The 72,089-nt window shown below is 36.0% G+C and overlaps 2 protein-coding genes and 1 non-coding gene across 4 annotated transcripts; 2 read left to right on the plus strand and 1 right to left on the minus strand.

The window, feature by feature from the left end:
• The first annotated feature begins 14,166 nt into the window (after positions 1 to 14,166).
• On the plus strand, positions 14,167 to 14,273 carry LOC141682339 (small nucleolar RNA R71). The gene has a single exon (XR_012559740.1). It is a non-coding gene; the product is annotated as a small nucleolar RNA R71 (small nucleolar RNA).
• A 6,609-nt stretch (positions 14,274 to 20,882) lies between these two features.
• Positions 20,883 to 24,545, minus strand: LOC141678034 (serine/threonine-protein kinase-like protein ACR4). The gene is made up of 2 exons (XM_074484221.1): positions 24,107 to 24,545; positions 20,883 to 23,852 (listed from the first exon to the last, which is right to left on the minus strand). Exon 2 carries the CDS (start codon positions 23,828 to 23,830, stop codon positions 21,113 to 21,115), a length of 2,718 nt encoding a protein of 905 aa, XP_074340322.1. The 5' UTR covers positions 23,831 to 23,852; positions 24,107 to 24,545; the 3' UTR covers positions 20,883 to 21,112.
• Positions 24,546 to 25,001: 456 nt separating this feature from the next.
• Positions 25,002 to 28,035, plus strand: LOC141678425 (uncharacterized). 2 transcript variants are annotated; one of them, XM_074484743.1, is made up of 4 exons: positions 25,002 to 25,143; positions 25,264 to 27,116; positions 27,198 to 27,552; positions 27,636 to 28,035. In XM_074484743.1, exon 2 carries the CDS (start codon positions 25,265 to 25,267, stop codon positions 26,126 to 26,128), a length of 864 nt encoding a protein of 287 aa, XP_074340844.1. In that variant the 5' UTR covers positions 25,002 to 25,143; position 25,264; the 3' UTR covers positions 26,129 to 27,116; positions 27,198 to 27,552; positions 27,636 to 28,035. The 2 variants fall into 2 exon arrangements, with proteins under 2 accessions (XP_074340844.1, XP_074340843.1); XM_074484742.1 differs by having other exon boundaries at positions 25,016 to 27,116.
• Positions 28,036 to 72,089: the final 44,054 nt, after the last annotated feature.

The following is a 72,089-nucleotide window of genomic DNA, read 5'->3' on the forward strand; positions in this document are numbered from 1 at the left end:
ACGATTCGTTAACACCCCAGAAAATCACCCTCACATACAGAATCACCAACAACTGTTCTAAACAAGAACTCCGGCCAAAATCGTTGTAAAAACTGGCGATTCGACCGGAAAAACACAACCCAGTCAATTCTTAACCAAAACTAACGAATCTGCTATCAATTTAAAGCCCTGGATGCCTAGAATCAGTTCGTAAATTCAAAACCAACCGAACCAACATCAAAAATTCAGAAATCGAAAAAAATAAAAAGTATAAAACCAAGAACTCGTCTATACTCAACTAGCAATCATTCGATACAAATAAATATTGAAATCGACTCCAAAGATCATACTAAAGCTATTGGTAACATCAGAATCGATCAAAAATCAACACAACTCAACAATGATTTCAAGAACAAAACTAGAAAAATCGATTTTACAAAATACTCACCCTCAAATCGTGGTTTTGATATCAATGGAACGGGCTCGAAACAAGGATTATTCTGGTTACAAGAGCGTCAACAGAGGATTCCTAGAACTCCCAATATCATCGATTCTTTGTGATGAACCCAATTATACCCCCAAATTTTGTTCTTGCCTAATTCTATTTTCTGAATTTTTAATAAACTAAAATGAATAATTTAATTATGTTCAGCTATTTATATTAATTCTGAAATTATATCCCCAAAATAAATTAAGGGTGTTTTTATCCTTTAATTACAATAATTAAGCCCCAAAATAATAATTACGGGGAATAATTTTAAAAATGATAAAATACAAAATTAATGTCAAAATTCCCCGAAAATTGCGAATAATTCAAAAATACAAAATAAAGGGTATTTGAAATATGAATAATTTCATAAAAATAAAAACATCGATTTTGTGGGGTTTGACGTCCCGGTGGAGTCCCGGTCCGTTGATTTTTGAAAAACGGAAACGATCCCTAAATTACCAGAAAATCCCGATAACACATAAAATGTATTGGAACATGCGTAAAATGAAATAAAGCGAGTACCTTAATAAATATGTGAATAAATAAGAGTTCGAATTGCATATCGTTTTATATAATTGCAGTTTAAACACATTTTGATCAATCGAAAAATTTTCTGGCCCGCACAGAAATACACATAACAGTTAACATCTCATATCAGAGCAATAATTACTTTAAATTTATAAAACACACAATATTTATTTATTTAACATATAATATTCACATAATTTTCCCGGATATTACATCATTCCCCCCTTAATAGGATTCTGTCCTCAGAATCAGCCTAGGAAAACAAATTAGGATACTTGGATCGCATTTCGCTTTCCAACTCCCAGGTCGACTCTTCAACCTTGGGATTCCTCCACAAGACTCGCACTAAAGATACAGACTTATTCCTAAGCACCCTTTCTTTCTTATCTAAAATCTGCACTGGTTGCTCTACAAAAGACAAATCTGGCTGAATCTCGATTGGGTCATATTCTATTACATAGTTCGAATCAGGAAAATAACGCTTCAATATTGACACGTGGAACACGTTGTGAATATATTGCTTGTGAGGTGGTAATGCTAATTCGTAAGCAACCTTTCCCATACGCTTCAAAATCTCAAAAGGGCCAACATAACGTGGACTCAGTTTTCCTTTCTTTCCAAATCTTGATAAACCCTTCCAAGGCGAAACCTTTAATAACACTGCTTCTCCAATTTCAAATTCCATATCTTTTCTGGTAGGATCAGCATATTTGCGTTGACGATCTTGAGCTGCTATTAATCTTTTCCGAATGAGTTCTATTTTCTCTTTTGTCTGCTGGATCAATTCTGGACCCAAAATCTTTCTCTCACCAACTTCTTCCCAACAAATTGGAGATCTGCATCTTCTCCCATACAAAGCTTCGTAAGGCGGCATTCCAATACTGGCATGATAACTGTTGTTGTAGGAGAATTCAACTAATGGCAAATGCTCATCCCAACTACCTTCAAAATCTAGTGCACATACCCTTAGCATATCTTCAATAGTCTGAATCGTCCTTTCACTTTGACCGTCCGTCTGCGGATGATACGCGGTACTCATGTTCAGCTTCGTTCCGAGACAATCTTGAAAACTTCTCCAAAATCTTGAATTAAATCGAGGATCTCTGTCTGAAACTATGGATACTGGAACTCCATGTCGAATCACAATTTCCTTAAGATATAACCGAACCAATTTATCCATTGAGAATCTTTCATTGATAGGAAGAAAATGCGCCGACTTCGTTAATCTATCGATAATAACCCATATAGCATCATGATTCGCCCTGGTCCTCGGTAATCCAACTACGAAATCCATCGCGATATGCTCCCACTTCCATTCTGGAATGTCCAATGGTTGTATCAGTCCACTGGGCCTTTGATGTTCTGCTTTGACTCGTTGGCAAGTGTAACACTTACTTACCCATTCTGCAATTTCTTTCTTCATGCTTGGCCACCAAAAGTTTTCTCTTAAGTCTCTATACATCTTTGTACTCCCGGGATGAATTGAGTATCTAGAGTTGTGAGCGTCTCGAAGAATTTCATCTTTCAGCTCGGCTATGTTGGGTATCCATATTCTGGAAGAAAATCTTAATATCCCTTTATCATCCTTTTGACTCCCTATTTCTTCTCATGTCAAACTGTCTTATTCATGGCTCATTACTTCTTCCTGACATCTTCTTATTTTCTCTAATAATTCTGGTTGAAAAGACATTGCACACAATATCTCTGTAGACATACTTGGAATACTAACCTCTATTTCAAGCTTCTCAAATTCCTTGATCAATTCCTCAGATAAAGTTATCATGTTTAACCTTTCTTTTCTGCTCAGAGCGTCGACCACCACATTTGCTTTGCCTGGATGATAGTTGATAGTACAGTCATAGTCCTTTATTAGTTCTAGCCATCTTCTCTGCCTCATGTTCAACTCCTTCTGGGTGAAGATATATTTCAAACTTTTGTGATCCGTGTAGATCTCGCACTTTTCCCCATAAAGATAATGCCTCCAAATCTTCAATGCAAACACTATAGCTGCCAATTCAAGATCATGAGTTGGATACTTCTCTTCATGTGGTTTCAACTGTCTTGAAGCGTAGGCTATCACCTTGTCATGCTGCATCAAAACACATCCCAATCCTTTGTATGATGCGTCACTGTAAATCACAAAATTTCCTTGTTCATCTGGCAAGACTAGTACTGGAGAAGATACTAATCTATTCTTTAATTCTTGGAAACTTTCCTCGCATTTCTCGTCCCATTCAAATTTCTGGTTCTTCCTGGTGAGCTTTGTCAATGGCGTAGCTATCTTTGCAAAATCTTGCACAAATCTTCTGTAGTAACCTGCCAATCCCATGAAACTTCTTACTTCTGTTGGTGTTTTTGGCCTTTCCCAGTTGATTATAGCTTCAATCTTTGCTGGATCCACTTCCACTCCTTTATTGCTAATCGCGTGCCCAAGAAATCGTACTTCTTTTAACCAAAATTCACACTTGGAGAACTTTGCGTACAATTTCTCCTGTCGCAGTATTTCCAGAACTATCCCCAAATGCTCTACATGCTCCTCTTCTGTTTTGGAATAGATCAAGATGTCGTCTATAAACACGATCATGAATTTATCCAAATACTTCTTAAATACTCGATTCATCAAATCCATGAAAGCTGCTGGTGCGTTGGTTAATCCAAATGTCATCACTAGAAACTCATAATGCCCATATCTGGTTCTAAATGCGGTCTTTGGAATATCTTCAGGCTTGATCTTCAGTTAATGATATTCGGATCTTAAATCAATTTTAGAAAACCATACAGCGCCTCGTAATTGGTCAAACAAATCGTCGATCCTTGGCAACGAGTACTTGTTCTTAATGGTTAGCTTATTCAGTTCTCGATAGTCGATACACAACCGCATACTTCCGTCCTTCTTCTTGACAAACAGTACTGGTGCGCCCCATGGGGATACACTGGGTCTTATAACTCCTTTCTCCAAAAGATCTTGCAGCTGAGTTGCCAATTCTTTCATCTCCACTGGTGCCATCCGATACGGAGCTTTAGAAACTGGTTCTGTTCCGGGTGCTAGATCAATCGCAAATTCAATTTCTCTATCGGGAGGTAATCCTGGTAGATCATCTGGAAAGACATCTGAAAATTCATTGACAACTGGAATTGCTTCTAGTGCTGAAACTTCTTTATTGGTGTTTACCACATGGGCCAAATATGCTTCGCAATTCTGACGTAATAACTTTTTGACTTGAGCTATCGTTAAGAACTTCTTCTCTTGCCTATTTCCTCGAAATATCACCTTCTTCTTACTATCCAAGGTATGAAGTCTCACTTTCCTATTCTTACAATCAATCTGGGCGTTATTTTCTGACAACCAATCCATTCCTAAAATAACATCAAATTCTCCTAACTTAAAAGGTATTAAGTTGGCATAGAAATGATGTCCTCCTATCTCAACATCACACCTCGGGCACACTCGGTCGACGGAAACTTGATCCTTATTAGCTAATTCTATCATTAATGCTTGTTCTAACAACTTAACTTCGCAATGCAGTTTATCGACAAAATCTTGAGAAATAAACGATCTTGTAGCTCCAGAATCAAATAAAACTTTAGCATCTACGGAGTTGACTGGAAGCGTACCTGCAACCACGTCTGAACTCTGAACAGCATCCTTCATAGTCATATTGAATGTCCTGGCCTTGGGCTGGTCCTTTGCTGGGGGTCCTTCAATCCTTGGCAAATTCTGAGATGGAGCACCTGTAAGCCTTGGGGTGTTGCTCGTTATACCTTGTGTTGGACAATTTCTGGAAATATGCCCTGGCTTCCCACACTTATAACAACCAGTTCCCAAATTCTGACCTTGAGTCGGATTCTGACACATATTAGCAAAGTGTCCCTTCCTGCCGCACTTGAAACACGTCACATTAGCATTACAATTCCCAAAGTGCTTCCTACCACAAAATTGACAATCTGGTATTGGTGGACGATTGGGCCTCTGCTGATTTGAATTCTGAAAACGGTTGCCTTGTCCTCCATTTCCTAATTGTGGTCTTCTGAATCCCATATTTCTATTACCCTGAAACTCTGGCCTTCTGTTGAAACGGCTCTGGAAATTACTTAGCTGCTGACCTCCTTCTGAGGTTTCTATCTTCCTTTTCTTCCCATCTTTTCCTTTCTGAGACATGTCACTCTTACTTTCGATCACAATTGCTTTCTGAACCACTGCCACATATGAAGTCAACTCAAACATGGCCACTCTGTTCTGAATCCAAAATTTTGAATCCCTGCTCAAATCTTCTTGCTTTCTTTTCATCTGTATCAACCTGGTCTGGCATGAACCTTGCCAATTTAGTAAACTTAGCCTCGTACTCAGCCACAGTAAGATCACCCTGGGTCAGATTCAAGAATTTGATCTCCATTTGGTTCTTCATATACCTCGGGAAATACTTCTCCAAGAACAACTCTGTGAATCTCTCCCAAGTTATAAACTCACCTCCTTCCAATGCCCGCGTGGATTCCCACCAATAGTTTGCCTCGCCCCTTAGAAAGTAGCTTGCAAACTTGGTCTTCTGTTCAGTTCCTGCTCCGACTAATTCAAAAGCCTTTTCCATCTCCTTGAGCCATGCATTGGCTTCCACAGGATCAGCACTTCCCTTGAACTCAGGTGGCTTCACAGCTTGAAACTGCTTAAAAGTCACTGCTGGTGGTGCTGCTGCTTGCTGCTGCTGTTGCTGTTGCTGCTGTTGCGTAAGATGTAACATTTGCTGCTGCATCAGTCCCAACATCTGGATAATCGCTGGATCTGTACGGCTCTCGGTACTACCCTCTCCTGAATTATTCCTTCTCTTTGGTGCCATTATTCTGGTAAGAGAACAAGCAACATATATAATAATCTGTCAAGCATTGTGTCAAATATGTAGCAATTCCTTAGCATAACAAAATTCGCAAACAGTATCTCTTCCCAGAATATCATAAACTTGCTACCATATTAACACAAGCGACATGATTATCACATAATCCTGCTTATTATCTCAAGAATAATAACACAAAGAAAATTTACTCCGAATTATCCAACCCTTTTAAATCCTTGTTTAAATCTTAACTAAACCAATCAAAATAGCAGGGCAATGACACAAGGCCTAAAGCTAAACGCAAAACAAGGAACTTAATTAACTTAATTATAACCTAACCCAATAACCTAAATTTAATCCTATAAAAGCTAAACTACACGCGCCTATCTTATGTGATCTTCCTATGACTCATCTATGACAATCTTACGCCTGTTTCAGTGACCATAACCTGTAGCTCTGATACCAACCTGAGACGCCCTCCAAACCCGGGGTCTAGATTTGGGGGTCACTCGCCAATAAACCAAAATAAAATAATCACAGCGGAATAATATAATAAATACGACCCTTTTACCTGCACTGGATCGATCACAGGTTATAGTATGGAACAGACACTAATACAAACCAACCGTTATTACAAACCATAGTCTAATTAGTTTTACAACTTATTCAAATTTTATTACAAACCTTTAAACTATTCAAGCGTCCCAAACTATCTACCTGGAAACACACCAAACTATTTACAAGCACTAGACCTCTGATCAAACCTGGATCTCAAGCCTGCTCTGGCTTAGCTGAAAGATTAGATTGATAAACAAGTATGAGCGAAAGAAATGCTCAGCAAGCAGTATAAAATGTGCTCGAAATGATAAATCACATCATGATAATAATTGAACAACATGATAAAAATATCAGTAATATTTGATTAATAATAAAAGCTTCATAAGCTATCAACAATAAACAAAAATTTTCAGATTGGAATCTAACTCCGACGGACGTACTATCACATGCTGATCAGCCCGTGTGATAGCACAAGGTCATGATTCATAGAAACATGTCCCCAAAACACGAGTACTCAATTAAAAAGGCAATATATCTGCCTGTGGCAAAAATGGTGTCATAGTATTTCATATAACACATAGAAATAGCCCTCCGCTGGACCGTCCGTCCCGGTCACTTACGTATTCATCCAATCCATAAAACATTTTGATCAAAGGAGCCGAATCAAAGGACATCCTTAACCATATAACTCCCCATTTCTCATGGTCCAGAGTTATCTCAACAATCGATGGCGAAATAACTAGAACAATTAGTTATTCGCTAATCTCAATTCAATGTCCCACTGTATAGAGTAATGTATAGCAAAATATAAAACGTTTAACTATTCTGAACTTAGAATAGTATGGAAATTGAAAGAATAAAGTTCAGAGTCAATATTAATTGAATGATAAATGAAGATAGAGGTACTTACATAATATGATTCAAAATAAACGTCACTTGAACAATAAGTGAAGTTAGGGGTACTTGCCTGGTATGCCCAATAACTTCTTACTATAACTCTGCTTATAGATGCTGGCTACTATCTCTGTCTAACACTTGACTGCTCCTTGCTACTTGATTCTATAAACAAAAGAACTATTTTAATTGACAGAACCAAACTCAATCGACGTAACTATACGTCTAGACATCTACCCGATCGTTTATAACTAGCATGGCATTTTAAAACTGTAACAGATAGCATGTATATCACGTAACACGTAATCATGGCATTCGTATATCACGTAATCACATATTTTTCATGTAACACATAAGTCAGATCATTAAGAGGTACGTCTCAGTGCGTTCAGAATGAAAATCAGTTCAATAATAATATTTACCGATCAGATACCGACTCAAACTGATATACATCTCAAATGACATTGCAATACAAAAGAGATTAGGACTTAAAAGTATTTTTATTGGAAGCGCAATATTTTTCTGAGTCTATACGCGTTCGTTTCGTATTAAACGGACGAACGGTTTAATTATTATGAATAAAATAAGAAATAAATAGATTTAAATCAATTAATAATAATATTAATTTATTTTTAAATACCAAAATATAATTTTTAAACCTAAAAATAATTTTTATGAATTATTTGAATTAATTATAAATAATTTATATTTATTTAACTATTTATAAATAAAATTAGTTGATTACTTAATTTTTAATCAATTAATTAAATTCATAATTAATCAACTAAAATGAATTATAAATAATTAAATCAAATGGTAATTTTGGAAAATAATTAAAGAAAATAATTTTAGGAATTTAAAATAATTAAGAAAATATTTTTTTAGAATTACAAATAATAAGTAATTGATTTTTTTTGAAATCAAATAAATGATTTTTAAAACAAGAAAATGAGTTTTAAAATAAAAGGAAAAAGAAAGTAACAAACAGATTTCAGAATGTTGTCTTCTTCCTTGCTGGATCGAACGGCAGTCCTGGCAACCGGATTTTCGCCGGAGAACGGAGAAGACGGTCGGCGTTTCGCCGGTTTCTGGAAAATTCCAGATTCCGGTCGAACGTCCGGCAACTTCCCGGACTTCCGGTGGTCCAAAACGTAACCCGAATCCTCCGATTTTCAGCCCAAAAGATTCGTTAACACCCCAGAAAATCACCCTCACATACAGAATCACCAACAACTGTTCTAAACAAGAACTCCGACCAAAATCGTTGTAAAAACCGGCGATTCGACCGGAAAAACACAACCCAGTCAATTCTTAACCAAAACTAACGAATCTGCTATCAATTTAAAGCCCTGGATGCCTAGAATCAGTTCGTAAATTCAAAACCAACCGAACCAACATCAAAAATTCAGAAATCGAAAAAAATAAAAAGTATAAAACCAAGAACTCGTCTATACTCAACTAGCAATCATTCGATACAAATAAATATTGAAATCGACTCCAAAGATCATACTAAAGCTATTGGTAACATCAGAATCGATCAAAAATCAACACAACTCAACAACGATTTCAAGAACAAAACTAGAAAAATCGATTTTACAAAATACTCACCCTCAAATCGTGGTTTTGATATCAATGGAACGGGCTCGAAACAAGGATTATTCTGGTTACAAGAGCGTCAACAGAGGATTCCTAGAACTCCCAATATCATCGATTCTTTGTGATGAACCCAATTATACCCCCAAATTTTGTTCTTGCCTAATTCTATTTTCTGAATTTTTAATAAACTAAAATGAATAATTTAATTATGTTCAGCTATTTATATTAATTCTGAAATTATATCCCCAAAATAAATTAAGGGTGTTTTTATCCTTCAATTACAATAATTAAGCCCCAAAATAATAATTACAGGGAATAATTTTAAAAATGATAAAATACAAAATTAATGTCAAAATTCCCCGAAAATTGCGAATAATTCAAAAATACAAAATAAAGGGTATTTGAAATATGAATAATTTTATAAAAATAAAAACATCGATTTTGTGGGGTTTGACGTCCCGGTGGGGTCCCGGTCCGTTGATTTTTGAAAAACGGAAATGATCCCTAAATTACCAGAAAATCCCGATAACACATAAAATGTATTGGAACATGCGTAAAATGAAATAAAGCGAGTACCTTAATAAATATGTGAATAAATAAGAGTTCGAATTGCATATCGTTTTATATAATTGCAGTTTAAACACATTTTGATCAATCGAAAAATTTTCTGGCCCGCACAGAAATACACATAACAGTTAACATCTCATATCAGAGCAATAATTACTTTAAATTTATAAAACACATAATATTTATTTATTTAACATATAATATTCACATAATTTTCCCGGATATTACATTCCAGGAAAAAGACGGAGATGAGAGTTGAACTAAAGAACTTGTTGCCCCTGCACAAATGATTTGAGCACTAGACCCCGATCGTGCCACCTCTTGACTTTCTCCTTATACATTTTGTTGTTCTCATAAACTTGAAGTCGAAACTCATCGAGTTCATTCAATTGAAGCATCCTCTTCTTTCCAGCCGCATCCAAGTCAAGATTCAATTTCTTCAAAGCCCAATAAGCCTTATGCCCGAGCTCCACAGACAAATAACACCCCTTACCATAGACCAACTGAGATGACGACATTTCCAATAGAGTCTTATATATTGTTCTATACGCCCAAACAGCTTCATCAAGCTTCAAAGACCAATCCTTCCTTGATGGACACACCTCTTTCTCTAAAATATGCTTGATCTCTCTGTTAGACACCTCAGCTTAACCATTTGTCTGAGGATGATAAGCCGTAGCAATGCGATGATTCACATTATACATTTTCATCATAGCAGTGAACTTGCGATTGTAAAAATGCGACCCCTCATCACTGATTATGACTCTTGGAGTTCCAAACCTTGTGAATATCTGCTTGTGAAAAAAATTAAGCACCACCTTCGCATCATTCGTTGGCAACGCCTTAACTTTAACCCATTTTGACACGTAATCAACCGCCAACAAGATATACTGATTGTTACAAGATGAGACAAATGGCCCCATGAAGTCAATTCCCCAAACATCGAAGACCTCAACCTCTAGAAGCACATTAAGAGGCATCTCATCCCTCTTAGACATATTACCCACACGTTGACATCGATCACATTTCAAAAGGAAGTGGTGAGCATCTTTAAACAATGTGTGCTAAAAGAAACCTGCTTAAAGAACACGAGCTGCTGTCTTTTATCCACCATAATGTCCTCCATAAGCCGTTGAGTGGCAATCTTGCAAGATCCCCCCCCCCCCGTTTCGCTGTAAGGAATACATCTCCTGATGATTTGGTCAACTCCTTGTCGAAAAAGAAACGGCTCATCCCACATATACCACTTCACTTCATGTAGAAACTTCTTCTTTTGAGCATAAGATAAGTCGGGAGGCATGATATTACTCACAAGGTAGTTCAAAATGTCTACAAACCACGGTTCTTCTTCTTGCACTCCAAACAGCTGCTCTTTGGGAAAAGACTTATTTATCAATATCTTATCCAATAAAGTAGCATTAGGATTCTCTAAACGCGAAAGATGATCAGCGACTTGATTTTCAGTTCCCTTTCTGTCCTTGATATCTAGTTCAAATTCTTAAAGCAAAAGAACCCATCTAATCAATCTAGGCTTCGAGTCCTTCTTTGAGACGAGATATCGAATTGCAGCGTGATCAGTGAAAACTGTCACCTTAGTCCCAAGTAGATAAGATCGAAATTTCTCAAAACCATAGACAATAGCCAAAAGTTCTTTCTGCATAGTAGTATAATTCAGTTGAGCACCATTTAGGGTCTTACTAGCATAGTAGACCACATGAAATATGTTGTTCTTCCTCTGCCCAAGAACTGCTCCAACTGCATAGTCATTTGCTTCGCACATCATCTCAAAAGGTTCATTCCAATCAGGTGCAGTTATGACTGGTTCCATGATTAAACTTTTAATCAAAGTCTCAAAAGCTGCAAGACACTCGGCATCAAACTTGAAAGGAATATCTTTCTCTAGCAAACTGCACAATGGCTTTGAAATTTTCGAGAATTCATTGATGAAACGCCTATAGAAACCCGCATGACCAAGAAAACTGCGAATTCCTTTAACAGAAATAGGTGGAGGAAGATTTTCAATGACCCCCAACTTGGCCTTATCTACCTCAAGATCCTTACTAGAAACCTTGTGCTCGAGAATAATGCCCTGGCGCACCATAAAGTGGCATTTCTCCCAATTGAGAACCAGATTGGTCTCAACACACCTCTTAAGAACGTGTCCAAGATTTTGCAAGCATTCATCAAAAGAATCGCCAAATACAGAGAAGTCGTCCATGAACACCTCCATATTATGGCCAATCATATCAGAAAAGATGGCCATCATACATCTCTGAAATGTGGCTGGTGCACCACACAGACCAAAAGAAACTCTGATATTCTGGAGTGATACAAATCTGATTATAACCCGAATAACCATCCAGAAGGCAGTAGTACTCATGACCGGCCAATCTGTCAAGCATCTAATCAATGAAGGGAAAAGAGAAGTGATCTTTCCTAGTGGCTTTATTCAGCTTCCTTTAGTCCATGCAAACTCTCCACCCCGTGACTGTTCTAGTAGGAATAAGCTCATTCTTCTCATTTGCTACCACAGTAATTCCACCTTTCTTAGGCACACATTGAATCGGGCTTACCCATGAACTATCTGAAATATGATAGATGATTCCTGCATCTAGCCACTTAAGAATTTCCTTCTTCACTACTTCCTTCATGATTGGATTAAGTCATCTTTGTTGCTCGACTGTAGGCTTGCTACCTTCCTCTAGATGAATTTTATGCATGCAGTAAGAAGGGCTGCTTCCCTTGATATCTGCTATAGTCCAACCAATTGCCAATTTGAACTTTCTCAGAATCCTCAGGAGTTTTTCCTCGTCACTACCTGAAAGGTCAGATGCAATAATAACAGGCAAAGTAGATGCATCACCTAAAAATGCATACCTCAAATGCTCAGGTAAAGGCTTAAGCTCAAGAATGGGAGCTTCCTCAATAGATGGCTTGAGGCATTTTGGAGCTTTGTTCAATTCCTCCATTCCAATAGATTCAAAAGGCATATCAATATTCCTCTTCCATGGAGAAGTATTCAAATATTGCAATTGTTCTTCACCTTCGTCATCTTCACTATCTGAATTTTCCAATAAGGCTTTTTCTAAGGCATCGTACCTTAGCAATTGATCAAGTTCTGAAGTAACCACAGAATCGACCAACTCCACCTTTAAGCACTCCTCATTTTTCGTAGGAAATTTAATAGCATGGAACACATTCAAAGTTACATCCTGATCCAGCACTTGCATTGTAAGCTCACCCTTTTGCACATCTACAAGGTTCGGCCAGTTGCCAAGAAAGGTCTTCCCAAGATTATGGGAATCTTCTTATTATCCTCGAAATCAAGAATTACTAAATCTGTAGGGAATATGAGTTTATCAACCTTGACCAAGACATCCTCCACAATACCTCGCGGATATGTAATAGAACGGTCAGCCAACTGCAAGGTCATATAAGTCGGTTTTGGATCAGGTAAGTCCAACTGCTTGAAGATTGACAAGGGCATTAGATTAATGCTAGCTCCCAAGTCACATAAGCATCTGTCAAAAGACACTTTTCCAATAGTACACGGAATAGTGAAGCTTCCTGGATCTTTAAGCTTCGGAGGCAACTTCTGTTGCAGCACAACACTGCATTCCTTCGTAAGAGCGACTGTCTCTAAATCATCTAGCTTCACTTTCCGAGAGAGAATACCTTTCATAAACTTTGCATAACTAGGCATCTGCTCAAGAGCCTCAGCGAAAGGTATGTTGATATGAAGTTTCTTGAACACCTCCAGAAACTTCTCAAATTGCATGTCCAGCTTTTTCTTCTACAACCGCTTAGGAAGAGGCAGTGGAGGATAGATCTGTTTCTCCCCTGTATTACCCTCAGGAGGAGTGTGCACAACAGTAGTCTTCCTTGGTTCCACTTCTACTTCCTGTTCCTCTACTTCTTTCTCAGCCTCATCTTCTTCAGTCAACGCTTGAATTTGTTCGGAATCCGTAACATTTCTAGACCTCAAAGTGATTGCCTTTACCTGCTCCTTAGCTTCCCTCTTTCCTGGCACTTCAGTGTCACTTGGAAGTATACCAGGCTGATGATTTAGCAAGGCATTGGCAATTTGCCCAATTTGATTTTCCAAGGTCTTGATAGAAATAGCTTGACTCTTGCACATAAGCTTCAACTCCTCTAATTCAGATTTTTCATTGGCTTGTTACAGTCGTAGTTGTCTTGGTACATATTGCGGTTGCTGAAAACCAGGGGGTTATACTGCTTAGCTGGATATTACTGATAAGGCTGTTGAACCGCATTCTGAGCGTTGTTCCAACTGAAATTAGGATCATTGCAATTATTGGGATGATAAGTGGCTGGCACTGATTGCTGCGAATGTTGAAAGTTGCTCACGAACTGAGCTGATTCACTAGAAATTACGCACTGATCAGTCTCATGGGCACCAGCGCAAAGTTCACAAACACTAGTGATTTGATTAACTCCATAATTAGCCAAAGTGTCCACCTTCATCGTCAAAGCCTTAAGTTGGGCAGCTATAGCAGTTGCTGCATCCAACTCCAGAATTCCTGCTACTTTTCCCTGAGTCAGTCTTTGGGAAGGATTCTGGTACTCATTAGCAGCCATCAGTTCAATAAGTTCATAAGCTTCATCGTAGCTTTTAGCCCACAAGGCTCCTCCTGATGCTACATCAAGCATGGGTCTAGAAGTAGCACCCAATCCATTGTAGAAATAGTTATAATCATCCAATCAGGAATGCCATGGTGTGGGAACTTCCTTAGCATCTCCTTATATCGATCCCAAGCCTCATACAGAGATTCTCCAGTTTGTTGAGCAAACTGAGTAAGAGTATTCCTGATTACAACAGTCTTCGCCATAGGGAAGAATTTAGTGAGAAACTTTTGAGCAAGATCTTCCCAAGTGGTGATAGACCCTGTTGGTAGAGTTTGTAACCATCACTTAGCTTTGTCCCTCAGAGAGAATGGAAAGAGTCGCAGCTTGATAGCATCTTCAGTCACATCATTGAACTTGAAAGTGTCGCAGATCTCGATGAAATCCCTGATGTGCATGTTGGGGTCTTCTGTAGGAGAACCCCCAAACTGAACTGAGTTCTGTATCATCTGAATCATGCTTGACTTGATCTCAAAAGTGTTAGCCCTGATGGCTGGCCTAATGATGCTTGACTGAATGTCATTAATCGTAGGCTGAGAATAGTCCATCAAAGCCTTAGGATTTTCTGTTTGATCTCCCATCTTTACTAAAATTGGTTCCTCGACCTTCTCTTCTTCTTCTACCTTCTTTTCTTCCTCAAGCTTCCCTTCGAACCACCACAAGTTCTTCCTCTGCTTTATCCAGAGTTCTCTTACGAGTACGCGAACGCGTATGCATACACCCTCGCTAGAGTACCTGAAATAAGACAAGGAAACAAATAAGTAACAATGTCCGAGTCAATGAACTTTAAAGACCACTGATGGAAAGCACATAAACTATAAATTAACACTGTAGTCCCCGGCAGTGGCGCCAAAAACTTGTTAGTCGCTAAACACGCGCTAATAATACACGCAAGTATACGAGTTCGCAAGTTGTATAGAATCTTTTCTAGTTCATTCCCAAAGAGACTGGCTTTGGTTAACTAATTAATTCACGCACTTAAGCAACAATGTATGGTTATTATTCAATGCTAAGACGATAACAAATTGAGGTTTTTTATAACTAAGAATTAAACTAACAATTATAACTAAGAGAATAAGATTGGTTGAATTAATATATATGACAACATGGGATTCTAAATTCATTAAATACTTCATTCAATAGCCTTATTGTTCTCAACCTTAGCATGCAATGGTGATGACACTAATCAGATAACACGAAACTGATAATCGCCAACTTTCGTTGCACGAATACCATACTACCAGACATCCACAAAAGAGATAGAAGTTGAATAGACACCAATTATATTGAGACCCTATATGTCTATAAAATTTGAAAACATAACGGTTTAAGCACAAGTTATCTATCTTGATTACATAGGGCAAGTAAGATGGTTAAAATTACCTACGAATCATGCATAACAAATACATGAACCTATGCTAGCATGGCAAGTTCAAAATCCTTAAGTTCACTTTCGCTTCATAAAGATTTAACACACTATCTTATAAGTTCGCGATGCTCATAAGACGAATACGCACAACCAATACTAGGTTATCATAAAATCACCACACACTAAGGCATCGAAACAATTTAACTAAAGAAATCCATAAATAAATCTGTTAGAACCCCACGATAATGATTAGCCCATAATCAGACTCATCATCAACGTGGATTCTGATGAAAGCATGGTATAACAAACGTAGTCTTTATAATGAATAATAAAACCAAGTACAAAATAAGATTAAGGTTCAGAAATAAGAAAACTAGCATCCAAGTTACAACTTAAAGCAAAGATTCACAAGTAGAAACAAGATCTTCTTTATCTTCGTTGAATCGTGCTAATACGGTCTTCTTACGGATCTCCTTGATATGTCTCTAGCTTGATATATTATTAAAAATGACCTAGAGTTGTTTATATAGCAGCCCTAATCAGCAGAGAAGTCTTCCAATTCGAATTAGAGTAGAATTAGAATGTCGTATCCCGACCTGGCGCGACCGCGCGCTTGATCAGCGTGGGCACGCTGGCTTTCTGAACTTCGGGCGCGGCCGCGCGCTTGATAAATGTGGGGGCGCTGGGCTTCTGCCAGAACTTAACTTCTTCATTTTTCTTGCAGATTTGAGCCGGCTTTCCACGAGCTTTTATTCCAACACCACCTTGACACCAAATTAGCACCAAAACAATGCTAATTCAACTGATTCCCTAGATAATGTCTGAAATGCAAAAACACTCGAAAACACGTTAAAACACTTAACAACTTGAGTACAAACGCATCAATTCAAAGCTTTATGGGGCTTAATAAAGTGTCATAAATGCCACTCAACATCTGTGAACCAGACCCTTACACTAGACGTCAGTGATCCGTGAAAGAAAATAGAGTATTATATTTACAAATACTGTTAAGTGGTTTTTGTATTCGAGAAGACTGAAAATATTTTAAGGTACGAAATCCTGGAAATTAGAAGACTTGAAGATACAGAGGACTACAGCCCAAGGATTTATTTTAATCTATGGCTGATTTTTTGTTAAATGAATATATGGAAATTAATTCATTTATTTATTTAATTTAACATCAACATTTGATTTTGGAAAAATAAATTAATACTTGATTTTTAATTGAATAAATAAATGAATCTAATTCATTTTATTTATTTATTTAATATCAAATGTTTAATTTTTATATCCTGAAATAGCCAGCCAACCGGACTTCATGCATGCAATATTCGAATAACATTCGGTTGTTTCTTTATTAAATAAAAGAAACCATTCGAATTTTATTTACAAGGAAATGGCAGAAACTCAGGTTGTACAAAGAAATCAAGAATTGGTAGCCTGGTCCCGGTTCTGTTTGGAAACAAAGGTTGCGCGGGGATTGCAATCATCTGCCACTCTTTTGAAGAGAAATATAGAAACCAGCTTTGTAAATAAATAAATTGACAGGTCTCGTGTTTCATTTTGTTGCACAAGAATTGAGCGCGAATACCAGACACTCGTTCAGACTTGTCTCTTGAACTCGCGCGTGCATGAAACGACTCACCAAGCTGCGTGGTTTGTTTTGTACTGAAAGAAAAAGCATCACATGCATTCAGCTTATTCATTTGAAGATAAAAAAAAGCTGGAGTGAAGTAACATGCATCCAAGTCGCAGGTTGCGACTTAAAAAATTGCATGTTTTTGTTCTACTACTCTACTGCACCTGTAGTCGCAGGTTAACAAACAAAAGCATTTTTTTAAGTAAAAAACACTCTCAAGGATACAAGTCGCAGGTTGGGTGAGGGACTAAAAAAATTAATTGTTGCACTACTAGTACTACTTCTCTGAGGTCGCAGGTTATAAAAGATTTAACCAAAATAAATCAAGTGTTGTACCAGGTGAAGGAGTCGCAACTTAGTATTTTTTTTCTAAGTTAAATTGACTCTACAAGGGAGTAGAGGTCGCAGGTTACTACAATTCTAAGGAAATCAATTTTCACAAGATATCAATTCAAAAAAAGCTTGGACACAATTAAGCCAGGTGTCTTCTTCTCTCTCCAAACCTATCAATCTATATAATCAACAGCAACAAATTCAATATGTATATCTCTCCATTTTTACAAAGTGCGAAGTTCTTGAAGTTTTATCTCAACACTCTTTAAAAGCTTGATTTGACAACGAGAGGTCATGTCCAATTTATTCCACACCATTTAAAGCCTTACAAACTTGTAACACTCACTATTTAAAGCTCTCTTGATTGTATTTAATACCTTTTGATAAGAGTTTTTGATTTTTAGAGTGATAAGAAGAACCCTAGATTTATAACTTATTGCCTTGGTTCTTTTTATATTTGTAGCTTCGGATCTTTGTATTTGGAGTTATAAGCAAACCTCGGGGTATTTATACTTTTGAATAAAAAGAATATTTACCCATAATTTCTTTGTTTATTTATTTCATTTTAGTTTTGATATTATGCTGTAATTAATTTTAGAAAATGAAGAACATACATTCACCCCCCTCTGTATGTACTTTTTGGACCTAACACATAATACATATGAACAAACAACAATAAAAATACATGATTTTGGATCAACATGATACCTTTAGATGATTCAAATGAAGATCCTAAAGAATCTGTCGTCGAAGAATAGCGCCGCCTGTTAACGGTCCTAGTGGTGATGATTGTCTTTGCCGTGGTAGATCCTTGAGGAAAAGGGACATCATTTTGGTTAAAGTTCTTGAAAATGTTTCAAATGGGAAGTGAACTCTCGTATTTATAGGAGATAAGAGAGAAAAAGTCATGGTGACACGTATTATCATCCTAATGGATGACACAAATCCCCATGACAGTTTTGTTACAACTGTCAATCACTCAAGAGACGTGAATGTTAAAAGAGTGTGAGGAGGCCATACATTTATGCGGTCTCACAGCTCGCATCATATAGTTATAAAGGGAGAAGCGACCTCATGGGCTCGCATTTGCAGGAACATATAAGCAGGTGTTGAAAAGTTCCTAGCCCCAAAATGTGACCATAAATTTTGGGGGTAGTTGTTATGTCCACTTTTGGGCATGTCCCCTAAACAGGTCCCCGGGGTATGTTGGAAAGTTGGGCCTAGATTACTGGAAAGCACGAGCTGGGCTAGTGGGCTAGCACCTTGGTCTGTCTGTTAAAAGCATGAGCATTTAAGGAATATAAAGTCTTAATGGGATGTGCTCATTGTGCGAGCTGGGCTCGTTGTGCAAGCTGGGCTCGTTGTGCAAGTTGGGCTCGTGAGATCATTGTGTGAGTTGGGTTCGTGGGATCATTACATGAGTTGAGCTTGCATCGTGTGATCTGGGATTGTGGATACATTGTCTGTTCTGGGCTCCTGGGCTCGCATCACCTTATAATCAGGATTGATGGGCTGCAGGCCCACCACATGACTTCCAGCTCGCATCGCATATGAGCCGAATGAGCCTATCCACATGCGAGCTGGGCTCATGAGCTCTCTTCTAATGAAATAATGAAGGAGATGGCTCACTTATTGGTCTGAGAAGAGCTAGTGCAGGCCGAGGTGACCTGGTCGGCTCGCATTAGATGAATTTATCTGAAATTTGGAAAATGACTCATAGATGACTGAATTGTTCGTGAATTTCGGGGCCGGCACGGGACATCCCTACAGTTACGGGAAGAAATACGGAGATGCCGTGAGATTGTAGGAAGTGTTTTGGGTCGATCGAGGTTTACGTGACTAATTGGATGAAGGCCTAACTTAGATATGGGCTTGGGCTGCACGGGTAGAAAAACCCTAACCCTAGCCTAGATAACTAGTTCCCCAAAAACTACGTGAGGCTTGATCCTTATACATACGATACATAGGCACTTGTATGATACATGAGTTAATACTTGACGAAGAAAAAAAAACCTATTCTTTCTTGAGCAGTCATCATACAAACTCAAGCCACCACCATACACAACCTTCCTCCGCCCTCAAACACCACCCTTGATCTTTATCCCGACCATCAACCGCCAAAACACTATTGTACGAAATCCTCCCTACAATAGATAATACAAGGTTTTTATTGCTTATTTGTCTGTAAAAACCTATGCAAATATGTAGGAGATGATTTAGAGAAGAACAGTTAGGGTTTTAACAATTATTGTGTTTTGTGTTTAATATCGTAGTCAAATCCTGATATGATGTTTTGTGTTTAATATTGTAGTCAAATCTTGATATGAGCAGCATCAACAAATAATGATAGCGGCAATACGAATGTATATGCGCGCGAGATTCACCCTAGCATCATGTACACCCAAATGCATTAGTAGTTAGTTGTACACTAATTTTGCACCGGTACTAGCACACAACTTCTCTGTACTTTATCAATGTGAAATAAACTCACACTAACTTATTTCATGTTACTAAATTCAGCTCAATTTATATACGAATTAAATTAAGAAAATGACTTAGATCCTAATATAATATTTAAGTTCTCATTGTAATGAATAACATCCAACAATTAGTTTATGATAATTTCATCAAAAAAATATATCCAACAATTAGTTTATGATAATTTAATCAAAAAAATATCTAAAATGTGATCTGAATTTACCGTTTTCTAAAAAAATTGATGAATGGATGACACGTTATGGATGTGTTGAGAAGAATATGCGTTGCATCAATATCTTCGAAGAGAAGAATATGCGTTGTATCATCTGTTGCAACTGATGCAAGGGGTTTAGAGTACTTGGACCGTGGAGTAACGGCTGTAGTAGATACTGTGTTCCTCTAGTGCAACCCTATCTTCAATGAAGAACTAGGTTATTATTACCGTGATTTGCTATTTTTGCGTGCTTCTTTCTACTTTGAGAAAAAAAAAACTTCAGTCAATTCACCGCTTAATCAAAATTTGCTTTTGTTGGCCAAATTCCTATATACTCCTACATAACTTTTGTCAAGTAATAAGAGTCCCGAATTGTGATATTTTGAATTATGAAATACCTGCATCTTTAAATTAAAAACATATTCTTTGAACAACTGAACCAGGGGACATTTAGGAAAAAGGTGCATGAATCATATTGCCGGAGTTTGTATGGTTTTATGCAACTTAAAAAATCATATTATCGGAGTCCCGGGCAACCTTGCCCCCCTCTGTGCAAATTCCGGCTTCCCTCCCCTTTCTTGCTTAAAGTGATCAAAATCTGCAGTCTTACAACCCTACATATACACTGTTTTTTTTTTATGTTATATGTTCAAAACCACATTGAACTGTTTTGTGCACATTTTAACTTTGACTAAATCAATTGTAACAAGTGATGTTATTCAATAATTTTTCTTAGGCCTCTAACCATATTTCGCTCAAAAACAAAGTCAAAAAGTGAAGGAGATATTACGTACCAATTACAAAAGTGAATGTCACAAATTAATAGACGTGGGGAAGTGAAGGAGCCGATACAAGTAACATGTAATCAATAAGATTACATCCATCCATTTTGCTCCCATACTTGGGCTTACATTTCTTCCTTCAACCAACTACTTGGTACATCAATTAGGGTTAAACAAATACTTTGATATCAGCTATTAAATTATATAGGCATCCATTAAAAGTTGTGTTGCAAAAACAAGTTTTCTTGAGGAGAAGCTGGTCCAATCTCTTCTTCCAAACTTCTCAATCCATCCCCCATGCTTCCTACATTCCTAGCTTCTGTCATTTTCCCATCAACATCTGCCTCCGAAACAGATGATTTCCTTCTTTGGGAAGAAGCAACACTTGGAAAAGTAATCCACGAAGGAGCCCGGAATTCATTCCTCTGATCCTCGGTACTTTCTGCCACATCGGCTTCTGAAACTGACTGATTTGATGATCTCTGAGACGACTTTTTATGCATTCTACTGCTTCCCAAAACAACCTCAGTCGGCAAAATTGGTTGTTCAATACTTGGACTTCCCATTAGCAACGCGAGAGCTTGCTCTAGGGCTGTCGTTACTTTATCCATTGATGGCCTTTCTTTGCCTCTCATCCTAACACATTTACAAGCCACATTTGCAATTCTTTTTAAAGCTTCAATATCAGATGGAGGTGTCAAATCTTGATCTAGAATCGCTTGTATATCTCCGGATTTGATCAAAGGAACTGCCCATTCAACTACATTTCCCTCTTCAAATTGCATGTCAATGGCCTTTCGACCACTGAGAATTTCCAAAAGTAAAACCCCAAAGCTATAGACATCAGACTTCGTGGTGAGGTAATGCAGTCTATAATACTCGGGATCAAGATAACCAAGTGTGCCCGCAGGTAACTCTGCCAAAGGGGAGCTACTATTAGCAGGCCCCAACAAAGAGAGGCCAAAATCAGCTACTCGAGCATTATGCTCCTCGTCAATGAGTATGTTTGAAGACTTGATGTCTCGATGAATTACAGGGGGACAAGCATACCCATGCAAATATTCAATTCCTCGAGCTGCCTGTACAGCAATGGTAACCCTCTTAACCCAATCTAGTTGCTCCTTGACGGCTTTGTTCTTTCCATGAAGGTGCTGATGCAATGATCCATTAGCCATGTACTCATAAACCAGAAGTCTCTCTTCACCTTCTTCACAATAACCAAGTAGATTAAGCAAATGTGCATGATTCAATCTTGATAAGAGATCTAGCTCAGTGTGGAACTCCTTTGAATTTTTCTTCATATCAGCAGATATAATGGCTCGTTTAACTGCAACTACTGTTCCGTCCTTTAAAACTCCCTTGAAGACGCAGGAAAAACTCCCCTTTCCCACTTGTGATTCTTCTTTAAAGCCATGAGTGGCAATTTCAAGATCTTCATATGTAAACAACTGTGCTCTCCTAATCTTTATCTCCTCAACATCTGGCTGCACCTTCCCGCGATTTTTTGGAGAAGAACTGGCATTTATTTTCCTAGACTTTTGTCCTTTGGAGGAGCATCGACAGTTCCTCAACTTATAACGAACATATAATATAGCAGTCAAAGATACAATACTCGACAGGAAAACAGCGAATGCAACCTCTGCAATAATAACTGGCAGTTGAAGGGACCAGTATTTTGCATTCTTCTTTCCAGTAGCAGAAGTTAAACTAGAACAGCCTGCACGACATTCAGCTGAGGTACAATCAGAACAATTGTAGCCACACTGTCTATCAGATGTTAAAGTGCATTTATATATCTGATACATATCAGCGGGACAGCTCTCACTGCAAGGTAGACAAATTCGATAGCCAGTTCTGCAAGGTGCACTTCCATTATTAAATTCATAATAACCAGGTACACAAGGATTAGGCTTACAGAAACCAGGAGAAACAGCTAAAGGGATTGTAGAGGGAAGTCCAGAACCCCAACAAACGGGCCTAAGAGAAGTTTCCGCAAGAACCCCACAAGTAAAATAGTCGCCAGCAGTGATACCATATAGCCTAGCTCCTTTAGGAGGCGGAGTACTTCCCTCAATAAGATAACCCCAACAGACCACTTCACGATTGTAACTCTTGATTCCACAAGCATGAAACTTTCCCCCGACAATAGCAAGCATCGGATCACTTGGAGCAAAGTCAACATTATGTTCAGCTAAGTTTGTGTAAGATATTTCCTCTTCTGCACCCAAACTTGTTCCCCAACAATATGCTCGAGAATCAACTCCCTCTAAAATCCCACAAACATGATACCCACCAGCTGCAATTCTCTGAAACCTCTTCTTAGGAATTAAACTGATCACTCTACTACTAGTCTCATCACCCCAACAAAAAACACTTTTATTCTGTGCAAATAGCCCACAATTAAACTCCGAACCAGCAGAAATAGACTGAGTTTGCCCATCAAAAACATGGTTCTTAGTCATATTATAACCCCAACAATCAACGAGGGAAACATTTCTATGTTTACCCTTTAAAGGTATTCGCAAACCGCATAAATGTTGATCACCTGCACTAATTTCCAAGTACTGTGAACCTCCAGACATTGGTTGTGGAACACCTATGCCGATAAAATTACTATTTCCCCAGCAATAAGGCTGATTAGATAACATTAAAAGTCCACATACAAATCCACTACCAGCCGTAAGACCAATGAATTGCAAATTTGAAGGAGTAGCATAGATTATAGCCGGATTCGACCCAAAACAAGTCACAAGATGAGACCCATCTGATTTTATACCACAGAAAACAGGACCCTTTTCTCCATAAGAAACAGAAACTGAAGACATGGAGCCTAGACTTACAGCAACTCCACACAAATTAGAAAACACCATAAAGGATATGAGCATTTGTACAAGAAATCTAGCTTTCCATGTATAAATCTGGGAGACCCGCATGAATATTTGATTTAACAAACACCTACACAAGTCCATAACTAAGAAAATGCCAGATAGCATAGGTAAACTCTGTGTCCTTGGTGTGCATCTCTTGTGTGCTAATACTTTCCCCAAAAGAAAATTAAAAAAAAAGACATTTTTTATAATAAAGAATATTTCTTTCTGTCTAATTTAGAAAAACAAAGCATTACAACAAAGTATGAGAATGGGAAATGCATTCAAACCCATCAACAAAAATAAATATATTTATACAAAATGAAGAACGTTCAGCAGTACCAGTAACACAATGTTGGCAGTTGGGATGGGAGGTAAAAAGACAGCAACCTTGTGAAACCTAAGATACTTCCTTTAATTTAGGTATTTAATATCCAACAAATATTGGAGCACCTTTTGCATCAATAAAAAAGAGAGTGATTGTGGGTATTCTTTGAAGAAGAAGAGTAAAAAGTGAAGTTGATATTTTCCACATTAGTGTACTGGTTTTGCTATACATATAGAAAACAAGTGATGAAGGGTGAAGAAGATAACAAGATAAGAGGAGAGAGAGAGAGAGAGAGAGGGAGAGATGAGTTATAAATGCAAAGGAACAGCAGCTTCTGAAAATTGGGAAGTGTAGGTGAAGGAAGTAAATGAGGGTTGGGTTGTTTAATGCAGTTTTCATCTTTTTCATGCCATAATTCCTGCACTCTGTGTGTGCGCTTCTGTCCCCATTCTTATTAGAATTACTAGTATTTCTTTTTTTAAATTACTCCATACTACTACTAGTCTATTCCTGCATATATTATTTTATACTCCTATGTACTTTGGAATTCCCACTTTAAAATATCTTGACATTTTCTAGCTTTACATCACTCATATTATTTTTCTTTATCCTGATTTCAAGATTTGGATATGTACTTGTAAAATGTTGTAAATGCAATTATTGGTTATGTCTAGAAAATAATAATGGGAAATTCTCAATGGTACTATTTTATAATTGGCTTTTTTCGATGATACACAAAAAAATTTCGACTTCTAGACGGTACCATCCAATAATTCAGTATGTACCAAATATAACACTCCCGTCGAGCAACGTTAGTCAAATGTTATTTTATCTCAGTCAAACAATTAAAACTTATATTTAATTAAAATAAAAAGCAATAATTTAAAAACAACTATCGTGTATATATTAGTTTAACTTAAACCCATATATTCTCATCTCAAATCTAATAACAGGTTAAGAAGGAGAACATATTAGGGAAAAACTTGGGTTTCTCTAATTGGAGTCGCTTGAAACTTGATGCTCAGTGGATTAACACGAGAATCCGTCGCATGTACCATCTCTAATTTTTGTGAATATATGTATTTCTTATTATGTTGATGTATGTATATTTTATGTTGCCTGCATATATATATATGTGTGTGATGTTAGGTCATGTTTTTTTAATTTACAGAATGGGTGATGTTAGGAAGATATTAAGGTTTGATTGGAGAAGTGAAATTGTAGAACTGGTAGTTGACCCAGAAAAATGTACTCTTTTGGATTTAATCGTTGAGTATGAAGAAGAAGGCAAGAAATTGGGTCAGAAGTTAAATTATAGTTATCCAACTTTCACTTATGTTTTTCAACAGAGACATTGGAAATTAGAAAAGGATGTTGAATTAATAAAAATGTTTGATAAATTGTCAGATAGAAGTGTAATTACTATATGGGTAGGTACTACTTTAAAGCCTAATTCTCTATATAAGTTGGTTATCAGTTTGAGAAGTAAAAATGAAGGTGCAGACAATGCACGACCGGATGATAATATAGCATTACCAAATGATGACTTCCCTTCTTTAGATGAGATTGATGACACCTCAGTGAACCAAACCACCAAGGAACAAACAAAGGCCAAAACTATTACAAAGACAAAAGCTAAACCTAAAGTTAAACCAAAACTTAAAGTTAACACTGCCCTGCCACCTTCAATATCACCTAATACAGCCTTCAAGAGTTTAACCATTCAGAGGAGTCCAAGATTTTCTCCTCAACAGAATATTAACTTGACATCTCCTACACCAGTCAGTGCTCCAACATCAGCCTCCGATCAGTCTATGTTTGCTCGAAAAATTCCAAAAACCATAGCGAAGAGGAAAGGTTATACAGCTGAGAGTGACAATCAAATGGGGGAGATTGGGGGATCAGTTAGGTTCAAAAGTGCCAATTGGAAGGTTGAGTTTTATGGTGAAATTGTGTGTGTTGAGAATGTGAGTGAGGAGAACAACAATGCTGAAGAATCTACTTATGATGTTGTTGATAATAACTCTGATAGCTAAAGGGTCTGTTTCTGCGGATGAGTTGGAAGATGTTATAGATATTTTGGACTTTAAAGACAACTGGAAGCCTAGCAGCTGGCATGATTTTATAGATGATGATAATGATGACGACTATTATCAAAGGTTGTGTAAAAAAGAGGGAGCTGTATGAAGAAAAAGAATTTGATAAGATTGAACTCAAGCCTTGGATGATATTTCTGGACAAGAGTCACTTCAAAAATACCTTAAAGGATTATTGTATTCAGGAAGGATTTGATGTACCTGTTCTCAATGCTGACAGTAAGAGGTATACAACTACTTGTTTAGCTAGGTGTTGTGGGTGGAGGATTCATGGTGGTAGGTTGGCAGATGGTATTACATGGGCTATTAAAAAGATAGACCCCAGTGTTCATAATTGTAGAGGCTTGGAAACTTATAACCCTCTATGCAATGTGCAATGGGCCGCATATAAACTGATGGAATATATTAGGGCCAACCCAGACATCCCTGGTAAGGCTCTAAATGAATTACTTTTTCAAAGATATGGGATCTACATGAAGTAGTCCACTATGTACACTATGAAAAAATTTGCAATTGATAAGCTCTTTGGAGGACATGATGTGTCCTATGCTAAATTGCCAACATATGTAAGGGTGATTGTAGATACAGATCAAGATTCTAAGGCACATTGCTCGTATGTACAATCTGAAAGCATTCCACCCCGACTTTTGTTCAACAATATCTTCTTGTTTTTCTCTGCTGTGTGGAAGGGATTTCTACAAGGTTGCAGACCTTTAATTGGTGTTGATGGAACACATCTGAAAGGAAACTATGGTGGAGTCTTACTATCAGTTGTGGCCATGGACGGGAATAATGAGATATTCCCTTTAGCTTATGCAGTGGTGAGTATTGAAGAAAAAGAAAATTGGTCATTTTTTTGTGGAACCTTCACAATATTGTCAAAGATTCAAGAAGATCGGACTGAACAATAATCTCAGATAGACAAAAGGTAATTTCATGTTATTTTTCTTTGTCATTTTTTGATGATTATCTGTGTTATCTAGTTCAACTAATAATCTTTGTTTGTCAGGGTGTTGATCTTGCCTTGGAAGATGTTTGGCCGACTGCCAAACGAAGATATTGTTGCAGGCATTTGAGTAGAAATTTCAAAAAGCAATTCTAAGGTCCTTTGATATACATTCTTTTCTGGAGGGCATGCAATACTACATCACAATTCAAGTATAGAAAAGCTATGGAAAGGCTGCAAAGGGTGGGAGGTGAGAGAGTGATGACTTGGTTTTCCCAATTAGGTGATCCTTGCACGTGGAGTAAACATAAGTTCGATCCGAATGTTTGCAATGACTCAAATACAAGTAATTTTGTTGAGAGTTTCAACTCCACTCTTGGAATTGATCGGTGCAAGCCAGTCTTGACTTTACTAGATTGTAAGCATTTTTAGCTTCACTGGTACTACTGAACTTGCATTATATTTTATTTTTCCCTTATTACAATTTTTGTTGTGTTATAGGGATTAGAAGGGTATGCATGGTAAGAATGTCTACAAGACATCAGATAGCATCCAATTGGAATGATGATGATGTATGTCCCAAGATTGCTAAGATTCTGAAAGATATAAGTAAACATATAATCAACTGTAAGGCCTACATGTCAAAGCCTGGGGAGTATGAGATTCATGAGGGTAAATCTCAATTCCCTTTATCTCTTACTAATAAGATCTGTACATGTGGAGCTTGGAAACTTTCTGGAATTCCCTCCAGACATGCCATTCGGGCATTAATTCATGCAAAAATTGATCCACATTCTGTGATTAGTTCTTGGTATTATGTTGTTAGGGCAAAAACACGCACTAATAACACATGCAAGTATACGCGTTCGCAAGTAATATATAATACTTTCTAGTTCGTTCCCACAGAGACTCAGACTAATTATGTTCAATTAAACTCACTCACCAATGTATGATTACTTCGCAATGTTAAGACAATAACACTTAGAGTTGATTAACTAATTATTAACTACAATTAACTACTAGAATTAAGCACTTAATTAACACTCGAATTAACAATATTAAAACACTCATGAGATCACAACTTCATTACTACTTCCTTCAATAGCTATTGTTATTACCCTTAGCATGCAACAGTGATGATATTAATCGAATAACACGAAACTGATAAAAGCCAACTTTCATTGTACAAATACCATTCTACCAAACATCTACAATTAAGATAGAAGTTGAATATGCATCAATTATGTTGAGTCCCTATATGTCTACAGAAATTGACAACATAACGATTTAAGAACAAGTTATTCCTTTTGATTACACAGGGTGAATAAAACTGTTAGAGTTACCCACTAATCATGAAACATCATACATGAACCTATGCTAGCATGGCAAGTTCGAAATCTCAAGATCCACCGTCGCTTCACAAGAGATTAACACCCTATCTTATATGTCCGCGACGCACATAAGACGAATACGCACAACCAATACTAGATATCATACAATCATCACACACTAAGGTATTAAACAACTAACTAAAGAATTCCATAGTAAATCCGTTACGACCCCATGATCACGATTAGCCCATGATAGCACTCATCGTCATCATGGGTTCATATGAAAACATGATAAATAAACACAAGAGAATAATAACTAAAATTACTTATATTAAACCAGAGTACGTCACAAGAGTAAATAGGTTCAAAGCAAGAAAACTAGCATCCAACATTACAATGAAATAAAGAATCACAAGAAAATATGCTTCCTCTTCATTGTGGTGTGCTAAAACGGTCTTCTTCCTTATCTCCTTCGCTCCTTGATTAATACAACGATCCAACCTTAGTGAAACATCTCTGAAATCTACTTATATAGGAGTCCCATAAAATCAAATTACTCAGAAGTTGGAAGCCAAACAGAAATAGGAGTCTAAAATAATTATTCTGAAATTACGACCCTGCGCGGCCGCTCAGCATAGCTGAGCGGGCGCTCAGCTTCCTGCGCGGCCGCTCATCTTAGTTGAGCGGGCGCTCAGACCCTTTCTGGAAAAATAGTCTGTTTTGCTCCGCTTCTTCGCTACAATCTGCTCCTACCTTCCCACTTGCAATACTAAACACATTCCAAGGATTATTATTGATGAATTCTCTCCCGAAATGCAACTAGTACCCTGAAATGCACAAACACTAGAAAAACGCATCAAATACACAAAATACTTGATTTCAAAACACCAATTTAAGCTATTATAAGACGTTCTAAGTGGTATAAAATGCCACTTATCACCCCCCCAAACTTAAATCGATGCTTGTCCTCAAGCGTCACAGATTCAAAAACAAAATAAAAACATGCATGAATGCAATCTATATGAAATGCAGCGATCCCCCTTACTATGACCAAACCAACCAACTTACGACATCTCAATAAATGCAATTAGGCGAATATATATCAATCGAATCATACAAACTAACATACAACCAGAAACGTGGTGTGTGCAGATGCTTAACAGATATGTTTCGGAACTAGATTAATTATCATGACTCAACTATCCTCAAGGCAATCGCATGATTATACAAAGAATAAAAATTCTAGGCACAAAGTGACTTATAACACTTCAAGAATCCTGGAGCTTATTACGGAATCATGCTTTTTATTTATAACAACAAATGCTTATTTGACCGTGCAATGAGTGAGGTCCACAAAAGACTTATACAATGGCATCCATGTAGCGAGCGTTAGCTTAGCGGATCCCAGACTATAAAAGCCTTAGGTCACTAGGCACAAAGTCCCCTAAGAACTTAATAACTCGAATACCAAAGAGCCCACTCGTGATCAATTATGCATTAACTAAATTTTTTTTCTTTTCTTTTTTTTTCTCTTTTTTTTCTTCTTTTTTTTTCAAAATTTCTGAGCAAGTGCGTTTCGCTCCCTCTTGCTCAACCCTAGACTACTCGCATAAACATATGAGCCGGCTACTAGCCATTTGACGCATAGCCACAATTAGCAATGAATTCCATTTTTCACTCCATTTTTTCCTTTTCATGCCTTTTATCACTAAGAACCTATTAAAAAATTCTAAGCATAATAAATAGATTAAGCTTGAAAACCATTAAACCATAACAACAATCTAGTCCTCTTAAGCATTCCCTAAGACTTAGTGAAATTACAAGTGTTTCTAGCATGCATATCACCCTACATGACTCAACATCACTTTAACGCTATCACTACACTCGCATCAACATCACAAATCAATTGGTAAATCAGCGCAAAAGGGATCATGACAAATGCATGAGCTACATGACATGATAAACAAATAAAGCTATGAAAAAAACTATATGGCAAAAATTATGCAATTATATGAACTAAACTATCATGAATATGCAACTATATGACACACGCACAAAATATTCCTTAACTACCACTCCCAAACTTAAAATATTCACTGTCCTCAGTGAAGGTAGTAGAAAGGAACACAGGGTATACCTACTCGGAGAGATCATCATCATCATCACCCTAAGAGGGTGGTGTATCAGGAGGCGGATATGCAGAGTCCTCACCAAAAACTGGCCACTGGATGTCAGCTCCAAGGCCTCGAAAAACAATCCCTAGTGCAAGGGTGAGCTCTTGAGCAAATATGCTCTGCGTCTCGTACATAGCATCCATCCTCCGTGACAGCCTCCTATATTGGGCATCAGCCATCCCAGCACCCTCCTGAGCTCTAGAAGAACCAACCTCATCACGCCTTGGCCTCGCCATGGTAGCACCTCGTGCTGGACGCCCTCCTGGAAGATGATAACCCATCCCATGCTCCTCGGGCTCACCACCGGTCCACTCCTGCATCGCATGCAGAGTCCCGGAGTCAATAGGAGCGGCCGGCAACTACAACTGCTCATGAAACGACCACTGAACTCCCACCGCTCGTCAAAGCTTGGTAACCGTAGATGCATAAGGGATGTTCATGTGCTTAGCTCCCCTCAAAAACTTTAGAATTCCCTGGTAGATAAACTCACCAAGGTCCACATAGTACTCATTCAAAATTCCCCACAACAACTGTGCTCTCTCAACTGTGACCTCATGTGCAGCACAAATAAAAGTATTCCATGCACGGGCATACCTATTCATGGCGATCGCCGGAAAGTGATGATACTCATTAGTTCCAGTCTTGAAGGTCCAAACTGTGCCTGGCCTACAGAGAGTAGCACAAATCAAATCCAAGTTAAAATCCTCAGCAGTTTTCTCGTTCCAGTTCTCCTCCGTAGGATTCCTCTGCCTCTGCCCAATCACACGACGAATCACCGCAGGGTGATAATCCACCGTCATCCCCCGGACCACAGAATACCCATTCTTCTTGGCCTTCGCGTTCGCATAGAACTCGCGAACCACGCTCATCGGTACTGCTTCAGGCGACTCACAAAAAGCTATCCACCCCTTCTCAACAATCATAGTCAACAACTCACCATCCCTCCCCGATGGTAAGAATCCCCTCTCCTTCAAAATTGGCTTTCCCAGAAGCCTAGTATACTCCTCCTCAGCAGTCCTATCATTCAAACGAGGCCTCGCAGCAATACCCCTCGAGGAACCAGCAGTAGGGACAGTGCTGCTGCTATCGATAGTCCTTGCTCTCTTGGGTGCCATCGAAATTGAATAAAAGTGCTTGAGATTTGTGTTTTTGGGTTTGGGAGAGAGTTTAGGGTTTGAAAGTGTATGGGAGATATATGGGATAGGTGTATGTATATATAGGATATGGATTAGGGTAGAATTTGATTAGGAGTAGGTTTAAGGGTTAAAATCATGGGATAATGGGGAAATAGGTCGTGGGTTTATGGGCTGTGTTTTTTGTTTTTATTTTTCTGATTTTTTTTAGATTTTTATTGAACATAAAAAAATTTCTCCCAGTCGGCCCCTGAGCGGTCGCTCAGCAGAGCTGAGCGGGCGCTCAGGGGGCTTCTGGAATTTTTTTTTCCAGGCTCCATTTTTCTGATTTTTTTGTGGTTTTGGATAGGTTATTAACTTCTAAGGGTTCCTGTAATAACAAATCATGGGTTGCCTCCCACGAAGCGCTTCTTTTTCATCATTAGCTTGACGTTGCGTACCTTTCCTCAAGTTGACAATAAAAACGGCACTAACCACTTCCCGGTTTGCCGTGTCCCCATAGTAGTGCTTCAAACGCTGACCATTAACCTTGAATGCTTGGTCCAGATCATTCTCAAAAATCTCCACCGCTCCATGTGGAAACACTGTTTTGACAATAAAAGGTCCAGACCATCTTGATTTCAACTTCCCAGGAAAAAGTTGGAGACGAGAGTTGAATAAAAGAACTTGTTGCCCCGGCACGAATAACTTAGGATGTAGCTTCCTATCGTGCCACCTTTTCACTTTTCCTTGTACATTTTGTTGTTTTCGTACGCTTGGAGTCGAAATTCATCAAGTTCATTAAGTTGAAGCATTCGCTTCTTTCCAGCTGCATCTAGATCTAGGTTCAACTTCTTCAACACCCAATAGGCCTTATGCTCAAGCTCCGCAGGTAAATGACATCCCTTACCATACACCAGTTGAAATGGGGACATACCAAGTGGAGTTTTGTATGCTGTTCTGTAAGCCCAAACAACTTCATCGAGCTTTAAAGACCAATCATTCATTGACGGACAAATAACCTTCTCTAAGATGCGCTTGATCTCTCTGTTAGACACTTCCGCTTGACCATTTATATGCGGATGATAGGCAGTAGCAACTCGATGATTCACATTATAGCGTCTCATCATAGAAGTGAACTTACAGTTGCAGAAATGCGACCCTTCATCGCTTATGATTACTCGTGGCGTTCCAAACCTTGTGAAAATCTGCTTATGAAGAAAATTCAACACTGCCTTTGCATTATTTGTCGGTAGAGCTTTAACTTCTACCCATTTTGAAACATAATCGACTGCCAGCAAGATGTACTGATTATTGCAGGACGAGACAAAAGGCCCCATGAAATCGATTCCCCAAACATCAAAGACCTCGACTTCAATCATAACATTTAACGACATCTCATCCTTTCTCGTAAGATTTCCCACTCTTTGGCAATGATCAAACCTTAAAATAAACTGATGAGCATCCTTAAACAAAGTAGGCCAGAAAAAACCTACTTGCAGAATACGAGCTTCCGTCTTCTCACCACCATAGTGTCCACCATAAACTGTGGAGTGGCAGTCTCGTAATATCCCCTCTGTCTCACAGAATGGGATACATCTCCTGATGATCTGGTCAGCTCCCTGTCTAAACAAATACGGTTCATCCCACATATACCACTTCACCTCATACAGAAACTTCTTCTTTTGAGCTGTGGTCAAATTAGGAGGCATTATATTGCTGACAAGATAATTCACAATATCTGCGAACCATGGCTCTTCCTCCTGAACTGCGAACAACTGCTCATCCGGAAAAGATTTGTTGATCCTATTCTTATCATGTGAAGTAGACTCGGGATTTTCCAATCTAGAGAGATGGTCAGCTACTTGATTCTCAGTACCTTTTCGATCCTTGATCTCTAACTCAAATTCTTGTAGCAAGAGCACCCAACGAATAAGTCTCGGCTTCGAATCCTTCTTAGAAACCAAACCAAATAGCGAATGGCCGCATGATCAGTGAATACTGTCACCTTTGTCCCAAGCAGATAAGATCGAAATTTTTTGAAACCAAAGACTATTGCCAAGAGCTCCTTCTCAGTAGTGGTGTAGTTCATTTGGGCCCCATTTAAGGTCTTGCTAGCATAGTAGACCACATGAAAGAGATTATTTTTGCGCTGCCCGAGGACTGCGCCCATCGCATAATCACTCGCATCACACATCATCTCAAAAGGCTCTGTCCAATCAGGTGCTGTAATAACTGGTGCAGTTATCAAACTCATCTTAAGAGTCTCGAATGCCGTCAAACATTCATCATCAAATTTGAAAGGCACATCCTTCTCAAGCAAGTTGCACAGCGGCTTAGATATCTTCGAAAAGTCCTTGATGAAACGCCGATAAAAACTCGCATGACCAAGAAAACTACAGATTCCTTTCACAGAAATAGGTGGTGGAAGATTTTCAATGACTCCCACCTTGGCTTTGTCCACCTCAAGACCCTTGCTAGAGACCTTATGCCCAAGAATAATGCCTTCACGCACCATAAAATGACATTTTTCCCAATTGAGCACCAAATTAGTTTCCACACACCTTTTGAGCACTGCACGAAGATTATTCAAAAATTCATCATATGAATGTCCAAAGACGGAGAAGTCGTCCATGAACACCTCGACATTATTTCCAATCATGTCAGAGAATATAGCCATCATACATCTCTGAAAAGTGGCCGGTGCGCCACATAACCCAAACGAAACTCTGCGAAAAGCAAACGTGCCAAATGGACAAGTGAAGGTAGTCTTTTCTTGATCCTCTGGTGCAATACAAATCTGATTATACCCTGAGTAGCCATCCAGAAGACAATAATACTCACGACCAGCCAACCTGTCAAACATCTGATCAATAAATGGAAGCGGGAAGTGATCCTTCCTTGTGACCTTGTTCAACTTTCTGTAATCCATACATACTCTCCATCCTGTGACTTTTAGAGTGGGGATGAGCTCGTTCTTTTCATTTTCTACCACAGTGATACCTCATTTCTTAGGTACACATTGCACAGGGCTCACCCAAGAACTGTCAGAAATAGGATAAATGATTCCTGCATCCAGCCACTTTAGAATTTCTTTCTTCACCACCTCTTTCATGATAGGATTAAGTCTGCGCTGTTACTCAACAGTCGGCTTACTACCCTCCTCTAGCAGAATCTTATGCATGCAATATGAAGGGATGATCCCTTTTATGTCTGCTATGGTCCATCCAATAGCCGATTTGAATTCTCTCAAGATCCTTAAGAGTTTGTTCTCCTCACTACCTGAAAGGTCAGATGCAATAATAACAGGTAAAGTAGATGCATCACCTAAAAAAGCATACCTTAAGTGTTCAGGCAATGGCTTAAGCTCCAAGGTGGGTGCTTCCTCAATAGATGGTTTGAGCTTTCCTTCAGCATTTTTGAGGTCAGAAGTACCCAGAGATTCAAACGGCATGTCTAGCTTTTGCCTCCAGGGAGAAGCATTAAGATATTGTAGTTGCTCATTGCCATCCTCATCATCACTGTCAAAATCCCCCACTAAGGCCTTCTCTAATGCATCAGACATTAGCATATGATCGAGTTCTGAAGTAACCGCAGAATCAATCAAATCCACTTTTAAGCACTCCTCATCTTCTGTAGGGAATTTCATTGCTTTGAATACATTGAATGTCACATCCTGATCCTGCACCCACATAGTAAGTTCACCTTTCTGCACATCTATCAAGGTACGGCCTGTAGCCAAGAAAGGTCTTCCCAAGATTATGGGAATCTTCTTATCTTCCTCGAAATCTAGAATAACAAAGTCTACAGGAAAGAAGAGCTTATTCACCTTTACTAGCACATCCTCCACTATGCCTCTTGGGTAAGTAATAGAACGATCAACCAATTGTAGAGACATATAGGTGGGTTTTGGATAAGGCAAATCCAACTTTTTAAAAATCGATAACGGCATCAGATTGATGCTTGCTCCCAAATCACAAAGGCACTTGTCAAAAGACAACTTGCCAATGGTGCAAGGAATGATGAAGCTACCTGGATCTTTAAGCTTTGGAGGTAATTTTTGTTGTAGCACCGCACTACATTCTTCTGTTAGAGCAACGGTCTCAAGGTCATCCAGTTTCACCTTCCTTGAAAGAATACTCTTCATAAACCTCGCATAACTAGGCATTTGCTCCAGAGCCTCAGCGAAAGGTATATTGATGTGAAGTTTCTTAAACACCTCCAGAAACTTACCGAACTGCTTATCCAGCTTTTATTGTTGCAATCTCTTAGGGAAATGTGGTGGAGGATAGAGCTGTTTCTCCCATGTATTACCCTCAGGCAGAGTGTGTTCAACAGTAGTCTTCCTTGGTTCCGCCACTTTCTCCTTTTGCTTAGCTTCTTCATCTCCAACTTCAGCTTCTCCTTCTTTTGCTTTTTCAGCATCAGCAACTCTTCCAGACCTTAAGGTAATTGCCTTGACTTGCTCTTTAGCTTCCTTCCTACCTGGCACTTCAGTATCACTGGGAAGTGTGCCAGGTTGACGATTGAGCACTGCATTGGCTATTTGACCAATTTGATTTTCTAAGGTCTTGATCGACACCGCCTGACTCTTGCATAACAGCTTAAGCTCCTCAAAATTAGCACTAGTGGGTGCAGCCACACCTCCCTGTTGAGGATATGATTTCCTTTGAGCATACTGCTATGGTTGCTGGAATCCAGGTGGATTGAACTGTTTACTTACGCCTTGCTGATATGGTTGGCTGAATAGCATTCTGATTATTACCCCAGCTGAAATTTGGATGATTTTTGTTGTTAGATTGATAAGTAGCTGGCACAGGCTGCTGTTGTCTCTGATAATTGTTCACATACTTAACAGATTTGTTAATAAGAGAACATTGATCCATAGCATAAGAACCTGCACAAAGCTCACAGACCATAGCTATCTGATTGACTCCATAGGTGGCTAGAGTTCGACCTTCATAGACAGCGCTTGGAGCTGCGCTGCAATAGCGGTGGCTGCATCGACTTCCAGAATACCTGCTACCTTCCCAGGAATCATCCTTTGAGTTAGGTTTTGATGCTCATTTGCAACCATAGTCTCAATAAGATTATAAGCCTCAGTATAGCTTTTGGCCCACAAGGCGCCTCCAGCTGCTGCATCGAGCATGGGCCGAGATTGGGCCCCCAAACCATTATAGAAACCAGTGATCACCATCCAATCGGGCATTCCATGATGTGGACACTTTCTCAATATCTCCTTGTAGCGTTCCCAAACTTCGCACATAGATTCTGTAGGTTACTGCACAAACTGAGTAAGAGCACTCCTCATAGCAGCAGTCTTTGCCATTGGATAAAACTTCACCAAAAACTTTTGCGCAAGATCTTGCCAAGTAGTGATGGAGCCAGCTGGTTCAGAATGTAATCAGTCCTTAGCTTTATCCCTCAGAGAGAATGGGAAAAGCCTCAGCTTGATAGCTTCATCAGTCACACCATTATATTTGAAAGTACTGCAGATCTCGACAAAATTCCTTATGTGCATGTTGGGGTCTTCAGTCGCAGCTCCTCCGAAAGAAACAGAATTCTGCACCATCTGAATAGTGCCCGGCTTGATTTCAAAGGTGTTAGCCTGAATAGCCGGATGAAGAATGCTTGACTGAATGTCATCAATTTTAGGCCGAGAAAAGTCCATAAGAGTTGGATCTGCCGGAACAATACGATCACCCATGATTACTGGCTCTTTCTACTCACTTCCTGAATCCGAATCTTCAAAATCTATCTTTTCCGGAATATCAAGAACTTCGTCTGTCTCCTCAGCTGTATCTAAAGTCCTCTGCGAGTACGAGAACGAGTTTGCATAAACGCTCGCTAAAGTACCTGAAACACAACCGGAAACAATAAGTACACACGTCTTAATCACTGAGTCCTAATGACCAATGATGGTAAGTACATAAACTAAACAAATACGCCGACTCCCCGGCAGCGATGCCAAAAACTTGTTAGGGCAAAAACACGCGCTAATAACACACCCAAGTATACGCGTTCGCAAGTAATATAGAATACTTTCTAGTTCGTTCCCACAGAGACTCGGACTAATTATGTTCAATTAAACTCACTCACCAATGTATGATTACTTCTCAATATTAAGACAATAACACTTAGAGTTGATTAACTAATTATTAACTACAATTAACTACTAGAATTAAACACTTAATTAACACTCGAATTAACAATATTAAAACACTCATGAGATCACAAATTCATTACTACTTCCTTCAATACCTATTGTTATTACCCTTAGCATGCAACAGTGATGATATTAATCGAATAACACGAAACTGATAAAAGCCAACTTTCATTGTACTAATACCATTCTACTAAACATCTACAATTAAGATATAAGTTGAATAGGCATCAATTATGTTGAGTCCCTATATGTCTACAGAAATTGACAACATAACGATTTAAGAACAAGTTATTCCTTTTGATTACACAGGGCGAATAAAACTGTTAGAGTTACCCACTAATCATGAAACATCATACATGAACCTATGCTAGCATGGCAAGTTCTAAATCTCAAGATCCACTGTCGCTTCACAAGAGATTAACACCCTATCTTATATGTTCGCGACGCACATAAGACGAATACGCACAACCAATACTAGATATCATACAATCATCACACACTAAGGTATTAAACAACTAACTAAAGAATTCCATAGTAAATCTGTTACGACCCCATGATCACGATTAGCCCATAATAGCACTCATCGTCATCATGGGTTCATATGAAAACATGATAAATAAACACAAGAGAATAATAACTAAAACTACTTATATTAAACCAGAGTACGTCACAAGAGTAAATAGGTTCAAAGCAAGAAAACTAGCATCCAACGTTACAACAAAATAAAGAATCACAAGAAAATATGCTTCCTCTTTGTTGCGGTGTGCTAAAACGGTCTTCTTCCTTATCTCCTTCGCTCCTTGATTAATACAACGATCCAACCTTAGTGAAACATCTCTGAAATCTACTTATATAGGAGTCCCATAAAATCCCGATTACTCAGAAGTTGAAAGCCAAACAGAAATAGGAGTCTAAAGTAATTATTCTGAAATTACGACCCTGCGCGGCCGCTCAGCATAGCTGAGCGGGCGCTCAGCTTCCTGGGCGGCCGCTTAGCATAGCTGAGCGGGCGCTCAGACCCTTTCTGGAAAAATAGTCTGTTTTGCTCTGTTTCTTCGCTGCAATCTGCTCCTACCTTCCCACTTGCAATTGTAAACACATGCCAAGGCTTATTATTGATGAATTCTCTCCCAAAATGCAACTAATACCCTGAAATGCACAAACACTAGAAAAACGCATCAAATACACAAAAGACTTGATTTCAAGACACCAATTTAAGCTATTATAAGATGTTCTAAGTGGTATAAAATGCCACTTATCATCTGTTAAGACATATAAGCAAGCCTAAGGTTTTAGTATAAATCCAATTCCCGACATAGAACAATGGCCAAGTTATGAGGATATTCCTAAAATAATGCCACCCATAATGAAAAGGGGAGTAGGCAGAACCAGTAGAAATAGAAGGAGAGAAGAAGGGGAAGAGCAGAAGGGTAAGAGAGCAAAGACAGTGAAGTGTAACAAATGTGATTGTTACGGGCATAATGCAAGAATTTGTAAAGGAGGTTTGACAATGAAAGAAATCAAAGCAAATGGTGAGCCTGCGATGGTTCGCAATCCTAGAGTGAGGGATCAGTCTAATATAGCAAAAGCAGCAGCAAAAGAAGCAACAAAGACAACAAAAGAAGCAGCTAAGGCAACTGAACCTGTATCAAGGAAGAATGCTACAAGAGGAAATGCTAATGCTTCACAACCTTCTGGGATTAATGTTTCACAGTTCGAGGCATCTCAACCTCAAACCCAACCTTAGGCATTTTGTTATTTGAGTTTAGATTGATATTTTGGGATATTTTAAGGTATTATTGTGGTATTTTGGTCTGGTATTGTTGTAAAAAAAACTCAAAATATTGAATGTTTATGAATAGCTTTTATGTTGAACTGATTATTCTCATTATAATATTGCAATGCTGTTAATGTCATGTGGTTGTAATTATTTTTCAGTTTCTATTATTTTTATGGTCATTTCTTAATGACTTAACGTTTGACCAATGTTTGACCAACATTTGTTGATAGAAATGGTATTTCTCGGAAATAGTCAATAATAAGATGGTACCGTCTGGAAGTCGAAACTTTTTTGTGTACCATCGAGAAAAGCCAATTATAAGATGTTACCATTGAGAATTTTCCAATAATAATTATATCTCATTTTCTACCACCATGTGCCCCTGCCACATAATAACTCTTTGATAGTATTTTTTGATTGGTCATTACATCATTAATGATGATAAATCACGTGTATTTAAAATAGTTATCAATAAAAACATGTTATTTGTTAAAATTGTTAGAGTTTAGTGTTTAAAATGTGCAGGTAAACATCATTAATAACAATTTCTCTCTATACATAAAAATATCCCCCAATAAAAACATGTCAATGCAGAAAAGCTGCCTCGATTTTAGTATTTAGAATATGCGAACAAAGTAGACAAACCTTAAGTATATTTCTAATTTTTTTTACATATATTTGAATAATAAATATAATGACACAACGATTGGGAATCAATATATCAATATCAATATATCAATATATTATTAATACACGCTAGTAAAATTATGCATATTTTACATAGAAAAGGGTAGAAAGGTAAATTACTAATTAAAAATAACCAACTTAGACCCGTTTTACAACCCATTTAACATCTTAACCCGTTATTCAAATACAACATCATTTAAAATTTACTAAGTGATTCCGCTAATTAAGGAAAGTTCTTAGCAAAGAACAAGCAAATCACTGCCACAGTTGTTAAGACTTTTCTAATGAAGATGAAGATAATGTTTTGTAATTCAATTATCAATTTCCAATTGTTAAATGGTCTCCTCCAAATTAACTTCAAACATGAATAATGGTGAAACTCCGCCCTCGAACTCTGACTCAGGCATGTACTCGGTTGTGTTAATAGTTTCATATTAAGAACTTGATTCCAGTTTATTTTATATAACAATTTGCACTTTCTGCTAGGTCGAAAAAGAGTTTTGGTTGATTCTCAGACTGCTGCATCATCTGGTATAACTCCGATATTAAAATGGATTTTTTTATTAATTTTCCATTTACTTAACAATACTTAAAGAGGTACTTCATTGTTGAGACAGCTACTAAGCGCCGAGGTATAACTCTGGACACTTTTTTGAGGAACAGGATGAAAATTATGAAGATGTTATTCCCAAACAATCCAAACAAGAATTACAGAAGGGGGTTGAATGGAATTCTGGCTTCTTTTCAATTTCAAGTATAGTTCTTCTACAAATAAATAGTTGTGTTTGATTTAGCAATGGTGCGGAATGAAAGTAGTGTATAAATCAAAACACAAAGTATTTAAATACAAGTACTTACAAACTTTCTGGTGGATTTAACTTTTCCACCAAAGATATATATTAAGTAGAGAACTCTGTGTTACAAAATTGTTCACAGCTGCTTACAAGTTGTACAACAAGAACAGAGAAATTCTTTACAGATTTTGCCTTATCTATTTCTCTGGTAAAATGCTTACTTACTTGGATACTATTCAACTTGCTACACTTGGTTTATATACCACCAAGTTACATGATAAAAAGACAAGTAAATAAGACAAAACATTTCAAGTCTAATTTCATGCTTCTTCATTTCTCAATCCAGCATCATTGAATATCTTATGTTTAGCATGGAAAGGAAATGCTTCTTTATTTTCTAAACCCTGCAAATAGGCTGCCACATTCTATTTGCATACAATCAACACATGTGACTATCAAGTCACTATCAACTACTCTTTTGAATTTGAACATTCATTGAAGCTTTAATGAAACATCCGTTGAGACTGTTTTCTTGGCAATTAACTCCATTTCATTTATGCAAGATTACAAGACATCTGATATTTACAATTAACCAACCTATCTTGCATATCAATCTAGTAGTTAACATGACCTATACATTCTACATCATCTATTGCATTAAGCTATTTTGATATGCAGGAATGTACTACTAAACTTATTGTTACATAAGCTACTCTTTCAACGGATGTTGAAATGATCATCCGTTGAAAGCTACAATGACACTTAAATAAAATCTGCTAAGTGTTTTGTTCAAGCTATCATCAAGTACATAACATATTTCTAATAATCTCCCCCAATCTATGTCTACTGGAATTGTATTCATAAATTAAGTGAAATTTGATGATAACAAAATACTCTATGAATACAGAATAAAATAAAGTAGATAAAATTTACAAGTGTTGCAATTTATTGAAAGTTTTAACAAAGAAAGATTTGTAGAGAGTCTTCCAAACCATTTTCAAGGTATTCCTCTAGAATGAGCAAATTTAGATCATTTCCTTGATTGTCTTGACTTCTTTCCCAACTTCACATTATTTTCTTCAATTTAATTCTGGAGTTGTCTGTAAAATTCAGATTCATCCTCATTTGTCTGATCCAACTTTTCTTGCATCTTCTTGAGAGTTTCATTGCTTGCGATCTATAGCTGATCTTCCAATCTAAAGAATCTTTTGATGTATTTCTCATCCTTGAACTCCATTATCCAGAATGGCCTCAAATGCACCCTATTCCCAGTAAAAGGTATTGTCAATACTCTTGGGAGTGCATTTGGCCCTCTCCAGCTATTCATTATCTCCTCAATCTTGTTAAGTACCATTTTCTTGGAAACTATATTAAATCCAAAGTTTTTCTTGATTGAGGAGAAGACAGTCACCAAAGTTGAACAAGCTTCATTAAGAATTCTGTGAAGGGGCCATGTTATTTTTTTTCCACCCTTATACCTGAAGACTAATCTCTCTTGTAATATCCTGTATTTTTAGAATTATTATAAATATTATTTGAATATATATATATGTGCTTTTATGATTTATAAGGAATAAAATTTTGGATATTTTATTCCTGTTTGACGAGTTGGTATTATTAAATGGTAATGTGCTAATTGTTAAGTGTTATATCGATCCTTATTAATTTCTGAAAATATTTACTTAAATATATTATTTTCAAAAGTTATTTGAAAACCGATCATTTTATTGATATCGGTAAATTGGGTTCGTTTAGTAATATTAGGGATTGGATGGATATTCGGTCTGCTATGTGTTGTATGTAATATTAATTGTGTGGGACTCAGTTGTGATTGAGGATTATTTGTATTATTAATTACTGAGTCGTATCGTTTTGTTTTTGTCTTTAAAAGTTATTTTATTGAAAATTTAATTTCATAAATATTTAAATTATCTTTAAAATTATTTTTATGACTTTATAATTGCAATAATTATTTTTGAGATTTTATAAAATTTAGAATCAATATTTCATCAATTATTTATCCATGTATGATTTTCCGATTTCATTTATTTGTAAAATCCGTATTTAATTCCTAACTCCTTCAAAAATTACGAAACTCATATATATTGAAGTTTGAAATATTCTGAAAATTTTAAAAATTATTTTGGGAATTTTTGGGATTAATTTTACCCGCACGTTGAATCATTTAATTGTTAAAAGCGGGTATAAATTGTGTATCAAAAATTATTTTAAAATTACAAAATTTATGTTTTTATAAACTTCGGGATATTTGTAACATTTTAAGACTATTTTCGTGATTTTCTAAATTTGTTTCAAGTGCAGCTCGGTTCGTTAATTGTAAAATGCGGGTATAGCGCGCGATTCAAAAATATTTTAAAAATTATGAAAATTTTAATCTATTACTTTTTAATTATTCCGGTAATTTTATAAGTTATTTGGGTATTTTTCGGAATAATTTTAACCGCAACTTGGTTCGTTAAATTATAAATCTCGGGACAAAAACCAGGCTTGCAGGCAGAAATAGAGACACATGGCACAAATTCTAAACGTGTTAACACCTGGTTTCATCAATTCTTCGTGCCAGAGTTTCATAAAAAAAAACAAAAAAAAAACAACACACACACACCCCTGTACCCCCTCTCGATCTCACTTCTCTCTCTCTTCTACCTCTCGTCTCTCTCTTACCTCCCTTCTGTTTTCTTCCCCTGTTAATACCCTGCCACCCCTCTTTCCCCCTTTCTTTTTAGTTTCTTTCTTTTCTTTATGTCTGTGTATATTTATATACACGTAATATTCAAAAATTAATATTTTCTAAACCGTTTATCCAAATTTCAATTATTATATATATAAACGATCAGCGCTTCGATACCTACGCATAGGTATATATTTTGCAAGATTTTGAGGAGATAATTTGTGGGGCATAATTCCGTTATATTTCTGTTTTAATTTATGTTCGGGACATTAAAAAGGAGTATGACGGTGTTGATTACTCCACATGGCATCTCAACGTGTATATGTTTATTACTATTAATTTCAGATTTTTCTGGAGATATTTTCCGGACATCATATATTCTCCACGGGGTGATCAGAATTTATTTTGGGTAAGGATTCCGAGATTCTGCTTTAATATTTTGGGTATATTATAGCATGTTAGTGTTTATATATTTATTTCGTAATTTTTAGAAGTGATTGTAGAAGTCATTTTTGACCGCGTTACTCATTTATGGAGTGTCTATACGCGTAAATATGAATTATTGTGTGTTTTAAATTTATTGATTTTATTAGAGTACAGTTGGATTGTGTTGTTTGGGATTGATTTTGAGGGGTTATGACCCCGGGAAAAGTCCGTTTTACAAAGACGTTATTTCAAATTTTTTTCTAAAATATTTATTTCGATTTCAAATTATTATCTTTTATTATTTTCAAAAATCATAATTTGATTCAATTATTTATAATTTGTTTTGATTTATTCTTATTTTATTCATATTAAATAAACCGTTCGTCCGTCTAATACGAAACGAACACCTCTAGACTCAGAATAATATTCTGATTCTATTAAAAATACTTTCGAGGCCCAAATTCTTTTATTTCTAAAGGTCACTTGTTTTACAAGTCATTTTGAGTCGATTATTGATTAATAAACCATATTTTTGACCCGATTTCGATTCTAAAAATGCCAAGTCGAATGTTTTGACGAACCGAGGCATGTGTGATATGAATTATGTGATACGTGAGTTATGTGTTTACATGCTATGAGTATTACGTGTATACGTTGGTCAACGGTCTTCTGGTAGACTGTCTTCTTTATGTGTGGGCTATCGTATGGGTAGACGATAGGGTTTTAACGCGCAGTTCGTCGAGTAATTATCGTTTAGACGATTAAAGTTATATCTTTTAATTATAGATGCGGATCATTCGAAGACAAGACATTGGATAAAGAATGGAATGAAATGGTATTGGATATCTGGCTTCTAGCAATCGCAGGAACAGCATATCAGTAAAGTGTTGAAAAGAAAGACAATGATGTTTTGAGACAGAATGTCAGAATAGATGTGTCATTGCGAGTGTGACTAACTGCTAAATCTCAAAGGCAAGTATCCCTATCATCACTTATTGTTTAAGTGATATTTATTTTAAATCTTCTTATGTAAGTATTGCTTTTCCTATTCCCAGTTCTGAATAGATAAATGTTTTACATATCGCTGAAATAAATGATTCTGTTTATGCAAATACTTATCTGCTATTCTATGTTCAGAATAGTCAAGTGTTTTACTTATCCAACTATCGGATTTATAAATTTTTTGGATTTTGAGAAAGATGACGTTGCTTTGGTTTTTCTGCCCAAGTAAATGGGCGAATAAAAGTTTATAAGGGTGTCGAATAATATGACCCCTTTCAATAAATTGTTTTAAGATTGGATTGCGTAAGAGGCCGTGGCGGTGGTCCAGCGGAGATTTAGGTATTATACAGGATATAATACCATTAGGCCGATATGTGCATTGGGTACCCCTTTGTTTAGTTGGATATGCTTCGGCATACCGGTGTTGCTCCCCGGCTGATCACCGGCGGCAACACACCGTCGTTCGAGAATTCCAATCTAAATTATTATATTGTTTTTGATAAACTTATAAGGAATGATTTATCAACTGTTTTGGTTTTGAATAAAGGTGGAATACAGTTTTAATTCGGTTGCTGATTGATATTGATATTTAAGTTATTGTTAAATATCAAAGGTGGTATTAATGCAGATGATTGATGTTGACTTCCCTATTTTAGCGCGGGTAGGTTGTGAGCATCAAAGTTCATATTGATATTTAATTTGATATGACAGCAAAATAAGTATTAATTTCAAGAGTTCGGTTTTGAGTAAAGTTTATGATTCAATCCATAATCATTGTTTCACGTTATTGTGGTTTACGATATTTTCGTAAACACTGTTTTACGAGTTTTATTCTCGTCAAGATTCAAAATATTGCTGAAGCATGTCGCTTGAATATATCAAAAAGAGTTTTAAATACAGTGAAAAACAATTATCCGATTCTTTAATAAATTTTCTGTTTTAGCAATTATGATTTTAAAAATGTTATGCGCTATTGCAGGTGCTGGTTTTATATCAAAATGACCATCTATATATTATAATGAACTTGCTGAGCATTTCTTTCGCTCATACTTGACCGTTTTAAAATTTAACCTCCAGTGAGGATTAGCTTGCGCTGTTTAGCCGCGTAATTCGAGGAAGCAATGAAGAAGCTTTTGGAAGGTGGTTGGTCCAGGGTTTGCGAACTAGTGTAAGTTCTATTGTATAAAGTTGTTTATATTATATTATATTATAGTTGTGTATTTTATAGTTGGGCATAGTATACTTCTTTTCGAAGTTATACTAGCGGGTTAAGTTTTGAGATTGAGAATTATTGAAAAGAGTTTTAAAAGGAAGTGAAAAATTTATTTATGGTATTTGGAATTCTTGTTTCTAGAACTGTAACCTTAAAAGATCTTGGGAGTAGTTTGGGGTCATAAATGATAAAGATCTTCCGCTGGCATTTGCATTTCGATTTAACAGGTTGATTTGTATTGAGGTTTCATAGTGACGACCAAATCCTCTGACCCCGGATTTGGGGGCGTTATAGGTTGGTATCAGAGCTGAGGTTATAGTAAACTAGAAACGAGAGTGTGTAAGAGTGTGTATAGCTATATGAGGACGTTTGAGCTCATATCGAGTTAATGTTGGACTATTGGATATAGTACCAACGAGTAAGTTAAGTTTGGCGTATTTGTTTGAGATAGTTGTGTTGAGCTGGATGGAACTTCTGTCAGCTGCAAATATCTATTGTGGAATCTTTTGAGGCTACTACAATTCGATGACGATGGAGAATATCGATATCCTCAGAACATGAAGAAGTGTCTAGAATCGGATGACGAGTCAACCGAAGAGTTCAAATAGAAGATTAGCATTAAGACCTTGACAATACCTTCTCTTTTTATAAATTCTTTTGTCATCTCTCAAAAAGAAGTATCGGTTAGAGGATATATTCCCTAACACCCGTTTATTCATTTTGTGCCAGAATTTTGTTCTCTGGATTTCATTTCCTTCAGAAATATCATCTTTGAAATCTTTTCAGTTTTATTCATTTAATTTTGGATTCCTTTGATATTCTCTTATTCTGACTGAGATGAACAACCCTGACTATAGGGGACATAAGGTATACCTGTCTGTGTGATAGGAGTTGGATGGGACGTCATCACTTATGTGTGTTGTGAATACATGAAGGTTAACAACATTTAGTAGTGTCTTAATTTGGACACGCAATACCAAGTTCATTTGATCATATGATCTCTCAGTTATTCTTTTATTTCAACAATACTTTATCACAAATTCAGATTTTGGTCCTATTTTGACATAAAATTCTTTTCTCTTTGAAATTCCATGATTTTATTATTTCAAATACTCGAAGGTATGTCAATCAAATTGAGATGAGTTATTCAGGTCAATGGAAAGTAAGATTTTGGATGAGTTTACCAACATCAACAGTGGGATTGCAAAAAAAAAATCCGTTTCTTTATTTCTCTCTCTATTTAACTCTATCTCTCTTTCTTTTTCTTTCTCTCTATTCCTCTTTCTCGCAATCAGTAAAAGTGATTCTATTGAGAAATTGTTCAAAAGATGTGGATAGAACAATGTGTACAGTGAAGCTCTCGTGGTAACTGTTTGGTATAAGGAATTGCAGTGTTATCGGAAATTTTGGGAAAAGTTACTTATGCAAGATTGGGAAGTTGGTTAGAAGACCCTTAGTGCTTTCTTCTGCTGATTCCGAGGACGGAATCCTTATAAGGGGGTAGATTGTAATAACCTGTATTTTTAGAATTATTATAAATATTATTTGAATATATATGTGCTTTTATGATTTATAAGGAATAAAATTTTGGATATTTTATTCCTGTTTGACGAGTTGGTATTATAAAATGGTAATGTGCTAATTGTTAAGTGTTATATCGATCCTTATTAATATCTGAAAATATTTACTTAAATATATTATTTTCAAAAGTTATTTAAAAACCGATCATTTTATTGATATCGGTAAATTGGGTTCGTTTAGTAATATTAGGGATTGGATGGATATTCGGTCTGCTATGTGTTGTATGTAATATTAATTGTGTGGGACTCAGTTGTGATTGAGGATTATTTGTATTATTAATTATTGAGTCGTATCGTTTTGTTTTTGTCTTTAAAAGTTATTTTATTGAAAATTTAATTTCATAAATATTTAAATTATCCTTAAAATTATTTTTATGACTTTATAATTGCAATAATTATTTTTGGGATTTTATAAAATTTAGAACAATATTTCATCAATTATTTAGCCCTGTATGATTTTCCGATTTCATTTATTTGTAAAATCCGTATTTAATTCCTAAATCCTTCAAAAATTACGAAACTCATATTTATTGAAGTTTGAAATATTCTGAGAATTTTAAAATTATTTTGGGAATTTTTGGCATTAAATTTACCCGCGCGTTGAATCATTTAATTGTTAAAAGCGGGTATAAATTATGTATCAAAAGTTATTTTAAAATTACGAAATTTATGTTTTTATAAACTTCGAGATATTTGTAACATTTTATGACTATTTTCGTGATTTTCTGAATTTGTTTCAAGTGCAGCTCGGTTCGTTAATTGTAAAATGCTGGTATAGCGCGCGATTCAAAAATATTTTAAAAATTATGAAAATTTTAATCTATTAGTTTTTAATTATTCCGGGAATTTTAGAATTTATTTGGGTATTTTTTGGGATAATTTTAACCGCAACTTGGTTCGTTAAATTATAAATCTCGGGACAAAAACCAGGCTTGCAGGCAAAAATAGAGACACATGGCACAAATTCTAATACGTGTTAACACATGGTTTCATCAATTCTTCGTGCCAGAGTTTCATAAAAAAATGAAAAAAAAATAACACACGCACACCCCTGTACCCCCTCTCGATCTCACTTCTCTCTCTCTTCTACCTCTCGTCTCTCTCTTACCTCCCTTCTGTTTTCTTCCCCCGTTAATACCCCGCCACCCCTCTTTCTGTAATAACCCCCAAAATTTTCAACTTTTTGTAACCCTTGTGAATAGTGTTTTAGCTGAATAAGAAAACTTTTCATGCCACACTATGTAGGGGTTCTGATATGGATATTCTGAGATTTTATTAGTACTTTATATGGGATATAAGTGTATGTAAAGATCGTCAGAATCCAAATCCGAACACTTTGATTTTTCCCGGAAATCCACTAGATACGGAAAGAATTGAGTATCAGGTAGCAGGATAAAAAGGATTTAAATTAAAGGATTATAATAGAGGATCATAAAAAGGAATATAATGTATTGAGAAAGGTTAAGGGAACCTAAGTAATAAGATCCCGGGTATGATCCTTCAAACGATAAACGAAAACGAAAATTAAGTGAACCGTATAACAGATCAGCGGTCATTAGGCAAACAATTAGGAAGTTAATCAAAGGGATTAGAGTGAGTGATGTCACCCAACCAATGAGAGGAGGACAAAGAGGGAAGGATGACATCACAACATGACATAGGCATGACATGGGAAGGAAGGAGATGTGGTGGCTTTTTAACCACACAAAATCAAGGGGAAATAGGTAATTGACTAAATCAAACACAAAAAGAAATCAACCAAGCCAAGCAAATTCATTCTTCATCAAAATAAAAAAGAAACCAAGGCATTGTTCTTCATGCTCTCGGCTTTTACTATTGCAAAAGGGCAAGAAATTCAAAACTCAAGATCCAAGCCTCCTAAATTGGTGAGTTAATTCCCTAATCATCCTTATGCATAGTTAGGGCTATATCATGAGTTTAAGCCATCAATTCCTTCTCAATCTTCTTCATTTAATCAAAGAAGAAGACAATGAATAGTGTTTTCAAATTTTTAACTTGAAATTTTTCTTGTTTTCCTTGAAGATCCAAGCATTCCTAAGACTTCTCAAAGCTTCTTAAGGCTTCCTAGCTACTCCCACCACTTCAAGGAAGGTATATCATCTCCAAACCCTAGATTCCTATGTATTATAAGTTGATTTTGATTAGTAGGGTGATATTGTAGCTTGATGTTGGTGATTTAGAGTTTGGGATTGAAATGGTATTGAAATGGAATGGTAAATGTTATTGTTTTGATTAAAAGAACTTAAGTATGGTTAAAGTTAAGCTTAGGCATAAGTATGAATGTTAAAATTGAATTGGTTGGGGTTGTTATGATGTGATAAGGATGGAGGTGGGTTGTATGTTGGATTTGAGGTTGAATTGGGTTGGTTTTGAATGGTTTAAAATTGGGAAATCGCGTAAACATAGCCGTCGTAATGTCCGATTTTCTTTAGACTGTTTTTGTGCATAACATTAGGACCCGAGAACCCCCTGCTAGATTATGACCATTGCCATGTTTAGATAGCTCATGTTACGAGCTTCGTTTTGATATGTAGTTCATTCAATTCCGATGCACGGTTTAGGAGAAACGACTGTTTCATGTAACGGCGTTTCGCGAACAAAACTTTTCCCCTCGCCTTACTTTGAAACATAGGTTAAAGACCAAAAAGGGTTAATTAATGTATGAAACATTTATGGTAAGTGTGTTAGGCAGTTGGTAAGACACTCGCGAAGGAATCGCCTTAAAACTCGTAAAGGTTAAATTATTAAAAATGGTGGAGCCGAGGGTACCCGAGTGACTTAAGCGAGTCAGTAAGCGCAAAACAAGCGTTAGAGTCTAAGTTAGTTAAAGTATAGATTTACAAGTGACTTTGGTTTAATTCCAACTTGTTGTTTATAGGTTACCAGACTCGTCCCGAGCCTTTTATCACCCCAAGTCGCTCAGGCAAGTTTTCTACCCGTTATAACTGTTGTTGTGATGTATATATGTATTTGCATTATCTTGCGATGGATGCATGTTGGTTAATTAGCAAATGTTGCAATATATTGAAGCATGCTGCTATGGTATATATATATGCATGCCTGTTTCGTATTCTTTCCATATATAATTGTTGATAATACCTATGCTAGAGGATAGCGGTAATTTGCATATACCCTTAGTATAGGGACCCAAAGGTGAAAACATTTTCTAAAACCGGGAGTCGAGGATCCCGAGTAGATTCCGTATATATATATATATATTTATATATATATATGGTCATAGTTTTCAAAACTATTAATCGAATAAGGTTTATTCGATAACTTTATTTTATTTTATGAATATTATTTGAATATTCATTCGAGGGCTTATGACTCTTTATATTATTTATTGAATATTATTTGAATATTCATTCGAGGGCTTATGACTCTTTATATTATTTATTGAATATTATTTCGAATATTATTCGAGGGCTTATGACTCTTTTATATTATTATTGGATATTACTTGGATATTTAATCGAGGAGGTATGACTCCTTTATTTTATGAATATTATTTATAATATTCATTCGAGGTATTATGACTCCGCTTATTACTGAAATATATTCTTTATTTTATTAAAGAATAAGGTGTCAATAATCAAACTTATTTTCGATTATTCAAATAAAGATAGTACTTTCATATAAGTATATCTTTGGTTATTTAATACTCGTTTCAAGTATAAGTTTTAATACTTCTACTTCAATTATTTTTATAAAGATTATTCTTTATGGGAATATTATTTAAATAATAATATTCAGACATTTTCTAAATATTCTAGGGACTGATTTACTTCATTAAATCAGCTTTACTCCAAACACTCTTTAAAGTGTTTTCGAGTCTTCAAAATGATTTTTAAAAGTTAGAGCGGATCCCAAAACTCATTTTTATATTTAAGATCTTCCTTTTTAAGGGGATTTAAATACTCGCTCAAAACCTGAGGGATCCGGCTCTGTGGTGTATTTTATATTCGCAACACGGTTGCAGTTTTGGTAAATGAATTGATTACTTACCCAACGTTCGGGAAGTAAGTCCATCTATTGAGTCGGCATAAGCAACATGGGCTCAGTGGGCGGCCATGATAGTGTAAGTGGCTCAGTGGGAGTCCATCAAATGCATAAGTGGCTGAGTGGCAGTCCAGCATAAGGTCCTATTACGACCAGGGTGATGACCAGTGGGGAATTCGTTCATCTACTAGTAGAAAAGGTTACTTATGGGTATCTTTGCCTGATCAGCAAGATATCTGGTTTATGCCAAATTCTTTTCCTTTCCAAATTTATTGGATATTGCAATTCTGTTCATACTTTACATGACAGAGGTTTTCAGGAAATTGTATAAAGAAGATGTATATGTGGATATATATATATATATATATATATATATATATATATATATATCAGAACTTAATGAAGTATATCATAACTTCATTTCTTTTAATAATATTTCAAAGATTTAATCTATTCAAATCTTGTCTTGTAGTCTCATTTATCTTATGAACTGTTGAAAGCTCATTATACTTTGAACAGTGGTAGTTCAAGCAGCTTTTTAAATGATATAAGTATAGTGAAGTATTTGGTAACTTCATCCCTTGTTTTTACTTATATCTAGTAAGTAATTATCTTACGCATGATAAAAGATTCTAGTAAGTATCCATTTAGATACTTATATTATTGTTATCACTATATATTATCTTGCGAGCTGTAAGGCTCACTCTTGCTTTATTTCTTCATCACACAACAACAGTTAGGAAAGATGGCCAGACTCCAGCAGACCCAGCGCAAGCGCGTGGGAAGCGTCCCGCGTCTTCCCGATGATGTTGTAGCTGCTATAGCTGCAGAGGTAGATCTATTGGTAGATCATGCATTGTATTTTTGAGAATCAAATTATGTATAATTATAACTTGTGGCAGATAATGGTAATTAACTGTAAATTTATCAAGTAATCATTTTGGGTTGTAATAACTTTTAAATTGTGGATTCAAAGACTTGTACTTATTTCAATTTCATCTCTGAGACTATAACGGGTTGTGGTGTGTGTGTTAGTGTGGGGTCACGGCATAAGGTTATTTATTATTAATTAAGTGAAGTGATATTGTGGAAAGAAAGACCGTGACGACCCGGATCCCCGACCCCGGATCTGGGGGTGTTACACTTTCCCCCTTTCTTTTTAGTTTCTTTCTTTTCTTTATGTCCATGTATATTTATATACACGTAATATTCAAAAATTAATATTTCCTAAACCGTTTATCCAAATTTCAATTATTATATATATAAACGATCAGCGCTTTGATACCTACGCATAGGTATATATTTTGCAAGATTTTGAGGAGATAATTTGCGGGATATATTTCCGTTATATTTCCGTTTTAATTTATTTTCGGGACATTAAAAAGGAGTATGACGGTGTTGATTACTCCACATGACATCTCAACGTGTATATGTTTATGACTATTAATTTCGGATTTTTCTGGAGATATTTTCCGGACATCATATATTCTCCACGTGGTGATCAGAATTTATTTTGGGTAAGGATTCCGAGATTCTGCTTTTATATTTTGGGTATATTATAGCATGTTAGTGTTTATATATTTATTTCGTAATTTTTAGAAGTGATCGTAGAAGTCATTTTTGACTGCGTTATTCATTTCTGGAGTGTCTATACGCGTAAATATGAATTATTGTGTGTTTTAAATTTATTGATTTTATTAGAGTACAGTTGGATTGTGTTGTTTGGGATTGATTTTGAGGGGTTATGACCCCGGGAAAAGTCCGTTTTACAAAGACGTTATTTCAAATTTTTTTCTAAAATATTTATTTCGATTTCAAATTATTATCTTTTATTATTTTCAAAAATCATAATTTGATTCAATTATTTATAATTTGTTTTGATTTATTCTTATTTTATTCATATTAAATAAACCGTTCGTCTGTCTAATACGAAACGAACACCTCTAGACTCAGAATAACATTATGCGTCTATTAAAAATACTTTCGAGGCCCAAATTCTTTTATTTCTAAAGGTCACTTGTTTTATAAGTCATTTTGAGTCGATTATTGATCAATAAACCATATTTTTGACCCGATTTCGATTCTAAAAGTGCCAAGTCGAATGTTTTGACGAACCGAGGCATGTGTGATATGAATTGTGTGATACGTGAGTTATGTGTTTACATGCTATGAGTATTACGTGTATACGTTGGTCAATGGTCTTGTGGTAGACTGTCTTCTTTATGTGTGGGCTATCGTATGGGTAGACGATAGGGTTTTAACGCGCAGTTCGTCGAGTAATTATCGTTTAGACGATTAAAGTTATATCTTTTAATTATAGATGCGGATCATTCGAAGACAAGACATTGGATAAAGAATGGAATGAAATGGTATTGGATATCTGGCTTCTAGCAATCGCGGGAGCAGCATATCAGTAAAGTGTTGAAAAGAAAGACAATGATGTTTTGAGACAGAATGTCAGAATAGATGTGTCATTGCGAGTGTGACTAACTGCTAAATCTCAAAGGCAAGTATCCCTATCATCACTTATTGTTCAAGTGATATTTATTTTAAATCTTCTTATGTAAGTATTGCTTTTCCTATTCCCAGTTCTGAATAAATAAATGTTTTACATATCGCTGAAATAAATGATTCTGTTTATGCAAGTACTTATCTGCTATTCTATGTTCAGAATAGTCAAGTGTTTTACTTATCCAACTATCGGATTTATAAATTTTTTGGATTTTGAGAAAGATGACGTTGCTTTAGTTTTTCTACCCAAGTAAATGGGCGAATAAAAGTTTATAAGGGTGTCGAATATTATAACCCCTTTCAATAAATTGTTTTAAGATTGGATTGCGTAAGAGGCCGTGGCGGTGGTCCAGCGGAGATTTGGGTATTATACAGGATATATTACCATTAGGCCGATATGTGCATTGGGTACCCCTTTGTTTAGTTGGATATGCTTCGGCATGCCGGTGTTGCTCCGCGGCTGATCACCGGCGGCAACACACCGTCGTTCGAGGATTCCAATCTAAATTATTATATTATTTTTGATAATCTTATAAGGAATGATTTATCAACTGTTTTGGTTTTGAATAAAGGTGGAATACAGTTTTAATTCGGTTGCTGATTGATATTGATATTTAAGTTGTTGTTAAATATCAAAGGTGGTATTAATGCAGATGATTGATGTTGACTTCCCTATTTTAGCGCGGGTAGGTTGTGAGCATCAAAGTTCGTATTGATATTTAATTTGATATGACAGCAAAATAAGTATTAATTTCAAGAGTTCGGTTTTGAGTAAAGTTTATGATTCAATCCATAATCATTGTTTCACGTTATTGTGGTTTACGATATTTCCGTAAACACTGTTTTATGAGTTTTATTATCGTCAAGATTCAAAATATTGTTGAAGCATGTCGCTTGAATATATCAAAAAGAGTTTTAAATACAGTGAAAAATAATTATCCGATTCTTTAATAAATTTTCTGTTTCAGCAATTATGATTTTAAAAATGTTATGCGCTATTGCAGGTGCTGGTTTTATATCAAAATGACCATCTATATATTATAATGAACTTGCTGAGCATTTTTTTCGCTCATACTTGACCGTTTTAAAATTAACCTCCAGTGAGGATTAGCTTGCGCTGTTTAGCCGCGTAATTCGAGGAAGCAAAGAAGAAGCTTTTGGAAGGTGGTTGGTCCAGGGTTTGCGAACTAGTGTAAGTTCTATTGTATAAAGTTGTTTATATTATATTATATTATAGTTGTGTATTTTATAGTTGGGCATAGTATACTTCTTTTCGAAGTTATACTAGGGGGTTAAGTTTTGAGATTGAGAATTATTGAAAAGAGTTTTAAAAGGAAGTGAAAAATTTATTTATGGAATTTCGAATTCTTGTTTCTAGAACTGTAACCTTAAAAGATCTTGGGTGTAGTTTGGGGTCATAAATGATAAATATCTTCTGCTGGCATTTGCATTTCGATTTAACAGGTTGATTTGTATTGAGGTTTCATAGTGATGACCAAATCCTCTGACCCCGGATTTGGGAGCGTTACAGGTTGGTATCAGAGATGAGGTTATAGTAAACTAGAAACGAGAGTGTGTAGGAGTGTGTATAGCTATGTGAGGACGTTTGAGCTCATATCGAGTTCATGTTGGACTATTGGATATAGTACCAACGAGTAAGCTAAGTTTGGCGTATTCGTTTGAGATAGTTGTGTTGAGCTGGATGGAACTTCTGTCAGCTGTAAATATCTATTGTGGAATCTTCCGAGGCTACTACAATTCGATGCCGATGGAGAATATCGATATCCTCAAAACATGAAGAAGTGTCTAGAATCGGACGACGAGTCAACCGAAGAGTTCAAATAGAAGATTAGCATTAAGACCTTGACAATACCTTCTCTTTTTATAAATTATTTTGTCATCTCTCAAAAAGAAGTATCTGTTAGAGGATATATTCCCTAACACCTGTTTATTCATTTTGTGCCAGAATTTTGTTCTCTAGATTTCATTTCCTTCAGAAATATCATCTTTGAAATCTTTTCAGTTTTATTCATTTAATTTTGGATTCCTTTGATATTTTCTTATTCTGACTGAGATGAACAACCCTGACTATAGAGGACATAAGGTATACCTGTCTGTGTGATAGGAGTTGGATGGGATGTCATCACTTATGTGTGTTGTGAATACATGAATGTTAACAACATTTAGTAGTGTCTTAATTTGGACACGCAATACCAAGTTCATTTGATCATATGATCTCTCAGTTTTTCTTTTATTTCAACAATACTTTATCATAAATTCAGATTTTGGTCCTATTGTGACATAAAATTCTTTTCTCTTTGAAATTCCATGATTTTATTATTTCAAATACTCGAAGGTATGTCAATCAAATTGAGATGAGTTATTCAGGTCAATGGAAAGTAAGATTTTGGATGAGTTTACCAACATCAACAGTGGGATTGCAAAAAAAAAATCCGTTTCTTTATTTCTCTCTCTATTTAACTCTATCTCTCTTTCTTTTTCTTTCTCTCTATTCCTTTTTCTCGCAATCAGTAAAAGTGATCCTATTGAGAAATTGGTCAAAAGATGTGGATAGAACAATGTGGTACAGTGAAGCTCTCATGGTAACTGTTTGGTATAAGGAATTGCAGTGTTATCGGAAATTTTGGGAAAAGTTACTTATGCAAGATTGGCAAGTTGGTTAGAAGACCCTTAGTGCTTTCTTCTGCTGATTCCGAGGACGAAATCCTTATAACGGGGGTAGATTGTAATAACGTGTATTTTTAGAATTATTATAAATATTATTTAAATATATATGTGCTTTTATGATTTATAAGGAATAAAATTTTGGATATTTTATTCCTGTTTGACGAGTTGGTATTATTAAATGGTAATGTGCTAATTGTTAAGTGTTATATCGATCCTTATTAATTTCTGAAAATATTTACTTAAATATATTATTTTCAAAAGTTATTTGAAAACCGATCATTTTATTGATATCGGTAAATTGGGTTCGTTTAGTAATATTAGGGATTGGATGGATATTCGGTCTGCTATGTGTTGTATGTAATATTAATTGTGTGGGACTCAGTTGTGATTGAGGATTATTTGTATTATTAATTATTGAGTCGTATCGTTTTATTTTTGTCTTTAAAAGTTATTTTATTGAAAATTTAATTTCATAAATATTTAAATTTTCTTTAAAATTATTATTATGACTTTATAATTGCAATAACTATTTTTTGGATTTTATAAAATTTAGAATCAATATTTCATCAATTATTTAGCCCTGTATGATTTTCCGATTTCATTTATTTGTAAAATCCGTATTTAATTCCTAAATCCTTCAAAAATTACGAAACTCATATTTATTGAAGTTTGAAATATTCTGAGAATTTTAAAATTATTTTGGGAATTTTTGGGATTAAATTTACCTGCGCGTTGAATCATTTAATTGTTAAAAGCGGGTATAAATTGTGTATCAAAAGTTATTTTAAAATTACAAAATTTACGTTTTTATAAACTTCGGGATATTTGTAACATTTTAAGACTATTTTCGTGATTTTATGAATTTGTTTCAAGTGCAGCTCGGTTCGTTAATTGTAAAATGCTGGTATAGCGCGCGATTCAAAAATATTTTAAAAATTATAAAAATTTTAATCTATTAGTTTTTAATTATTCCGGGAATTTTAGAATTTATTTGGGTACTTTTTGGGATAATTTTAACCGCAACTTGGTCTGTTAAATTATAAATCTCGGGACTAAAACCAGGCTTGCAGGCAGAAATAGAGACACATGGCACAAATTCTAATACGTGTTAACACCTGGTTTCATCAATTCTTCGTGCCAGAGTTTCATAAAAAAAATGAAAGAAAAACAACACACGCACACCCCTGTACCCCCTCTCGATCTCACTTCTCTCTCTCTTCTACCTCTGGTCTCTCTCTTACCTCCCTTCTGTTTTCTTCCCCCGTTAATACCCCGCCACCCCTCTTTCCCCCTTTCTTTTTAGTTTCTTTCTTTTCTTTATGGCTGTGTATATTTATATACACGTAATATTCAAAAATTAATATTTCCTAAACCGTTTATCCAAATTTCAATTATTATATATATAAACGATCAGCGTTTTGATACCTACGCATAGGTATATATTTTGCAAGATTTTGAGAAGATAATTTGCGGGGCATATTTCCGTTATATTTCCGTTTTAATTTATTTTCGGGACATTAAAAAGGGGTATGACGGTGTTGATTACTCCACATGACATCTCAACGTGTATATGTTTATGACTATTAATTTCAGATTTTTCGGGAGATATTTTCCGGACATCATATATTCTCCACGGGGTGATCATAATTTATTTTGGGTAAGGATTCCGAGATTCTGCTTTTATATTTTGGGTATATTATAGCATGTTAGTGTTTATATATTCATTTTGTAATTTTTAGAAGTGGTTGTAGAAGTAATTTTTGACCGTGTTATTCATTTCTGGAGTGTCTATACGCGTAAATATAAATTATTGTGTGTTTTAAATTTATTGATTTTATTAGAGTACAGTTGGATTGTGTTGTTTGGGATTGATTTTGAGGGGTTATGACCCCGGGAAAAGTCCGTTTTACAAAGACGTTATTTCAAAATTTTTTCTAAAATATTTATTTCGATTTCAAATTATTATCTTTTATTATTTTCAAAAATCATAATTTGATTTAATTATTTATAATTTATTTTGATTTATTCTTATTTTATTCATATTAAATAAACCGTTCGTCCGTTTAATACGAAACGAACTCTTCTAGACTCAGAAAAATATTTTGCTTCTATTAAAAATACTTTCGAGGCCCAAATTCTTTTGTTTCTAAAGGTCACTTGTTTTACAACTCATTCTGAGTCGATTATTGATCAATAAACCATATTTTTGACCCAACTTCGATTCTAAAAGTGCCAAGTCGAATGTTTTGACGAACCGAGGCATGTGTGATATGAATTATGTGATACGTGAGTTATGTGTTTACATGCTATGAGTATTACGTGTATACGTTGATCAATGGTCTTGTGGTAGACTGTCTTCTTTATGTGTGGGCTATCGTATGGGTAGACGATAGGGTTTTAACGCGCAGTTCATCGAGTAATTATCGTTTAGACGATTATAGTTATATCTTTTAATTATAGATGCGGGTCATTCGAAGACAAGACATTGGATAAAGAATGGAATGGAATTGTAACACCCCCAAATCCGGGGTCGGGGATCCGGGTTGTCACGAGTTCCATTTCCCTTAATAACACACAATCTTATTAAACAATCAACTACTCTGTACTGTGACCCCACAATATGCACACTCACACCACAAGTTATAGTCTCAGAGATGAATTCCCAAAAATAATTACAAGTCACTTTATTCCACAATTATCTGTCAATACACCTTAAAAGGTTTTCTGAATAAATTTACATTTTCTTTGCCATTATTACAATTGATAAAGATACATAAGTCTGGTACATCAAAAGTTGAAAGCCTAGCCTATTGGTAGTTCCTACCTCAGCTACAGCAACATCAACGCCTATAGGAAACTGCGGAACGTTTCCTAATCGCTTGCGAATTGGAAGCTTTGTCCTGGTTATCTTGTCTATCTGATGTTGTGTGATGAAAGAAGAAAGCAAGGGTGAGCAGCAAGCCCACCAAAATAATATGTATAATGATTAACAATATATGAGCCTTCTCATAGTACTCATGAAAGTCTTGGTCAAAAGAAATGAACCAAGTTGATATCTTAATGCGATGAAGTCGCAAAATATTCAGTATATATATACATATATACTTTTCAAAATATTGGAAGTCCTCTTCCATGCATAATACACACAGAGTTCCAGTGTATAACTGTATAAAAATACCGTTACAAGGTGATCTCATATATCTAACCTTGTCTCAACGTTTTTCTGAAAATCTTTGTCATGCATAAGATAATCATTTACTAGATATAAGTTGAAAAGATGAATTTACAAGATACTCCAATATACTTATATCTTTTCCAAATACTACTTGAACTACCACCGTTCAAGTTATAATTAGTTCAAAAGTTCATCACATAGATGAGACTACAAGATAATACTTGAATAGATTCAACCTTTAAAATATCATCAAAATAAAATGAAGTTATGAGATACTTCATTTGATGCAAACATCATTTTGAAAACTTGACCCTGCCAACACTCAACAATCGCCCAACCGTAGCCTTTCTATCGAAGTGCTCTGGGTAGTGTTGCAAAAATATCCAATTGGATGATGAACTCATTACGGGAGTTTGCCGCGCCAGGAAGACCACTTATGATGATCAGTCGTAGTAGTGCAACCCCACCATTTTTTACATGTAGAGGAGAACCTGTCGGATTTACTTGTCAACCGAACACTGAACTCCTAAGGAATGGACCGCCTTAGCGGAACTTCCAGGCCATTTGGGCCAATATAATAAGGCTGGGCCGGCGCCACTCGACCACTTACGCCACTCCTAGTTCAGATGAAATCCATGACTCTGAAACGTAAAGCTCGTTCCCCCTTTCCCCAAGTAGAAACTTGTTGATACGGCTCCACCAAGAAGTCGTATCTAGTTGGAAAGGAAAACTCACCGATATTTCCCAAGCGATGCCTGTTAATGGATTAACTTGTTCCAAGAATTTTACTTCCCGAGTGTTGGGTAAGTAATCAATTCATTTATCAAAACAGCAACCTTGTTGCGAATATAAAACACACCACAGAGCCGGATCCCTCAGGTTTTGAGCGAGTATTTAAATCCCCTTCGAAAGGAGGATCTTAAATATAAAAATGAGTTTTGGGATCCGCTCTAACTTTTAAAAATCATTTTGAAGGCTCGCGAAACATTTTTAAGAATGTTCGGAGTGATGTTGATTTAGTAAAATAAATCAGTCCCAATATATTAGAAAATATCTGAATATTATTATTTAAATAATATTCCCATAAAGAATAATCTTTATAAAAATAATTGAAGTAGAAGTTTTAAAACTATTACTTGAATGAAAATTAAATAATCAAAGATATACTTATACAAAAGTACTATCTTTATTTGAATAATCGAAAATAAGTTTGATTATCGAAACATTATTCTTTAATAAAATAAAGAATATATCTCAGCAAATAATCGGAGTCATAGATCCTCAAATGAATATTCAAATAATATTCAATAAATAAATTAAGCTGAGTCATAAGCCCTCGAATGAATATTCGAAATAATATTCAATAATAAAATAAAGGAGTCATAAGTCCTCAGATGAATATTCGAAATAATATTCAATAATAAAATAAAGGAGTCATAAGTCCTCGGATGAATATTCGAAATAATATTCAATAATAAAATAAAGGAGTCATAAGTCCTCGGATAAATATTCGAAATAATATTCAATAATAAAATAAAGGAGTCATAAGTCCTCGGATGAATATTCGAAATAATATTTAATAATAAAATAAAGTTATCGAATAAACCTTATTCGATTAATAGTTTTGAAAACTATAACCATATATATATATATATATATATAAATATATATATAAAATCTACTCGGGATCCTTGACTCCCGGTTTTAGAAAATATTTTCACCTTTGGGTCCCTATACTAAGGGTATATGCAATTTACCGCTATTCTCTAGCATAGGTATTATCAACTGAACCAACAGATATATATGGAAAGAATACGAAACAGGCATGCATATGTACCATATCACATGCTACAATATATCGCAAGAATTTGCTAATATAACCGTCATGCATCTATTACAAGATAATGCATATACAAGTGTATACATCACAACAACAGTATAACGGATAGAAAACTTGCCTGAGCGACTGGCGGTTACAAATGGCTCGGGACGAGTCTGGTAACCTATAAACAACAAGTTAGTTGGAATTAAACTAAAGTCACTTGTAAATCTATACTTTAACCAACTTAGACTCTAACGCTTGCTTTGCGCTTACTGATTCTCTTAAGTCAATCGAGTATCCTCGGCTCCACCATTTTTAATAATTTAACCATTACGAGTTTTAAGGCGATTCCTTTGCGAGTGTCTTACCAACTTCCTAACACAGTTAACATAATTGTTTAATACACTAATTAACCTTTTAAGGTCCTTAACCAAGGTTTCAAAGTAAGGCGAGGGGTAATGGTTCGGTCGCGAAACACCGTTACTTAAAACGGTCATTTCTCCTAAACCGTATATCGGAATCAAACGAACTACATATCAAAACGAAGCTCGTAACATGAACTATCTAAAAATGGCAATGGTAAAAACCTATCAGGGAGTTCTCGGGTCCTAATGTTATAAACAAAAGCAGTCTAAAGTAAATCGGACATTACGACGACTATGTTTACGCGATTTCCCAAATTTTTACCATTCCAAATCATATCAATCCAACTACCAATCAACAACAACTCAAGATACACATCAATGCTACTGATTTCAGTCATAATAAGCTCAAAGATCTCAATCCAATCATATATTATAACATCTCCAAATTCAACTAAACTACTTAACAATTAAGCTCGAATCATGCTTATCATTCAAATTACTACTCATCCATCCAAACCATCTCCAAAATTCAACATTCAAACTTATTACTAAAGGGTGTGAAGATTTATACCTTCCTTGGGAGGTGTTAAGTTGCTAGGAAGCCTTAGGGAGCCTCCTACAAGCTTGATCTTTCCAAAGAAATCAAGAACACAAAGTTAGGCTTTGAAGTTTCTAAAAGTCCGATTTAAAGAACTGTAAAAATGAGGGTCTTACCATGCTTATTTGGGAGAGACTAGTGAACAAGAGTTGTAGGACATCTCAATACCTTTCCAACGAGCTATAGAACACAACATTTGAGTGAGTATTGAAGGAGATATGGCAGTTTGAAGTTGTTGGGTTTGTTTTAGCCGAGAGCTTTCTTCTTGAAATGGGAAAGTCAACTTCTAATTTTTATGTTTTATGATATTTGCTTGGTTGCTTCTCCTTTTTGGCCTTGGAAAATGTTTTAGCTTTTTACCATGGTAAATTTTACATGGCCCAAAATCAACCAACAAAACAAAACCCCTTGTCATGCTTATGTCATCTTGCACATGTCATAATGCTTCCACTTGTCCACACCTTATTGGTTTGATGACATCATCATCCCTAACCTCCTTGATTAACTCCTAATTGCTTGCCTAATGACCGCTGATCTGTTATACGGTTCGCTTAACTTTCGTTTTCATTTATCGTTTGAGGGATCATACCCGGGATCTTATTACTTAGGTTTCTTTAACCTTTCTCAATACATTATATTCCTTTCATGATCCTCTCTTATAATCCTTGAATTTAAATCCTTTTTATTCTGTTACCTTATACTCAATTCTTTCTGTATCTGGTAGATTTTCGGGAAAAATCAAAGTGTTCGAATTTGGATTCTGACGATCTTTACATACACTTATTTATCATATAGAGTACTAATAATATCCCAGAAGATTAATAAAAGAGCCCCTACATAATGTGGTATGAAAAGTTTTCTCATTCAGCAAAAACACTATTCATAAGGGTTTCAAAAATTTCCAAAAATTGGGGTTATTACAGGAATGGTATTGGATATCTGGCTTCTAGCAATCGCAGGAGCAGCATATCAATAAAGTGTTGAAAAGAAAGACAGTGATGTTTTGAGACAGAATATCAGAATAGATGTGTCATTACGAGTGTGACTAACTATTTTACGAGTTTTATTCTCATCAAGATTCAAAATATTGCTGAAGCATGTCGCTTGAATATATCAAAAAGAGTTTTAAATACAGTGAAAAATAATTATCCGATTCTTTAATAAATTTTATGTTTCAGCAATTATGATTTTAAAAATGTTCTACGCTATTGCAGGTGCCGGTTTTATATCAAAATGACCATCTATATATTATAATGAACTTGCTGAGTATTTCTTTCGCTCATACTTGCATGTTTTAAAATTTAACCTCCAGTGAGGATTAGCTTGCGTTGTTTAGCCGCTTAATTCGAGGAAGCAAAGAAGAAGCTTTTGGAAGGTGGTTGGTCCAGGGTTTGCGAACTAGTGTAAGTTCTATTGTATAAAGTTGTTTATATTATATTATATTATTGTTGTGTATTTTATAGTTGGGCATAGTATACTTCATTTCAAAGTTATACTAGCGGGTTAAGTTTTGAGATTGAGAATTATTGAAAAGAGTTTTAAAAGGAAGTGAAAAATTTATTTATGGAATTTGGAATTCTTGTTTCTAGAACTGTAACCTTAAAAGATCTTGGGTGTAGTTTGGGGTCATAAATGATAAATATCTTCCGCTGGCATTTGCATTTTGATTTAACAGGTTGATTTGGATTGAGGTTTCATAGTGACGACCAAATCCTCTGACCCCAGATTTGGGGGCGTTACATCTCTGGAAGATGCCTGTAGGCATCAATATATCTAACTTCTTCTAGCTCATCCAAATAGAGATTTATGTCTGGAAATTCTTTGATGTGAAAGATGTAGAGTTGATCTCCCTTGTTGACAGTAGGCTTGGGTTTGGCCCAAGACTTGGATTGAAGTTTAACAGGATTTATAACGACTCACATATTTTTGTATTATTTGTTAGTCTTTAATTATACTGTAGAAGGGGGTTGAGTATAGTATCTATAATCAATTCGATTATAAACACAAGTATGTAACAGAAAATAAGTTTATTCAATTTATCAAACTCTGTTACAATAGGTTTAATCTACTCTCTCAGTGATGTATAATATCACTAAGAGCTGCTAGGGTTACAATGAATAATATTCTCGTGAATGATAATACATATAGTGTAAACCCTAATCTGTGTTTATATAATACACAGTTACAAGATAACTACTAATTGATATGATAATGAATCTGTTTCCTAGAATACATTAATTATAGATTATCTACTGCAATCCTATAGCTGTAAATCAGCTGCTCTTCTTATCTGAAGTGTACCCGCACTTAAGTCCTGATATAAGTTCTGACGCCTTAAGTTCTGATAACTTCCTGTCTTCAATAAGTTTTGATTTCCAGTTAAGTTCTGATAATAAGTTCTGAAACTAAACAAATCAGATTAGACATGACATCACAAATATATCTAACAATCTCCCCCAACTTGTAAATTATGAAAAATATACAAGTTAATAGATTTGATGATGTCAAAAACATTTAAGTACAAATGCAATGAAATATTATTTTAAACCGCTAAATACAACTTACAGTACATGTAACTTTACCAATATCACTGGATCAATCTGAATCCATAGTGATTTCTTGTAAAGTCTGTTACCAGCTTGTCCTCAGCATTTCTCAGAACTTCAACTAACTGTGCTTTGACTTGTATCAGTTCTTCATCTTCATTATCATTAATCTGATAAATGGCTGCTCTGAGTGCAGGAATTGATGTTCATTCAAGCCCATCTCCAAGTATGATAACTTTGGGATGTGAAGAGTCTTCATTGTAGCATAAACACTTTCTCTTTAAAATTACTTCAATCTTGGCAGACTTCTTCTTCATAGAAACTTCTCTTCCATCATCTTCAGTGATTTTTGGAATGTATTCAGAAGTTTTTGCACCAGAAATTATGAGAAGATCTCTTATAGCCTTCAAAATGTAATCCGACCATCTTCTTGTAACATTAGATTTTACTTCCAGAAGGTAGTGAATATGTTGAAGCTCTTTGACAGACTTCTTTAGCACATCAGAATCTGCTAGTCTGTAAGTTCTGCCATCATTGAGAAACATGATCAATTTTTCTTTAACGTCTGATTCATCATGAGTATCCATGACAATTTGAGCAGACAACACTTTGTCAAGGTGCTTTTGTTTGATTTCTTCATATGGTTTGTCTGTCAAAATTAAAGGATCTCTGAGAGTAACTTCTACTCCTGTTTGTCTCTTTTCTTTGTCAGAACCTAACCCAGACTTGTCTTTAGCTTGTTTAGGTCTAAGCCCAAAAGATACAAGCTAATTCAATATTAGATTGGTCTTAGGTTCCACTGGAGTAGCTTTGTTCCATATCAACTTCTTTTTCTGATCAAGTGTTAAGCTGTCTATGTCAACTTGAGCAGTGTCAGAGGTTGATGTCTTGATGAATTGATCAGCATTTGCAGTTTCATCTGTAGCTTGCTGTTTTGAAACATCTTCACTCTGAACAACTTGAGCTATGTTAGAGGTTTTCTTAGATTCTTCTGTCATCCTCTTTCTCTTCAGAGTTTCAGCTGTTTCATCTTCAGCAGCAGTATCATCAAAGACTTGAACCATCTTGCACACAGGATCCATCAGAATTTGAGGAATCTTCATCTTCTGTTTCTTGACTGTCTCCCCAACTTTTCCTTTTCCCTTGTCTTTGGGATCAGTAGTAGTTTGAGATCTAGTACTTGATCTAGGAATCTCTGTGGCAGATCTTTCTCTTATTACTATATATTTCTCCTTAGGTGTGGGAGGCTTCTTTGTATTAGAAGCTTTAGGCTGTAGTTTTGACTTTTCAGCATTAAATCTTGCTTCTTCTTCTTTAAGTTCCTCTAAATCCACTCCTGGATTATCCTTAAGGAACAGTCTCTTTGCAAGTTCCTCATCTAAGGCTTGAATCTTAGGATTCTTGTAAAAGAAGGTTGCCTTCTTTCCCCTGAACTTTATGGTTTGCATGAATTTCTTCAAGTCTTGACTTCCACCTTGAATGAGAACATCAGACTTTGTCATCAGAATTTGATTATCAGAACTTATTGTCAGAACTTGATCTTCAATTTCAGAACTTATGAGCAGCAAAGTTTGATCTGTAGCTGAAGTCTTCTTTCCTTCCTTATCACTCCTCTGAATAGTAGATTTATCAGAAATCTTACTATCAGGTACTTTCTGAATAGGAATTCTGCTAACTTGCTTTCCTTGACTTTGACCTTTTCCCTTGCTAGGGTTTCCCTGGTCATCTTCAGAATCATCCTTTTTCTTCAATGCCTTGCTAATTGAGCATTTGGACTTAACTACCTTCTCCCCCTTTTTGGCATCATCTGTCAGGAGTAGAGAAAGAAGGAGTTCCACAGAAGATTGGATCCCATTTAACTGAGTCTATAGAGCTGCTTGATTTTGTAATACCTCATCCAGTTGGGCCTGCTACTTGGCTTGATTTTGCTCAATAGCATCCATTTTTTATTGAATTGGTCTAAAAAACCGCTTCCTGTCTAGATCTTGCACCATGGCTACCTTATCAACTTTTTCTTGAAGTTTATCAACCTTTGAATGAGTCGTGGAGTGTTGACCTTGTAGAGTTTTAGTACTGAGAGCAGTGACTTTAAGTTATGTTTTGAAGTCAGAATTTATCAGCAACTCATCATCTTTTGCAACATGATATGTCTGAACAGTTGGGCTGGGAATGAAGTCAGGTTCATTCCACTTCTTTGTCCATTCAACTCCTCTGTGAGTGTCCTCCCAAGGAACATGAGCATCTTCTTCATCAAATTTAAACAGTGCCTCATTGCCATGAATTGGAGCATTGACTGGAGCACTTACTGGAGCACTATCTCCACAATTTGATAAAATCTCATCATCTTCTGATAACACCAGAGTGTGTGTAACTGAAGGAGATTCTGGAGCAACTTCATCTGTTTCCAAATTCTGATCTTCATGTTCCAAATCCAGAATTGCTGTAGTAGGAATTTCAGCATTTAGTATTGGAGAAACATGTGGAGTTGACTCTTTTGCTGGTGGTGCTTCCAGATACAAAATAGTTGGAATATTCAACTTGTGAATGTCAATTTCAGGACTTAACTCTGAATCTTCAACTGAGGCAGTTTCTTTGAATGGAGAGTGAGGTGGAGAAATCACAGATTCTTGTATAGGTTCTGATCTGTGGACTTCAGGAATTTCAGATTCCTGAATCAGAACTTCTTCAGGTGATGGCAGGGCTTTAATCACAATAGGTTTCGATGAGATCAGAGATTCCTGATCCCCTTCCTCAGCATCTTCAGCATCTTTAAATTGAATTTGTGCAAGATGCACACCTGCTCTTGTCTTCCTCAGTTTTGATTTTCTAGATGGAGGAGTGACATGATCTGTATCAGAATGTGAAGACCTCTTTCTTTTCTGAATTCCAGAAGCTTCAGCTGTTTTCTCCTTCTGAAGAGTTAACTCTTCAGCTTCTTTTGTCACAGGTTCTGATGTAGGAACATGGACCTGTTCATCCTCATCAGATTCATCTCTCAGAATCAACTTTCTTTTTCTCCTTGGTGGAGATTTAAACATAGAGATAGTTCTTTTGGTTTCAGGCCTAGATGGTGTAGCAGATTTCACAACTAGCACTTGTTTAGATGTACCAGAGTATGGTTTAGATTTGGACTTGAGAGGTGAGGTTCTGACAGTAGGTGATGATGGTTGTGGTTGAGAGGATTGTGTTGGTTGAGTATTGGAAGGCTGGGTTGGTGGAGGTTGAGAAGTAGTAGGCTGTGTAGGTGCAACATTAGGATATATGGTTGTGTATGTGTGAGGATCAGAATTTACTAAGAATTGTTTGACAGATTGGGGAATTTGGAGGGGTCTTAGTATATCCTTCTTATTATCAACAGATAATAAGTATGTGAAAGCCCTTTTATGAAGTTTAAAGGGTTCAATTAACTCACTAAATGTTTGAGGTGCATCAGGACAATAAAAACTACATATAAGCTGACAAAATCTAGCAAAATATACTATGTTACTATATTCTTTCACCCTATCACCTATAAAACCTAGCACAACACTAGCATAATCAAAATGAGTTTGATTAAGAAGAGCATACCCGATTTGCTGACTCATTATTGGAATAGAATCAAAATTGGAGCATTTGTTGGCAAAGGCTTTGGTAATACAATCGAAAAAGAAGCTCCACTCCCTTCTGATGTAGGGCTTCTTCAGTTGTCCCAACTTACACAAAAACTTCTCATAGCCAAGATTTACCATCATGTTTTGAAGAACTGACTCCCCAACTTTTGAATTGTAAGTACAGTTTTCTAGCAGATGCAATGCTTGTCGAACAGTTGACAAAGTTACCAAGTGCTCATCTTTACCTGTTATAAAAATGATGCTTGGGGACCCACTTTCACCACCATTATCATAGACTCCAGACCTCCAAAACTCCAGAATTTGCTTTCCTGAGAGAGCTTGTGGTTAGGTCAGAGCATACCCAATTTCACTTCGAGCGAGAAAATCTTGAATGAAGTGAAGTTCTGAAGGAGCCTCGTCCTTGTTGAGAATAGCCATATAATTGTTGGGGACAAACTTGGCTCCATCATAGATAAGATCCTTAGGTGCCATTTCCGTAAAAATTAAGTGAAAAGTTGTGTGTGTATAGAGTGTTTGATAAAATGCCTGTGAGAAAATAGCTTCAGAGAATAATAGAGAGTGAGAGAGAATAAGAGAGATTAGAAAAGATTAAAAGTAGGTAAAAGATTGTAAAATCTTTTAACTCTAGTATTTATACTCTCCACGTGACAACAACTATATTTGTGAAGCAGAACATGCATTTTACACCTGGCAGCATGTAAACAGTCAAAACATTATTAGTGGGCACGGTAAACGTGCAGTAATTATTGCTCATATGCGGTTACCAAAACAAACACACAACCCTTTAACCAAATAATTATCACTGTTTTTATCTCACCTAATTATTTTCCAGAGAAATATAACTGTTACAGTAAATACTAAAAATAAGTCAAGTTAATAAATAATGCCACGCAAGCATCAGGATTTGCATCAGAACTTGACTATTATCAGAATTTAACGATCATCAGAACATGGCTTCTGTACTCAAAAAGTGAATGACTGTTTCTGTGTTTCTTCACACAAATACTGACCGGTGTCTTCAGAGTTTAATCATCCGAACATAATCAGAACTTGTCCTTAGAATTTACGCAAATAATACTTAACTATTTATCAGAAACAACTTAATCACCACAATAATTTTCATCATTCATATGGAGTGATAATGTGTGTATGTGAAAATGATCAGATAAAGATTAAAGTCTGATAAACTTCAGTATATCTTAGAAATAAGGCATAACTAAGAAAAATGCTTAAAATCTGTCTTGAATTGTGAAGTCTACTGTAGAATAAAGTTATGCAAGAATCCACCTCAACTATTTGTGCTTATTTTATGCATCTTTTGAAATTCTTTTGTCAAGGGCTTCTCAGTGTAAATGATTTACAACTGCCATCAGAATTTATGCTGATATCAGAATATTTCTCCAGTAATCAGAGAATGTGAAAAGTCACCAAGAAAAATTAATTTGCTTTTCTAATGCATATAACTTAATACCAGCAATGCACTTGGATCTTCCATTTCACATAAATTACTCTAGATCTCAAAGGAGTACCTGATTTCAATTTTTTTTATTTTCTTCAGATAAGTGAGGCTTATCAAGCATGTAGTTCATCCTTAAGATTTACTGACATATGAATTTGACAGATAAGAAGCAATAATCTAGTTTGTGACTTAGTAATAAGATACAGGAAGTAAATTTGACTAAGATCAAAATCAGAATTTGCTTGTGTTGTTGATTTCCACATAAATAACTAATTCAAACATGGGACACATAGTTTGTTAAAGACTAATAAGTCAGCATCTAACAAGATAATCCTCATTGGAATGAATAGTCATAGAACAGTCAAAACACTTTCAGAGTTTATAGAATCACATCAGATAATAAGCAGTGTTTAATATGTTACAATTTAAGCACATATTACATTGAGATAAGAAAATCTGTAAACACTGATCATAAAGTCTGATGTATGAGAACAAAAACTAAACAGATTTTGAGAAAGAACCTGAAACCATTCCAAGTTCATTTACCAGTCTTGTAAAAGTAGCTTCACATAGTGGTTTTATGAAGATATCTGCTAGTTGTTGATCAGTTGGAACAAAATACAATTCTATTGTACCTTCCATCACATGTTCCCTTATGAAATGGTACCTAATACTGATGTGCTTTGTCATTGAGTGTTGAACTGGATTTCCTGTCATAGCAATAGCACTTTGATTATTACAGTAAATAGGTATTTTAGAAAATTCTAACCCATAGTCCAGTAACTGATTCTTCATCCAAAGAATCTGTGCACAACAGCTTCCTGCAGCAATATATTCTGCTTCTGCAGTTGATGTGGAAATTGATTTCTGTTTCTTGCTAAACCAAGAAACCAATCTGCCTCCAAGAAATTGGCAGCTTCCACTAGTGCTTTTCCTGTCTATTTTGCATCCTGCAAAATTTGTATCTGAATAAGCTATTAGCTTGAAATCTGATTCCCTAGGATACCACAATCCTAGATCAGCTGTACCCTTGAGATACTTGAAAATTCTTTTCACGGCTATTAGATGAGGTTCTCTTGGATCAGTCTGAAATCTTGCACAAAGACAGGTAGCATATATGATATCTAGTCTACTTGCAGTTAAATAGAGTAAAGAGCCAATCATACCTCTGTAGTTAGTAATATCTACTGATGCTCCAGT

Source organism: Apium graveolens, chromosome 8, assembly GCF_009905375.1.
Source record: "Apium graveolens cultivar Ventura chromosome 8, ASM990537v1, whole genome shotgun sequence".
Classification (NCBI taxonomy): Eukaryota; Viridiplantae; Streptophyta; class Magnoliopsida; order Apiales; family Apiaceae; genus Apium; species Apium graveolens.

What these genes read in the sequence shown, in the direction of transcription:
- LOC141678034 (XM_074484221.1), bottom strand. Translation starts at nt 23,830, where the DNA reads ATGCGGGTCTCCCAGATTTATACATGGAAAGCTAGATTTCTTGTACAA.
- LOC141678425 (XM_074484742.1), top strand. Translation starts at nt 25,184, where the DNA reads ATGTTGATGTATGTATATTTTATGTTGCCTGCATATATATATATGTGT.